The sequence below is a fragment of the Bombina bombina genome, chromosome 7, assembly GCF_027579735.1.
Source record: "Bombina bombina isolate aBomBom1 chromosome 7, aBomBom1.pri, whole genome shotgun sequence".
Taxonomy (NCBI): Eukaryota; Metazoa; Chordata; class Amphibia; order Anura; family Bombinatoridae; genus Bombina; species Bombina bombina.
In genome coordinates, this window is record NC_069505.1 from 409079004 (window position 1) to 409151092 (window position 72089).

At 39.5% G+C, this 72089-nt stretch overlaps 1 protein-coding gene across 1 annotated transcript; it reads right to left on the minus strand.

Annotated features, from left to right (window-relative positions):
• Positions 1–14627: 14627 nt before the first annotated feature.
• LOC128666532 (galectin-1-like) lies at positions 14628–29336 on the minus strand. The gene is made up of 4 exons (XM_053721190.1): positions 29283–29336; positions 18216–18316; positions 16098–16272; positions 14628–15682 (listed from the first exon to the last, which is right to left on the minus strand). The coding sequence occupies exons 1-4, from the start codon at positions 29289–29291 to the stop codon at positions 15539–15541; spliced, it is 429 nt and encodes a 142-aa protein (XP_053577165.1). The 5' UTR covers positions 29292–29336; the 3' UTR covers positions 14628–15538.
• Positions 29337–72089: the final 42753 nt, after the last annotated feature.

The following is a 72089-nucleotide window of genomic DNA, read 5'->3' on the forward strand; positions in this document are numbered from 1 at the left end:
ATTATTGGTTAGATATTTAATCTTAAAAAATTGGAAGTCCAAAAAAATTCCAGGTTTTTCAGTATTCATTAAAATGGTTCAGATGCAGATAACATTTAAATCTTTTCATCTCAGAGAGGCGAATGAACGGGGAATCAAATTTTTTTTATTGGGATGGTTACCAATAATCAAGATATTTTCGGAAGATATACAAAAGACTATACTATACCCATTCTTAAGCTCTGAATGTTTTTATGATCTGGTTCTGTTAGGCGACTTTCCACATGAGTGGGTTTCTAGTCATAGATAGATCAATCTAAATAGATACGAGAAGTAAATAAGGGAATGGCCATGATAGGTATCCCAGTGGTACGGAGAACGACAGCGGGATGGGGAGGAGTGCAGGAACTGGAGCTCCCTTCCCCTCTTCTTTTTTTTTTTTTTTTTTTTCTCTCTCTCTCTCTTCCTTTATTCCTTTCTCCTTCTCTCCTTTTAATTTGCTGTATAAAACATGCTGCCAAGGTCCAAAGAAGATCTAACTTTATTTTTTGATACATTTGTATGGTCAAATGAATAATTTGGATGAATAATGTAAATATATTATGTCATCTTTGCAGATTGAATATTGTATCTACCAATTTTATTTTGGATTGCTAAAGACATTTTATGTTTTCATTTGATTTTGTGTTTTTTCTTTGTAAAATGTCTGAATGGTAAATTGTAAAATGGTTTTCATGGCAGCATTCAATAAAATAAATATTAAAAAAAAAAAAAAAAAAAAAGAGTTTAGCAATTCCTTTGTAATTTTAACAGAAAAAACCCCACATGCTATACACAATTGTGGCTGCAAATTTACAAAGCAAGTCTATTCCAGAAACTTTCAATAAAGACTTGCAACAATTGTACAGCAAACTTTTGAAGCTTGGCAAGTCTAGCAAGAGTTTAACAATTCATTTTCAAACTTGCAGCAAAAATACATGCTATCTGGGCCGTTCCCTCAGTAGCATTAGTAGAGCACCCTGATGAGTTTATCCTCCTCATCCGTTCCCTCAGTAGCATTAGTAGAGCACCCTGATCAGTTTATCCTCCTCATCCATTCCCTCAGTAGCATTAGTAGAGCACCCTGATCAGTTTAACCTCATCATCCGCTCCCTCAGTAGCATTAGTAGAGCACCCTGTTCAGTCTATCCTCCTCATCCGTTCCCTCAGTAGCATTAGTAGAGCACCATGATCAGTTTATCCTCCTCATCCGCTCCCTCAGTAGCATTAGTAGAGCATCCTGATCAGTTTATCCTCCTCATCCGTTCCCTCAGTAGTATTAGTAGAGCACCATGATCAGTTTATCCTACTCATCTGCTCCCTCAGTAGCATTAGTAGAGCACCCTGATCAGTTAATCATGCTCATCTGCTCCCTCAGTAGCATTAGTAGAGCACCCTGATCAGTTTATCCTCCTCATCCGCTCCCTCGGTAGCATTAGTATAGCACCCTGATCAGTTTATCCTCCTCATCCTCTCCCTCAGTAGCATAAGTAGAGCACCCTGATCAGTTTATCCTCCTCATCTGCTCCATCAGTAGCATTAGTAGAGCACCCTGATCATTATTCTCCTCATCTGCTTCCTCAGTAGCATTAGTAGAGCAACCTGAGCAGTTTATTCTCCTCATCCCCTCCCTCAGTAGCATTAGTATAGCACCCTGATCAGTTTATCCTCCTCATCTGTTCCCTCTGTAGCATTAGTAGAGCACCCTGATCAGTTTATCCTCCTCATCCGCTCCCTCAGTAGCTTTTGTAAAGCCCCCTGGTCAGTTTATCCTCCTCATCCACTCCCTCAGTAGCATTAGTAGAGCACCCTGATCAGTTTTTCCTCCTCATCCGCTCCCTCAGTAGCATTAGTAGAGCACCCTGATCAGTTTATCCTCCTCATCCTCTCCCTCAGTAGCATTACTAGAGCACCCTGATCAATTTATCCTCCTAATCTGCTCTCTCAGTAGCATTAGTAGAGAATCCTGATCAGTTTACCCTCCTCATCCGCTCCATCAGTAGCATTAGTAGAGCACCCTGATCAGTTTATCCTCCTCATCCGCTCCCTCAGTAGCATTAGTAGAGCACCCTGATCATTTTATTCTCATCTGCTCCCTCAGTAGCATTAGTAGAGCAACCTGAGCAGTGTATTCTCCTCATCCCCTCCCTCAGTAACATTAGTAAAGCAACCTGATTAGTTTATCCTCCTCATCCCCTCCCTCAGTAGCATTAGTAAAGCACCCCGATCAGTTAATCCTCCTCATCCGCTCCCTCAGTAGCATTAGTAAAGCACCCTGATCAGTTTATCCTCCTCATCCGCTCCCTCAGTAGCATTAGTAGAGAACCCTGATCAGTTTATCCTCCTCATCCGCTCCCTCAGTAGCATTAGTAGACCACCCTGATCAGTTTATCCTCCTCATCCGCTACATTAGTAGCATTAGTAGAGCCCCCTGATCAGTGTATCCTCCTCATCTGCTCCCTCAGTAGCATTAGTAGAGCACCCTTATCAGTTTATCCTCTTAATCCGCTCCCTCGGTATCATTAGTAGAGCTCCCTGATCAGTTTATCCTCCTCATCCACTCCCCCAGTAGCATTAGTAGAGAACCCTGATCAGTTTATCCTCCTCATCCACTCTCTCAGTAGCATTAGTAGAGCACCCTGATCAGTTAATCCTGCTCATCTGCTCCCTCAGTAGCATTATTAGAGCACCCTGATCAGTTTATCCTCCTCATCCGCTCCCTCGGTAGCATTAGTATAGCACCCTGATCAGTTTATCCTCCTCATCCGCTCCCTCAGTAGCATAAGTAGAGTTTAGCAATTCCTTTGTAATTTTAACAGAAAAAAACCCACATGCTATACACAATTGTGGCTGCAAATTTACAAAGCAAGTCTATTCCAGAAACTTTCAATAAAGATTTGCAACAATTGTACAGCAAACTTTTGAAGCTTGGCAAGTCTAGCAAGAGTTTAACAATTCATTTTCAAACTTGCAGCAAAAATACATGCTATCTGGGCCGTTCCCTCAGTAGCATTAGTAGAGCACCCTGATGAGTTTATCCTCCTCATCCGTTCCCTCAGTAGCATTAGTAGAGCACCCTGATCAGTTTATCCTCCTCATCCATTCCCTCAGTAGCATTAGTAGAGCATCCTGATCAGTTTAACCTCATCATCCGCTCCCTCAGTAGCATTAGTAGAGCACCCTGTTCAGTCTATCCTCCTCATCCGTTCCCTCAGTAGCATTAGTAGAGCACCATAATCAGTTTATCCTCCTCATCTGCTCCCTCAGTAGCATTAGTAGAGCATCCTGATCAGTTTATCCTCCTCATCCGTTCCCTCAGTAGTATTAGTAGAGCACCATGATCAGTTTATCCTCCTCATCTGCTCCCTCAGTAGCATTAGTAGAGCACCCTGATCAGTTAATCATGCTCATCTGCTCCCTCAGTAGCATTAGTAGAGCACCCTGATCAGTTTATCCTCCTCATCCGCTCCCTCGGTAGCATTAGTATAGCACCCTGATCAGTTTATCCTCCTCATCCGCTCCCTCAGTAGCATAAGTAGAGCACCCTGATCAGTTTATCCTCCTCATCTGCTCCATCAGTAGCATTAGTAGAGCACCCTGATCATTATTCTCCTCATCTGCTTCCTCAGTAGCATTAGTAGAGCAACCTGAGCAGTTTATTCTCCTCATCCCCTCCCTCAGTAGCATTAGTATAGCACCCTGATCAGTTTATCCTCCTCATCTGTTCCCTCTGTAGCATTAGTAGAGCACCCTGATCAGTTTATCCTCCTCATCCGCTCCCTCAGTAGCTTTTGTAAAGCCCCCTGGTCAGTTTATCCTCCTCATCCACTCCCTCAGTAGCATTAGTAGAGCACCCTGATCAGTTTTTCCTCCTCATCCGCTCCCTCAGTAGCATTAGTAGAGCACCCTGATCAGTTTATCCTCCTCATCCTCTCCCTCAGTAGCATTACTAGAGCACCCTGATCAATTTATCCTCCTAATCTGCTCTCTCAGTAGCATTAGTAGAGAATCCTGATCAGTTTACCCTCCTCATCCGCTCCATCAGTAGCATTAGTAGAGCACCCTGATCAGTTTATCCTCCTCATCCGCTCCCTCAGTAGCATTAGTAGAGCACCCTGATCATTTTATTCTCATCTGCTCCCTCAGTAGCATTAGTAGAGCAACCTGAGCAGTGTATTCTCCTCATCCCCTCCCTCATAACATTAGTAAAGCAACCTGATTAGTTTATCCTCCTCATCCCCTCCCTCAGTAGCATTAGTAAAGCACCCCGATCAGTTAATCCTCCTCATCCGCTCCCTCAGTAGCATTAGTAAAGCACCCTGATCAGTTTATCCTCCTCATCCGCTCCCTCAGTAGCATTAGTAGAGAACCCTGATCAGTTTATCCTCCTCATCCGCTCCCTCAGTAGCATTAGTAGACCACCCTGATCAGTTTATCCTCCTCATCCGCTACATTAGTAGCATTAGTAGAGCCCCCTGATCAGTGTATCCTCCTCATCTGCTCCCTCAGTAGCATTAGTAGAGCACCCTTATCAGTTTATCCTCTTAATCCGCTCCCTCGGTATCATTAGTAGAGCTCCCTGATCAGTTTATCCTCCTCATCCACTCCCCCAGTAGCATTAGTAGAGAACCCTGATCAGTTTATCCTCCTCATCCACTCCCTCAGTAGCATTAGTAGAGCACCCTGATCAGTTAATCCTGCTCATCTGCTCCCTCAGTAGCATTATTAGAGCACCCTGATCAGTTTATCCTCCTCATCCGCTCCCTCGGTAGCATTAGTATAGCACCCTGATCAGTTTATCCTCCTCATCCGCTCCCTCAGTAGCATAAGTAGAGTTTAGCAATTCCTTTGTAATTTTAACAGAAAAAAACCCACATGCTATACACAATTGTGGCTGCAAATTTACAAAGCAAGTCTATTCCAGAAACTTTCAATAAAGATTTGCAACAATTGTACAGCAAACTTTTGAAGCTTGGCAAGTCTAGCAAGAGTTTAACAATTCATTTTCAAACTTGCAGCAAAAATACATGCTATCTGGGCCGTTCCCTCAGTAGCATTAGTAGAGCACCCTGATGAGTTTATCCTCCTCATCCGTTCCCTCAGTAGCATTAGTAGAGCACCCTGATCAGTTTATCCTCCTCATCCATTCCCTCAGTAGCATTAGTAGAGCATCCTGATCAGTTTAACCTCATCATCCGCTCCCTCAGTAGCATTAGTAGAGCACCCTGTTCAGTCTATCCTCCTCATCCGTTCCCTCAGTAGCATTAGTAGAGCACCATGATCAGTTTATCCTCCTCATCTGCTCCCTCAGTAGCATTAGTAGAGCATCCTGATCAGTTTATCCTCCTCATCCGTTCCCTCAGTAGTATTAGTAGAGCACCATGATCAGTTTATCCTCCTCATCTGCTCCCTCAGTAGCATTAGTAGAGCACCCTGATCAGTTAATCATGCTCATCTGCTCCCTCAGTAGCATTAGTAGAGCACCCTGATCAGTTTATCCTCCTCATCCGCTCCCTCGGTAGCATTAGTATAGGACCCTGATCAGTTTATCCTCCTCATCCGCTCCCTCAGTAGCATAAGTAGAGCACCCTGATCAGTTTATCCTCCTCATCTGCTCCATCAGTAGCATTAGTAGAGCACCCTGATCATTATTCTCCTCATCTGCTTCCTCAGTAGCATTAGTAGAGCAACCTGAGCAGTTTATTCTCCTCATCCCCTCCCTCAGTAGCATTAGTATAGCACCCTGATCAGTTTATCCTCCTCATCTGTTCCCTCTGTAGCATTATTAGAGCACCCTGATCAGTTTATCCTCCTCATCCGCTCCCTCAGTAGCTTTTGTAAAGCCCCCTGGTCAGTTTATCCTCCTCATCCACTCCCACAGTAGCATTAGTAGAGCACCCTGATCAGTTTTTCCTCCTCATCCGCTCCCTCAGTAGCATTAGTAGAGCACCCTGATCAGTTTATCCTCCTCATCCTCTCCCTCAGTAGCATTACTAGAGCACCCTGATCAATTTATCCTCCTAATCTGCTCTCTCAGTAGCATTAGTAGAGAATCCTGATCAGTTTACCCTCCTCATCCGCTCCATCAGTAGCATTAGTAGAGCACCCTGATCAGTTTATCCTCCTCATCCGCTCCCTCAGTAGCATTAGTAGAGCACCCTGATCATTTTATTCTCATCTGCTCCCTCAGTAGCATTAGTAGAGCAACCTGAGCAGTGTATTCTCCTCATCCCCTCCCTCAGTAACATTAGTAAAGCAACCTGATTAGTTTATCCTCCTCATCCCCTCCCTCAGTAGCATTAGTAAAGCACCCCGATCAGTTAATCCTCCTCATCCGCTCCCTCAGTAGCATTAGTAAAGCACCCTGATCAGTTTATCCTCTTCATCCGCTCCCTCAGTAGCATTAGTAGAGAACCCGGATCAGTTTATCCTCCTCATCCGCTCCCTCAGTAGCATTAGTAGACCACCCTGATCAGTTTATCCTCCTCATCCGCTACATTAGTAGCATTAGTAGAGCCCCCTGATCAGTGTATCCTCCTCATCTGCTCCCTCAGTAGCATTAGTAGAGCACCCTTATCAGTTTATCCTCTTAATCCGCTAACTCAGTATCATTAGTAGAGCTCCCTGATCAGTTTATCCTCCTCATCCACTCCCCCAGTAGCATTAGTAGAGAACCCTGATCAGTTTATCCTCCTCATCCACTCCCTCAGTAGCATTAGTAGAGCACCCTGATCAGTTAATCCTGCTCATCTGCTCCCTCAGTAGCATTATTAGAGCACCCTGATCAGTTTATCCTCCTCATCCGCTCCCTCGGTAGCATTAGTATAGCACCCTGATCAGTTTATCCTCCTCATCCGCTCCCTCAGTAGCATTAGTAGAGCACCCTGATCATTATTCTCCTCATCTGCTCCCTCAGTAGCATTAGTAGAGCAACCTGAGCAGTTTATTCTCCTCATCCCCTTCCTCAGTAGCATTAGTATAGCACCCTGATCAGTTTATCCTCCTCATCTGTTCCCTCTGTAGCATTAGTAGAGCACCCTGATCAGTTTATCCTCCTCATCCGCTCCCTCTGTATCTTTTGTAAAGCCCCCTGATCAGTTTATCCTCCTCATCTGCTCCATCAGTAGCATTAGTAGAGCACCCTGATCATTATTCTCCTCATCTGCTCCCTCAGTAGCATTAGTAGAGCAACCTGAGCAGTTTATTCTCCTCATCCCCTTCCTCAGTAGCATTAGTATAGCACCCTGATCAGTTTATCCTCCTCATCTGTTCCCTCTGTAGCATTAGTAGAGCACCCTGATCAGTTTATCCTCCTCATCCGCTCCCTCTGTATCTTTTGTAAAGCCCCCTGATCAGTTTATCCTCCTCATCCACTCCCTCAGTAGCATTAGTAGAGCACCCTGATCAGTTTTTCCTCCTCATCCGCTCCCTCAGTAGCATTAGTAGAGCACCCTGATCAGTTTATCCTCCTCATCCTCTCCCTCAGTAGCATTAGTAGAGCACCCTGATCAGTTTATCCTCCTCATCCATTCCCTCAGTAGCATTAGTAGAGCATCCTGATCAGTTTAACCTCATCATCCGCTCCCTCAGTAGCATTAGTAGAGCACCCTGTTCAGTCTATCCTCCTCATCCGTTCCCTCAGTAGCATTAGTAGAGCACCATGATCAGTTTATCCTCCTCATCTGCTCCCTCAGTAGCATTAGTAGAGCATCCTGATCAGTTTATCCTCCTCATCCGTTCCCTCAGTAGTATTAGTAGAGCACCATGATCAGTTTATCCTCCTCATCTGCTCCCTCAGTAGCATTAGTAGAGCACCCTGATCAGTTAATCATGCTCATCTGCTCCCTCAGTAGCATTAGTAGAGCACCCTGATCAGTTTATCCTCCTCATCCGCTCCCTCGGTAGCATTAGTATAGCACCCTGATCAGTTTATCCTCCTCATCCGCTCCCTCAGTAGCATAAGTAGAGCACCCTGATCAGTTTATCCTCCTCATCTGCTCCATCAGTAGCATTAGTAGAGCACCCTGATCATTATTCTCCTCATCTGCTTCCTCAGTAGCATTAGTAGAGCAACCTGAGCAGTTTATTCTCCTCATCCCCTCCCTCAGTAGCATTAGTATAGCACCCTGATCAGTTTATCCTCCTCATCTGTTCCCTCTGTAGCATTAGTAGAGCACCCTGATCAGTTTATCCTCCTCATCCGCTCCCTCAGTAGCTTTTGTAAAGCCCCCTGGTCAGTTTATCCTCCTCATCCACTCCCACAGTAGCATTAGTAGAGCACCCTGATCAGTTTTTCCTCCTCATCCGCTCCCTCAGTAGCATTAGTAGAGCACCCTGATCAGTTTATCCTCCTCATCCTCTCCCTCAGTAGCATTACTAGAGCACCCTGATCAATTTATCCTCCTAATCTGCTCTCTCAGTAGCATTAGTAGAGAATCCTGATCAGTTTACCCTCCTCATCCGCTCCATCAGTAGCATTAGTAGAGCACCCTGATCAGTTTATCCTCCTCATCCGCTCCCTCAGTAGCATTAGTAGAGCACCCTGATCATTTTATTCTCATCTGCTCCCTCAGTAGCATTAGTAGAGCAACCTGAGCAGTGTATTCTCCTCATCCCCTCCCTCAGTAACATTAGTAAAGCAACCTGATTAGTTTATCCTCCTCATCCCCTCCCTCAGTAGCATTAGTAAAGCACCCCGATCAGTTAATCCTCCTCATCCGCTCCCTCAGTAGCATTAGTAAAGCACCCTGATCAGTTTATCCTCCTCATCCGCTCCCTCAGTAGCATTAGTAGAGAACCCGGATCAGTTTATCCTCCTCATCCGCTCCCTCAGTAGCATTAGTAGACCACCCTGATCAGTTTATCCTCCTCATCCGCTACATTAGTAGCATTAGTAGAGCCCCCTGATCAGTGTATCCTCCTCATCTGCTCCCTCAGTAGCATTAGTAGAGCACCCTTATCAGTTTATCCTCTTAATCCGCTAACTCAGTATCATTAGTAGAGCTCCCTGATCAGTTTATCCTCCTCATCCACTCCCCCAGTAGCATTAGTAGAGAACCCTGATCAGTTTATCCTCCTCATCCACTCCCTCAGTAGCATTAGTAGAGCACCCTGATCAGTTAATCCTGCTCATCTGCTCCCTCAGTAGCATTATTAGAGCACCCTGATCAGTTTATCCTCCTCATCCGCTCCCTTGGTAGCATTAGTATAGCACCCTGATCAGTTTATCCTCCTCATCCGCTCCCTCAGTAGCATAAGTAGAGCACCCTGATCAGTTTATCCTCCTCATCTGCTCCATCAGTAGCATTAGTAGAGCACCCTGATCATTATTCTCCTCATCTGCTCCCTCAGTAGCATTAGTAGAGCAACCTGAGCAGTTTATTCTCCTCATCCCCTTCCTCAGTAGCATTAGTATAGCACCCTGATCAGTTTATCCTCCTCATCTGTTCCCTCTGTAGCATTAGTAGAGCACCCTGATCAGTTTATCCTCCTCATCCGCTCCCTCTGTATCTTTTGTAAAGCCCCCTGATCAGTTTATCCTCCTCATCCACTCCCTCAGTAGAATTAGTAGAGCACCCTGATCAGTTTTTCCTCCTCATCCGCTCCCTCAGTAGCATTAGTAGAGCACCCTGATCAGTTTATCCTCCTCATCCTCTCCCTCAGTAGCATTAGTAGAGCAACCTGAGCAGTTTATTCTCCTCATCCCCTCCCTCAGTAGCATTAGTAGAGCACCATGATCAGTTTATCCTCCTCATCCGCTCCCTCAGTAGCATTAGTAGAGCATCCTGATCAGTTTATCCTCCTCATCCGTTCCCTCAGTAGTATTAGTAGAGCACCATGATCAGTTTATCCTCCTCATCTGCTCCCTCAGTAGCATTAGTAGAGCACCCTGATCAGTTAATCCTGCTCATCTGCTCCCTCAGTAGCATTAGTAGAGCACCATGATCAGTTTATCCTCCTCATCCGCTCCCTCAGTAGCATTAGTAGAGCATCCTGATCAGTTTATCCTCCTCATCCGTTCCCTCAGTAGTATTAGTAGAGCACCATGATCAGTTTATCCTCCTCATCTGCTCCCTCAGTAGCATTAGTAGAGCACCCTGATCAGTTAATCCTGCTCATCTGCTCCCTCAGTAGCATTAGTAGAGCACCCTGATCAGTTTATCCTCCTCATCCGTTCCCTCAGTAGCATAAGTAGAGCACCCTGATCAGTTTATCCTCCTCATCTGCTCCATCAGTAGCATTAGTAGAGCACCCTGATCATTATTCTCCTCATCTGCTCCCTCAGTAGCATTAGTAGAGCAACCTGAGCAGTTTATTCTCCTCATCCCCTCCCTCAGTAGCATTAGTATAGCACCCTGATCAGTTTATCCTCCTCATCTGTTCCCTCTGTAGCATTAGTAGAGCACCCTGATCAGTTTATCCTCCTCATCCGCTCCCTCAGTAGCTTTTGTAAAGCCCCCTGATCAGTTTATCCTCCTCATCCACTCCCTCAGTAGCATTAGTAGAGCACCCTGATCAGTTTTTCCTCCTCATCCGCTCCCTCAGTAGCATTAGTAGAGCACCCTGATCAGTTTATCCTCCTCATCCTCTCCCTCAGTAGCATTACTAGAGTACCCTGATCAATTTATCCTCCTAATCTGCTCTCTCAGTAGCATTAGTAGAGAATCCTGATCAGTTTACCCTCCTCATCCGCTCCATCAGTAGCATTAGTAGAGCACCCTGATCAGTTTATCCTCCTCATCCGCTCCCTCAGTAGCATTAGTAGAGCACCCTGATCATTTTATTCTCCTCATCTGCTCCCTCAGTAGCATTAGTAGAGCAACCTGAGCAGTGTATTCTCCTCTTCCCCTCCCTCAGTAACATTAGTAAAGCAACCTGATTAGTTTATCCTCCTCATCCCCTCCCTCAGTAGCATTAGTAAAGCACCCTGATCAGATAATCCTCCTCATCCGCTCCCTCAGTAGCATTAGTAAAGCACCCTGATCAGTTTATCCTCCTCATCCGCTCCCTCAGTAGCATTAGTAGAGAACCCTGATCAGTTTATCCTCCTCATCCGCTCCCTCAGTAGCATTAGTAGAGCACCCTGATCAGTTTATCCTCCTCATCCACTACATTAGTAGCATTAGTAGAGCCCCCTGATCAGTGTATCCTCCTCATCTGCTCCCTCAGTAGCGTTAGTAGAGCACCCTTATCAGTTTATCCTCTTAATCCGCTCCCTCGGTATCGTTAGTAGAGCTCCCTGATCAGTTTATCCTCCTCATCCACTCCCCCAGTAGCATTAGTAGAGAACCCTGATCAGTTTATCCTCCTCATCCACTCCCTCAGTAGCACAATCTTGGCTTCCTTATCAATTGGATCCTCATCCACTCCTCAAAACTCTCCTCCACTCTCTAGAGACATGGGGGCCTATCTATCAAGCTCCGAATGGATCTTGATGCCCCGTTATGAAGTTATGAAGCAGCAGTCTTAAAGACCGCTGCTCCATAACCTGTCCGCCTGCTCTGAGCAGACGGACAGACATCACCGGAAATCAACCCGATCGAGTACGATCGGGTTGATTGACACCCCCCTGCTGGCGGCCCATTGGCCGCGAGTCTGCAGGGGGCGGCGTTGCACCAGCAGCTCTTGGTCCGCCAGACTTTCTTAAATAGGGGCCACAGTCAGATGTGTTTTATGCCTACCAGGCACTTATTAGTTGACTATAAACTAGCCCTTCACACACCTATAATTATAGGACTTTTTATTAGTACTAGTGGAGGAGAGAACCCACATCAGTTTCTCCTTCGCCTTCACCCACTCCCCAGTACCACAAGTTGAGTACCCTGATCGGTTTTACTATCCTCCTTATCCACTCCCCCTGTAGCACAAGTTGAAATATCAGATATATTTTACCCTCCTCCTCAACTGCTTCTCCAGAAGCACTAGCAGACTATGCTGATCAGTTTCAAACTCCTCCTCATTCCCTCACCTAGTAGTACTAGTGGAATACTCCTATCAGTTTCACTCTCCTCCTCATTCCCTCACCCAGTAGTATTAGTATAATACTCCTATCAGTTTCACTCTCTTCCTCATTCCCTCACCCAGTAGTACTAGTGGAATACCCCTATCAGTTTCACCCTCCTCCTCATTCCCTCACCCAGTAGTACTAGTGGAATACCCCTATCAGTTTCACCCTCCTCCTCATTCCCTCACCTAGTAGTACTAGTGGAATACTCCTATCAGTTTCACCCTCCTCCTCATTCCCTCACCCAGTAGTACTAGTGAAATACCCCTATCAGTTTTACTCTGCTCCTCATTCACTCACCCAATAGTACTAGTGGAATACCCCTATCAGTTTTACCCTGCTCCTCATTCCCTCACCCAATAGTACTAGTGGAATACCCCTATCAGTTTCACCCTGCTCCTCATTCCCTCACCCAGTAGTACTAGTGAAATACCCCTACCAGTTTTACCCTGCTCCTCATTCCCTCACCCAATAGTACTAGTGGAATACCCCTATCAGTTTCACCCTCCTCCTCATTACCTCACCCAGTAGTACTATTGAAATAGCCCTATTAGTTTTACCCTGCTCCTCATTCCCTCACCCAGTAGTACTAGTGGAATACCCCTATCAGTTTCACCCTCCTCATTCCCTCACCCAGTATTACTCATGGAATACCCCTATCAGTTTCACCCTGCTCCTCATTCCCTCACCCAATAGTTCTAGTGGAATTACCCCTATCAGGTTCACCCTACTCATTCCCTCACCCAGTATTACTCGTGGAATACCCCTATCAGTTTCACCCTGCTCCTCATTCCCTCACCCAGTAGAACTAGTGGAATACCACTATTAGTTTTCACTCCTCCTCATTCCCTCACCTAGTAGTACTAGTGGAATACTCCTATCAGTTTCACTCTCCTCCTCATTCCCTCACCCAGTAGTATTAGTATAATACTCCTATCAGTTTCACTCTCTTCCTCATTCCCTCACCCAGTAGTACTAGTGGAATACCCCTATCAGTTTCACCCTCCTCCTCATTCCCTCACCCAGTAGTACTAGTGGAATACCCCTATCAGTTTCACCCTCCTCCTCATTCCCTCACCTAGTAGTACTAGTGGAATACTCCTATCAGTTTCACCCTCCTCCTCATTCCCTCACCCAGTAGTACTAGTGAAATACCCCTATCAGTTTTACTCTGCTCCTCATTCACTCACCCAATAGTACTAGTGGAATACCCCTATCAGTTTTACCCTGCTCCTCATTCCCTCACCCAATAGTACTAGTAGAATACCCCTATCAGTTTCACCCTGCTCCTCATTCCCTCACCCAGTAGTACTAGTGAAATACCCCTACCAGTTTCACCCTCCTCCTCATTCCCTCACCCAGTATTACTCATGGAATACCCCTATCAGTTTCACCCTCCTCCTCATTCCCTCACCTATTAGTACTAGTGGAATACTCCTATCAGTTTCACCCTCCTCCTCATTCCCTCACCCAGTAGTACTAGTGAAATACCCCTATCAGTTTTACTCTGCTCCTCATTCACTCACCCAATAGTACTAGTGGAATACCCCTATCAGTTTTACCCTGCTCCTCATTCCCTCACCCAGTAGTACTATTGAAATAGCCCTATTAGTTTTACCCTGCTCCTCATTCCCTCACCCAGTAGTACTAGTGGAATACCCCTATCAGTTTCACCCTCCTCATTCCCTCACCCAGTATTACTCATGGAATACCCCTATCAGTTTCACCCTGCTCCTCATTCCCTCACCCAATAGTTCTAGTGGAATTACCCCTATCAGGTTCACCCTACTCATTCCCTCACCCAGTATTACTCGTGGAATACCCCTATCAGTTTCACCCTGCTCCTCATTCCCTCACCCAGTAGAACTAGTGGAATACCACTATTAGTTTCACCCTCCTACTCACCCAGTTTCCCAGTAGCACCAGGAAAGCACCCTAATCAGTTTAACCCTCCTATTCATCCACTCCTCAGTAGCTAGGGTTGTCACCTCAGCCATGTTTTCCTGGGCACTTATGAGTTATACATGTTGCTGGGTGTGCAGAGGGGAACATGCATTGCACCTCTGCACAGCACACAAATAGTGACCCTGGAAAGCACTATACATGTTTCTCCTTGTACACCCTGCATTATGTGTAACTCATAGCTGTCCAGGAAAACATGGCCGAGGTGGCATCCCAACCAGTAGCACTAGGGGAATACCTTGAGCACTTCCATCCTTCTCCTCATTCACTCTTCCAGTAGTGCTAGCAAGGCACCCTCTTGACCTCTATTCAATTAAATATATTTTTCAGGCTTTTCTCTCTCTTTCTGTCTCTACTTTTCAGCTATTAAACGCACAACATCTTGTACCAAGGCATCTCCGACTATCAAGCTGTTTATGCTTGAGCTGTTTTGATAGGAGGTTGGAATTTAATTGACGGAAATTAATTTCTTGATTGTTTATATAGTAAATATTTATCAAAATAGGTTTTCAAGCAGTATTGTGTCTAACTGTAAGATAACAGCATATAGATATACACCTTCCTATTGAATTTTATTTTCTTTAGTTTTCATTTGAAAGATATTTCTCGTCCACCCCCCCCTCATAACGAAAGAAGACAAAAAGCCAAGTGAAGATTTTATTGTTTATAAGCAAAATTATGCAACACAGGAAGATACAGATTCCAAATCAAACAAGCAAGTTCTATAGTAGACTAGCACCATCCCCTGAGAAGCTGACGTTACATTCTCTTAAATGGACATTGTACTAAGCTTTTTTCCTTTAATTTGTTTTCAATAACTCCAGCTACAGAGTATTGACATTTCTTGTGTTTATTTTTTAATTTTATTTGAAATAGCTCTTTGAAACTACAATGGTTCTCAAGAACACGCACAATCAAATTGGCTAATCCTGATGGAAGAGCAAGCCTCATTATCTTATCTATATCTCTGAACCCAAGAGTGTCTCAAAATCCTCCATACCCTTGTTCTACTATTAGAAAGACTGTGTATGCGAAGCTAGAAACAGATGCAACTGAATATATGATAAAAACAGCAAAATGTGATTGTTATTTGCTGAACAAAATGATTATTATCAGTACAAGGCGCTACCTGTTACAGTCGCTCTCTCTCCTCTGTAAGATTTTCCATTCTAGAGAGAGCAATTATTTTCTAAAGAAGACAGATCACCACTGAGTGAGGTCTACTTAAGCAAGGGTCAGCGTGTTATTTCACTCAATATGGCTGAGGATTTTAGAGTCAGTCCCTTTCTCTATACTCAAAGGCCAATACTTAGATACTGAAATTTTCACTATGGTTGGTGGTGTCAATGAACAAAACTAGCTATTTAAATTACAAAAATAAACCTAAAGAAACACATTTAGTACTCAGCTGGTGAACACGTCACTGAGAATATATAAGGGAAAAATACAATGCATTGTCCATTTAAACTGCATTTTCTGACTGAGCTTGGGAAATATATGCACGTGCAAGAAGATAAATCATATGAATTTGATGTGCAGGATAAGGTGGATCCATCAAATCACTGTGAGGGACTTCAATCTGAGATTTTTCAGGTTCATATATGGGAGAATTGTTGCCTGTTTGCGGAACGGGAAAACGATTTCATCACCGCCGGGCAATATCACTTTAATTTTATTCCCTTGGTACACAAATAAGAGCTGAAAAAGAAATGAGATTATTAAGGTCTGAACAAAACAAGTGACATCAACTCTATTTATTATAAATAAAGCAGGATTTAGTTCCTAAAGTAGAATCTAATCATCTTTTTAAGCAGCTTTCAAATGTACTCCTATTGTCATTGTCTTTTTTCTCTTGCTATCTTTAGATGAAAAATCAGGAATTTAAAGGTGCTGAACCAAATATGGGCTGGCTCCTAAGCTTTACATTCTGCTTTTTAAATAAAGATAGCAAGAGAATGAAGAAAATTGATAGGAGTAAATTAGAAAGTTGCTCAAAATTCTATGTTCTGTCTGAATCATGAAAGAAACAATTGGGTTTAGTATCCCTTTAATATATGAATGTAATAATGGTACCATGTTTTACAGAATATTTTAATGAGTGAGGAGGACTCACTGAGGTTTCTTCGCCTTTTTTGAAGGGGAAAACATATTCTGTCTGCTGATCTCGGCCCCATATTCCATCTGTTTTTGTGTTTAATGCAATTACTTTTCTGTCTTCATTAAATTCAAAGCGAGGGCTGAAGTGGAACAGAAAGTTGTTTTCATCTGTACCTAGATTTATCTGAAAACTGAAAAAGAAAACATATATAAGTGGGAGTCATTACACACGCACAAAGGCAATCACATCATACTCAAGTAAACATGTGCACACATTTGAAGATTCAAATCAGCCAATAGGAATGCAAGGGTCCCCCTATATAAAAGGGGTACCTCACATTCACTATTCAGTGTGCGGCTGGAGACCATATGAAGATCGCAAGAGGAGGACTGACGTGACCACCGACATCACCGGGATGAGAAAGCTAGACCACCGCCTGGAAGAAGATGGATGAAGATGCCGGGATGAAGAAGGATGAAGATGCCAGGATGAATAAGGATGAAGATGCCGGGATGAAGAAGGATGAAGATACCGGGATGAATAAGGATGAAGATGCCGGGATGAAGAAGGATGAAGATGCTGGGATGAAGAAGGATGAAGATGCCGGGATGAAGAAAGATGAAGATACCGGGATGAATAAGGATGAAGATGCCGGGATGAAGAAGGATGAAGATACCGGGATAAATAAGGATGAAGATGCCGGGATGAAGAAGGATGAAGATGCTGGGATGAAGAAGGATGAAGATGCTGGGATGAAGAAGGATGACCGCCGCCCATCCTCAACGGTGAGTACCAACTTTGGGGTTAGTGTTAGTTTGTTTTTTTGTTTTTTGTTTTTTATAGATTAGGTTTTTTTTTATTTTTTTGGGCAGCAAAAGAGCTGAATCCCCTTTTAAGGGCAATGCCCATCCAAATGTTCTTTTCAGGGCAATGGGTTATTTAGATTTTTTTAGTTAGGTATTTTTTATTTTGAGGGGGTTGGGGGATGTAATGTTAGTGGGGTTAGTGTGTTTTTTTCCTAAAAGAGCTGATAGCTTTAGGGCAATTCCCTACAAAAGGTCATTTTAAGGGCTATTGGCAGTTTATTTTAGAATAGTACTTTTTTATTTTGGTGTTGTTTTGTTTTGTTATGATAATTTCTTTTTTATATTCTGTAATGTTAGTTTTTTTATTTTTTGTAATGTTAGTTTTTTTTAATATTTTTCAGTAATGGTATGTTTTTTTATAATAGTAGTGTTTTTTTCTGTAATGTAAGGTTTTCTTTTGTGTATTTTTTACAGTTACTTAAGGGATATTTTAATTTGGGTTAGGTTAGGAGATTTAAAGTTTAGTTTATAACTTTGCCACGTGGGGGGATGGGGGTATAGAGGTTAATACTTTATTTATGTAGTTAGCAATGTGGGGGTGGCGGTTTAGGGGTTAATAGTTTATTTATGTAATTTGTGCTGTGGGGGATGGTGGTTTAGGAGTTAATAGTTTATTAAGGTAGTTTGTGATGTGGGGAATGACGGTTTGGGAGTTATTAGTTTAAATTAGTGTTTTCTATATGGGGGTTGGCCGTTTAGGGGTTAATAGGCTTATGGTAGGGTGTTTTTGGTAGGGTTTTTTTCCATTGACTTCTATGGGGAATGAGAAAATGCTAGGTCGTTTTTTCTCCATTAATTTCTTAGGGGGAATACATGTACGCGCAGGTGAAAACTTCGCTTAGGGTTTTTTGTGCCTTTCAGGTTATCGCTAGCGCACAATGATTTTTTATTTAACTTGTAATACCAGTGGAACCCGACAACAGCAAAAAGCCTGTCGCTAGCGGTGTTTTCACTAGCGCAAAAACAATTTTACTGTGACGCTTGTAATCTAGAGCATATTTGGGTTTCATATGCCTTTGACCAGTTTGCAGGGGGGAGTATTTCTACAGTACCAACACTTTCTACCACATTAAAACATTTTAGTACTGCAGTATATTGTCCCTTTAGTTATGTATATTAGTTAAATAACCTTTTTTATACAGCACAGAATATATGAGATGCCCTATCACTATATACAGTATATTACTATCCTCAGCAGAAAGGGTGTTATGCCCAGATATAGACCCCATGCTTTCTACGTGTACGGAGCAGCAGATACATCACTTACGTTGAAGCATTTTCATCAATAATTCCGGTTACTGTCAGGATTTGCCCTGGATTCAGATTCAGGTTCGTTATTGTCAGCAGAGACGCCACCAATGGAACTATCTAAAATAGTCAGATATTGTATTGTCAATATCATTAATATCATTATTATATGTTATTTATAAAGCACATTTTATGCAGCTTGATACAGGGACACAATAAAATACACAGCACATAGGCAATACATCCATCCCAAACCATACAACATACACAACTTTTCAAATGACTTCTATTATCAAGATTGCTTCATTCTCTTGTTATCTTTTGTTGAAGGAGCAGCAATGCATTACAGGGAGCAAGCTGAGCTCATCTAATGAGACAATGACAAGAGGCATACGTGCAGCCACCAATCAGCAGCTAGCTCCCTATAGTTCATTGCTGTTCTTAAACCTACCTACACTTTTCAATAAAGGATACCAAAAGAACAAAGCAAATTGGGAAACCACAAATTGTTTATTTAGACTTTAGTTATATAAAACAGATAGAAGAGAGGAAAGTAAGAGTGTAAATATAATAAGCAATAAGAATCAGGGAATATTTAACTGCAGTGTAGGATCCATCTTTAATAGTGTTCATCTTCTATTCCTGCTAGTTTAGGGACAGATTATGAGAGGAGCGCAAAATTTAGCTTTTGCAAGGACGATATTTAAGATCCACACAAATGTGCGCTGGTATTACAAGTTAGGTGCTCACGAGAGTGCACTTCCATAGGCTCCAATGGGAGCCTTGTTCTTATGTCGAAGGTGGTAAGTCGCACAGCGATGGGCAGCAAATTGAAATATATATCTACAGTATATGAATATACACACTAACATGTAAATATATATCTATATGAATATACACACACTAACACGTAAATATATATCTATATGAATATACACACACTAACACGTAAATATATATCTATATGAATATACACACACTAACACTAGTGATGTCGCAAACCTAAAATTTTGCGTTCGCGAACGACGAACGCAAACTTCCGCAACTGTTCGCGAACGGGCGAACCGGGCGAACCGCCATAGACTTCAATAGGCAGGCGAATTTTAAAACCCACAGGGACTCTTTCTGGCCACAATAGTGATGGAAAAGTTGTTTCAAGGGTACTAAAACCTGGACTGTGGCATGCCGGAGGGGGATCCATGGCAAAACTCCCATGGAAAATTACATAGTTGATGCAGAGTCTGGTTTTAATCCATAAAGGGCATACATCACCTAACATTCCTAAATTGTTTGGAATAACGTGCTTTAAAACATCAGGTATGATGTTGTATCATTCAGGTAGTGTAAGGGTTATGCCCGCTTCACAGTGACAGACCAAACTCCCCGTTTAAAGGGACAGTCTACACCAGAATTTTTATTGTTTTAAAAGATAGATAATCCCTTTATTACCCATTTCCCAGTTTTGCATAACTAACACATTTATAATAATATACTTTTAACCTCTGTGATTATCTTGTATCTAAGCCTCTGCAAACTGCCCCTTTTTTTCAGTTCTTTTGACAGACTTGTAGTCTAGCCAATCAGTACCTGCTCCCAGATAACTTCTTGTGCACGAGCACAGTGTTATCTATATGAAATACGTGAACTAACACCCTCTAGTGGTGAAAAACTGTTAAATGCAATCTGAAAGAGGTGGGTTTCAAGGTCTAAGAAGCATATGAACCTCCTAGGTTAAGCTTTCAACTAAGAATACCAAGAGAACAAAGCAAAATTGGTGATAAAAGTAAATTGGAAAATTGTTTAAAATTACATGCTCTATCTGAATCATGAAAGTTTATTTTGGCCTAGACTGTCCCTTTAACGCACCGCAAACAACCGCAAACAGTCCATTTGCACAACCGCAAACTCCCCATTTTTTTTAAATCTACACTACACTATTTAACACAGTCAAAAAAGTGTTGTTTTTTTTAAATCTACACTACTGTTACACCAGATATGAGTTGCACTGGTGTGACACTGTGCCCTGGCAGGAAGGCACTGAAACGCACACGTGTGAAGGAAACTGACTGCTATTATTTAACACAGTCAAAAAAGTGTTGGTTTTTTTAAATCTACACTACTGTTACACCAGATATGAGTTGCACTGGGGTGACACTGTGCCCTGGCAGGCAGGCAGGCACTGAAACGCACACGTGTGAAGGAAACTGACTGCTATTATTTAACACAGTCAAAAAAGTGTTGTTTTTTTTAAATATACACTACTGTTACACCAGATATGAGTGGTGGCACTGGGCAAGTGGGCACAGTATACACTATGAGCCTGACACACACGCTGGCAGGCAGGCAACTGCAATTAGATTACACATGAAAAAAAAAAGCAGACATGTTCTAGCCCTAAAAAGGGCTTTTTGGGGTGCTGTCCTTACAGCAGAGATCAGATGAGTCCTTCAGGACTGTAGTGGACACTGAATACACTAGCCTAGCTATCGATTTCCCTATTAAATCAGCAGCAGCTACACTGTCCCTCCTCTCACGTACGGCTAGATTTAGAGTTCGGCGGTAAAAGGGCTGTTAACGCTCCGCGGGTTTTTTTCTGGCCGCACCATAAATTTAACTCTGGTATCGAGAGTTCAAACAAATGCTGCGTTAGGCTCCAAAAAAGGAGCGTAGAGCATTTTTACCGCAAATGCAACTCTCGATACCAGAGTTGCTTACGGACGCGGCCGGCATCAAAAACGTGCTCGTGCACGATTCTCCCATAGGAAACAATGGGGCTGTTTGAGCTGAAAAAAAACCTAACACCTGCAAAAAAGCAGCGTTCAGCTCCTAACGCAGCCCCATTGTTTCCTATGGGGAAACACCTCCTAAGTCTGCACCTAACACCCTAACATGTACCCCGAGTCTAAACACCCCTAACCTTACACTTATTAACCCCTAATCTGCCGCCCCCGCTATCGCTGACCCCTGCATTACACTTTTAACCCCTAATCTGCCGCTCCGTAAACCGCCGCCACCTACGTTATCCCTATGTACCCCTAATCTGCTGCCCTAACATCGCCGACCCCTATGTTATATTTATTAACCCCTAATCTGCCCCCCACAACGTCGCCGACACCTACCTACACTTATTAACCCCTAATCTGCCGAGCGGACCTGAGCGCTACTATAATAAAGTTATTAACCCCTAATCCGCCTCACTAACCCTATCATAAATAGTATTAACCCCTAATCTGCCCTCCCTAACATCGCCGACACCTACCTTCAATTATTAACCCCTAATCTTCCGACCGGAGCTCACCGCTATTCTAATAAATGTATTAACCCCTAAAGCTAAGTCTAACCCTAACACTAACACCCCCCTAAGTTAAATATAATTTTTATCTAACGAAATAAATTAACTCTTATTAAATAAATAATTCCTATTTAAAGCTAAATACTTACCTGTAAAATAAATCCTAATATAGCTACAATATAAATTATAATTATATTATACCTATTTTAGGATTAATATTTATTTTACAGGCAACTTTGTAATTATTTTAACCAGGTACAATAGCTATTAAATAGTTAAGAACTATTTAATAGTTACCTAGTTAAAATAATTACAAATTTACCTGTAAAATAAATCCTAACCTAAGATATAATTAAACCTAACACTACCCTATCAATAAAATAATTAAATAAACTACCTACAATTACCTACAATTAACCTAACAATACACTATCAATAAATTAATTAAACACAATTGCTACAAATAAATAAAATTAAATAAACTATCTAAAGTACAAAAAATAAAAAAGAACTAAGTTACAGAAAATAATAAAATATTTACAAACATAAGAAAAATATTACAACAATTTTAAACTAATTACACCTACTCTAAGCCCCCTAATAAAATAACAAAGCCCCCCAAAATAAAAAATTCCCTACCCTATTCTAAAATACAAATATTACAAGCTCTTTTACCTTACCAGCCCTGAACAGGGCCCTTTGCGGGGCATGCCCCAAGAATTTCAGCTCTTTTGCCTGTAAAAAAAAACATACTATACCCCCCCCCCAACATTACAACCCACCACCCACATACCCCTAATCTAACCCAAACCCCCCTTAAATAAACCTAACACTACCCCCCTGATGATCTTCCTACCTTGTCTTCACCATGCCAGGTTCACCGATCCGTCCTGGCTCCAAGATCTTCATCCAAGCCAAGCGGGGGCTAGACATCCACTGAAGAAGTCCAGAAGAGGGTCCAAAGTCTTCCTCCTATCCGGCAAGAAGAGGACATCCGGACCGGCAAACATCTTCTCCAAGCGGCATCTTCTATCTTCTTCCATCCGATGACGACCGGCTCCATCTTGAAGACCTCCAGCGCGGATCCATCCTCTTCTTCCGACGACTAGACGACGAATGACGGTTCCTTTAAGGGACGTCATCCAAGATGGCGTCCCTCGAATTCCGATTGGCTGATAGGATTCTATCAGCCAATCGGAATTAAGGTAGGAATTTTCTGATTGGCTGATGGAATCAGCCAATCAGAATATAGTTCAATCCGATTGGCTGATCCAATCAGCCAATCAGATTGAGCTCGCATTCTATTGGCTGTTCCGATCAGCCAATAGAATGCGAGCTCAATCTGATTGGCTGATTGGATCAGCCAATCGGATTGAACTTGATTCTGATTGGCTGATTCCATCAGCCAATCAGAAAATTCCTACCTTAATTCCGATTGGCTGATAGAATCCTATCAGCCAATCGGAATTCGAGGGACGCCATCTTGGATGACGTCCCTTAAAGGAACCGTCATTCGTCGTCTAGTCGTCGGAAGAAGAGGATGGATCCGCGCTGGAGGTCTTCAAGATGGAGCCGGTCGTCATCGGATGGAAGAAGATAGAAGATGCCGCTTGGAGAAGATGTTTGCCGGTCCGGATGTCCTCTTCTTGCCGGATAGGAGGAAGACTTTGGACCCTCTTCTGGACTTCTTCAGTGGATGTCTAGCCCCCGCTTGGCTTGGATGAAGATCTTGGAGCCAGGACGGATCGGTGAACCTGGCATGGTGAAGACAAGGTAGGAAGATCATCAGGGGGGTAGTGTTAGGTTTATTTAAGGGGGGTTTGGGTTAGATTAGGGGTATGTGGGTGGTGGGTTGTAATGTTGGGGGGGGGGGTATAGTATGTTTTTTTTTACAGGCAAAAGAGCTGAAATTCTTGGGGCATGCCCCGCAAAGGGCCCTGTTCAGGGCTGGTAAGGTAAAAGAGCTTGTAATATTTGTATTTTAGAATAGGGTAGGGAATTTTTTATTTTGGGGGGCTTTGTTATTTTATTAGGGGGCTTAGAGTAGGTGTAATTAGTTTAAAATTGTTGTAATATTTTTCTTATGTTTGTAAATATTTTATTATTTTCTGTAACTTAGTTCTTTTTTATTTTTTGTACTTTAGATAGTTTATTTAATTTTATTTATTTGTAGCAATTGTGTTTAATTAATGTATTGATAGTGTAGTGTTAGGTTAATTGTAGGTAATTGTAGGTAGTTTATTTAATTATTTTATTGATAGGGTAGTGTTAGGTTTAATTATATCTTAGGTTAGGATTTATTTTACAGGTAAATTTGTAATTATTTTAACTAGGTAACTATTAAATAGTTCTTAACTATTTAATAGCTATTGTACCTGGTTAAAATAATTACAAAGTTGCCTGTAAAATAAATATTAATCCTAAAATAGCTATAATATAATTATAATTTATATTGTAGCTATATTAGGATGTATTTTACAGGTAAGTATTTAGCTTTAAATAGGAATTATTTATTTAATAAGAGTTAATTTATTTCGTTAGATAAAAATTATATTTAATTTAGGGGGGTGTTAGTGTTAGGGTTAGACTTAGCTTTAGGGGTTAATACATTTATTAGAATAGCGGTGAGCTCCGGTCGGCAGATTAGGGGTTAATAATTGAAGGTAGGTGTCGGCGATGTTAGGGAGGGCAGATTAGGGGTTAATACTATTTATGATAGGGTTAGTGAGGCGGATTAGGGGTTAATAACTTTATTATAGTAGCGCTCAGGTCCGCTCGGCAGATTAGGGGTTAATAAGTGTAGGTAGGTGTCGGCGACGTTGTGGGGGGCAGATTAGGGGTTAATAAATATAACATAGGGGTCGGCGATGTTAGGGGTAGCAGATTAGGGGTACATAGGGATAACGTAGGTGGCGGCGATTTGCGGTCGGAAGATTAGGGGTTAATTATTTTAAGTAGCTTGCGGCGACGTTGTGGGGGGCAAGTTAGGGGTTAATAGATATAATACAGGGGTCGGCGGTGTTAGGGGCAGCAGATTAGGGGTACATAAGTATAACGTAGGTGGCGGTCGGCAGATTAGGGGTTAAAAATTTTAATCGAGTGGCGGCGATGTGGGGGGACCTCGGTTTAGGGGTACATAGGTAGTTTATGGGTGTTAGTGTACTTTAGGGTACAGTAGTTAAGAGCTTTATAAACCGGCGTTAGCCAGAAAGCTCTTAACTCCTGCTATTTTCAGGCGGCTGGAATCTTGTCGTTAGAGCTCTAACGCTCACTGCAGAAACGACTCTAAATACCAGCGTTAGAAAGATCCCATTGAAAAGATAGGCTACGCAAATGGCGTAGGGGGATCTGCGGTATGGAAAAGTCGCGGCTGAAAAGTGAGCGTTAGACCCTTTAATCACTGACTCCAAATACCAGCGGGCGCCCAAAACCAGCGTTAGGAGCCTCTAACGCTGGTTTTGACGGCTACCGCCGAACTCTAAATCTAGGCCTAAGAATGCAGCTTCCAAATGAATCTAAAATGGATGCTGTCCAGGAGGTAGGAGGGTCTGGGAGGGAGGGTCTGCTGCTGATTAGCTGGAATGTGTCTTCTGACTGTGAGGTACAGGGTCAAAGTATTACTCAATGATGACGAATAGGGGGCGGATCGAACATCGCATATGTTCACCTGCCGCGGCAAACGCAAACAAGCTATGTTCGCTGGGAACTATTCGCTGGTGAACTATTTGCGACATCACTAACTAACACGTAAATATATATCTATATGAATATACACATACTAACACGTAAATATATATCTATATGAATATACACATACTAACACGTAAATGTATATCTATATGAATATACAAACACTAACACGTAAATGTATATCTATATGAATATACACATACTAACACGTAAATGTATATCTATATCAATATACACACACTAACACATAAATGTATATCTACAGTATATGAATATATACACATTAACACGTAATTATATATCTATAAGAATATACACACACTAACACGTAAATATATATCTATATGAATATATACATACTAACACGTAAATATATATCTATATGAATATACACAAACTAACACGTATATATATATATATATATATCTATGTTAATATACACACACTAACACGTAAATATATATCTATATGAATATATACACACAACATGTAAAAATATATCTATATGAATATACACATACTAACACGTAAATATATATCTATATGAATATAAACACACTAACACCTAAATGTATATCTATATGAATATACACACACTAACACGTAAATGTATATCTATATGAATATACACATACTAACACGCAAATGTATATCTATATCAATATACAAACACTAACACGTAAATGTATATCTACAATATATGAATATATACACATGAACACGTAATTATATATCTATAAGAATATACACACACTAACACGTAAATATATATATATATATATATATATATATATATATATGAATATATACATACTAACACGTAAATATATATCTATATGGATATACACAAACTAACACGTATATATATATATATATATATATATATATATATATATTTATATATATTAGCGCTGCGGAATCTGTTGGTGCTCTACAAATAACCGATAATAATAATAATATATATATATATATATGAATATACACACAACACGTAAAAATATATCTATATGAATATACACACACTAACATGTAAATATATATCTATATGGATATACACAAACTAACACATATATATATATATATATATATATATATATATATATATCTATATGAATATACACACAACACGTAAAAATATATCTATATGAATATACACATACTAACACATAAATATATATCTATATGAATATACACACACTAACACATAAATATATATCTATATGAATATACACACACTAACACGTAAATATATATCTATATGAATATACACATACTAACACGTAAATGTATATCTATATGAATATACACATACTAACACATAAATATATATCTATATGAATATACACATACTAACACGTAAATATATATCTATATGAATATACACATACTAACACGTAAATGTATATCTATATGAATATACACATACTAACAAGAAAATATATATCTATATGAATATACACATACTAACACGTAAATATATATCTATATGAATATACACATACTAACAAGTAAATATATATCTATATGAATATACACATACTAACACGTAAATGTATATCTATATGAATATACACATACTAACACGTAAATATATATCTATATGAATATACACATACTAACACGTAAATGTATATCTATATGAATATACACATACTAACACGTAAATATATATCTATATGAATATACACATACTAACACGTAAATGTATATCTATATGAATATACACATACTAACAAGTAAATATATATCTATATGAATATACACATACTAACAAGTAAATGTATATCTATATGAATATACACATACTAACACGTAAATATATATCTATATGAATATACACATACTAACACGTAAATGTATATCTATATGAATATACACATACTAACACGTAAATATATATCTATATGAATATACACATACTAACACGTAAATATATATCTATATGAATATACACATACTAACACATAAATATATATCTATATGAATATACACATACTAACACGTAAATATATATTGATATAAGCATAAATATACTGTATATATTTACAGGGAACACACAGTTCCCCAGAGACAACAATGTAAAGGTCATTTTCGGTGCTGTTTTTTTTTCTAATACCCCGCACAAGCCAACATTATCCCCTAATAACTGCTTCTTGCAGTTATTTTATAAAAATAAAAAAAATGCTCTTTTTTTATTAACAACTACAACACACATTATTTAGGGGCAATTGGGGCACATTTTGAAAATTAACCATAGATCTCATATATGGTTAATTTTCGGAGTAATACCACACTACATCATACACCTACTGTCCACAACCAACACACACTACATCATACACCTACTGTCCTCAACCAACACAAACTACATGATACACCTACTGTCCTCAACCAACACACACTACATCATACACCAACTGTCCTCATCCAACACACACTACATCATACACCTACTGTCCTCACCCAACACACACTAAATCATACACCAACTGTCCTCACCCAACACACACACACTACATCATTCACGTACTGTCCTCACCCAACACACACTACATCATACACTTACTGTCCTCACCCAACACACACTACATCATACACCTACTGTCCTCACCCAACACACACTGCATCATACACCTACTGTCCTCACCCAATACACACTACATCAAACACCTACTGTCCTCACCTAACACACACTACATCATACACCAACTGTCCTCACCCAACACCCACTTTACCATACACCAACTGTCCTCACCTAATATATAATACATCATACACCAACCGTTTTCACCCAACACTAACTACATCATACACCAACTGTCCTCACCCAACGCACACTGCATCATACACCAACTGTTCTCACCCAACACACACTACATCCTACACCAACTGTCCTCATCCAACACACACTATATCATACACCAACTGTCTGTAACCCAACACACACTACATCATACACCAAGTGTCCCCACCCAACACATACTGCATCATACACCAATTGTCTTCACCCAACACATACTGCATCATACACCAACTGTCCTCCCAAACACATACTACATCATACACCAACTGTTCTCACCCAATACACACTACATCATACACCAACTGTCCTCACTCAACAAACACTTCATTATAACTGTCCCCATCCAGCACACACTATATCATACATTATCTATTTTCTCCCAGCACACACTACATCATACATCACACATCCTCACCCTATACACAATTCATCACACACCAACTGTCCTCACTCAACACACATTATATCATACATCGACTGTACCCACCCACCAACTAACACTACATCATATATCTACTGTCTTCAAACAACTCACACACCAACTCTCCTTCCCAACACAGTCTACATCATGCACCAATTTTCCTTGGCAAATACTATACACCATTATACACCAACTGTGGTCACCTAGCGCAAACTACATCATACACCTATTTTGCTCACCCATCATAAACCAGCTATGACACCCCACATACACTTTATCTAATGCTTTCCTCCTCCACCCAAAACACTGTGTGTCCTATGCTAACCAACTCACTCATCAGACATTCTAAACTGAACGTCCCATCTAACTGCTTCCAACACCCAAGTGTCGCTACTCAGAAAATGTGATATCTAACAAGAACTGATCCTATCTAAGCTCTGCTGTATCTTACACCAGCATCCCCACCCAAGCAATGCTGCATGTAACCAAAACTAAGCTATTTATTAGATCATCTGCCCCCCCCCTAAACAGTATCACTATATCATCTGCCTCAATCCAATAAAAAATTATACAACTTACTCCATCTATTTTCACTTACACATTCTGCACTAGAAGCCCTACCCAGCATGATCTATATTGAATATTGCTTAACCACAATCACCTTTAAAGTAATACAGAAACACAATACGTTGCACATCAATTCTCCAACCCAAAATAACTATCCTATACCATTATGCTACCCAAAAAAATCCTACAATGCAACCTACCCAACTATCACTAGCTAACATACACTTATTGTACAACTATCCTTGCATAAATACATATTATTTACAGTGGTCAATATTGCTAAACCAAACAACTGACCCAATCTGATACTTACAAGTGCCATTTTCCTGTCTCAAATGTTTCTAAATATGTCAGTTTTAAAATGATCCTGGCTTTATATTTATCATCCAAACCACACCCTGAGGTAAAATCTAAAAAATGTTTACACCCTGAGGTAAAATCTAAAAAATGTTTACCTTTAAGCGTTCCACAGCTGCCAAGTTTTTTAGAGAGAGGTTTAGAGAAAAAAAATACGAGAAAATGTATTTGTTAGGGAAGGAAATGTCCAACATTTCACTTACACAAAGATCAGTGATGGACTTAAAGGGACAGTCTACACCACAATGTTTATTGTTTAAAAAGATAGATAATCCCTTTATTACCCATTGCCCAGTTTTGAATAACCAACACAGTTATATTAATATATGTTTTACCTCTGTGATTACCTAGTATCTAAGTTTCTGCATACTGCCCATTTATCTCAGTGCTTTTGACAGACATGCAGTTTAGCCAATCGGTGTAGACTCCTAAATAACTCCACAGGAGTGAGCACGATGTTATCTATATGACACACATGGACTAGCACTGTCTAGCTGTTAAAAAATTTCAAAAAGATAAGGGGCTGTTTTCAACAGTTTAGAAATCAGTTTGAGCCTACCTAGTTTTAGTTTTTCAAAAATACCACCAAGGGAACAAAGCAAATTTGATGATAAAAATAAATTGGAAAGTTATTTTAAATTGCATGTCCTATCTGAATCATGAAAGTTTAATTTTGACTAGACTGTCCCTTTAATCAATTCAGAGACAATATTCACACAGGGGAATTGTCAAACTCCTTTTCTTGATGCCTTTTGTTGGAAATATCAAATATGAAGAAAAACACTGAGCCTTACCAACTCCCACCACCACATGAGCTGTTCTAAGTTAAGCCATACTAGCGACCCTTTCATGTCAGCTGTATGGTCAAACATGATATTTCAGAATAGATGAATGCCTCAGCAATCCTTTCATGACAACTATGTGACCTAACGGCTCTCATTGTAACAGTATAATAAAGGGTGACAGTATTAGTCATCCTTTTTGTGGTAAGAAATTTGCTATAAAAGGGCACTTTACGTGTCAATCTACTTATGTGGTTTATGCACTTAAATGCCCATGTGGCCTAATTTATGTGGGGGAGACTTCCCAACAGATAAAGGCTTGCATGACTCAACATAAATTGACGATTCATAATCCTAAAATGAGACATTTACCAGTTCCTGCACATTTCTTTGAGAGAGGATATCAATTTAATTAACTTTGGTTTATGGTTTTAGACCATGTTCCGAAGGGGAATATATATATTTCTCTCAGCCTGCAGCTTGGCCCACATGGTGTCAGTGGTTTCAATGCTTAAGGATTGCTTCCAAGCTGGACAAGGAGAGTGGTGAAGTACAAGTTAATTCTCTTTTGTACTCTATTGGGAAAGATGTGGAACCAGTGTTTAATGCCTTTACATTCCAAGAAAGGGAAGAATTTGACTTTGAAATAGTTATGAACAAACTCAGTGCTCACTTTGTGTCCAAAAGAAATGTGATTCATGAGAGGGCTTGTTTTCACAAATATGCTCAGCGTGTGGGAGAATCTGTGGAGTCATTTGTATGCAGCCTGTATGAACTAGCAGAATTCTGTAAATTTAGTGTTGCTAAAGAAGAGCAAACCAGAGACAGAATAGTCATAGGAATTGCAGATGCTGAGGTCTCACTGAAGCTACAGTTGGAGGCAGAATTAACGTTGGATGGGGCTATTATGATGGCCCACCAGAGTGAACTGGTGAAAAAGGCCCAGAAATGGATGGGCGCAGCAGACCCGCTGCACACGGTATAACCATACCCATGTTCAGAATGACATATGCCCCGCTAAAGATAAAAGATGTAGAAAGTGTAACCGAATGGGCCATTTTGAAGTGGCGTGTAAAACTGAATACATTAAGGAGATGCAGGTGGATAGTTGCCAGGAGGGTCAAGAAATGTCCTTTGTAGGGTCTGTTGTTGAACGGTCTGGTTTAGACAAAGATTGGCGGGTTACCCTTACTGTAATGGGAGCCAAGGTTGCCTTCAAGATTGACACAGGAGCAGACATCACTGTTATGTCCCTTGCAGCATTCATAAAATGTCCTTGACAGCTCCTGGTGGCGACATCGATTGTGCAGGGAAATGTATTGCATGCTGCAAGTACAAGCAGAGGAAATTCACCATGTGGGTACATGTAATTAGAGGTCAGTGTGTTAACCTATTGAGCAGGAAAGTAGCCTGTGGTTTGGGCCTTGTCGCCAGAGTGAATGAGATTTCAGAAGACATGTTTGGTGAATTGGGCCTACTGAATTGCAACCCAGTCCGAATATCACTTAAAAGTGATGCAGTCCCATACAGCATTACCACTCCTCGTAGCATTCCATTCCCGCTCATGCCTCAAGTGGAGAAGGAACTTCTGCGTATAAAGAATATGGGAGTTATTGAAGAGGTTTTTGAAGCAACTGACTGGTGTGCCCCCATTGTGCCTGTTATGAAGAAAAATGGGAAGGTATGCATCTGCGTAGACTTGTAAAGGCTGAACGAGGCAGTGAAGAGAGAGAGATATGTGCTGCCAACGTTTAAAGATATAGCTCTGAAACTGGCTGGGGTGAAGTTCTTCTCTACACTGGATGCTTCCAGCGGCTTCTGATCCACAGTGCCACAAACTGACTACCTTCATTACACCGGTAGGTCGGTTTTGCTTCTTCAGATATCCTCTGCTCCTGAAATTTTTCAAAGAGAGATATGTTCCCTCCTAAGGGACCACAAGGGCACGGCAGTCATCAAGGAAGACATTTTAGTGTATGGGTCTACATTGAAAGAATATGATCAGAAATTTAACTGTGTGCTGCAGACCATTTGAGAATCCGGGATGAAATTAAATAAAGAGAAATGCCATTTTAGAAAATCTGAGTTATGTTACTTTGGGCATATCATCAATGGAGATGGCATTAAGCCGGACCCTGATAAAATCCTTGCTATTGAACAGATGAAAAGTCTTTCTGATGTACACGAGCTGAGACAAATATTGGACCTTGTGAATTATGTGGGCAGGTTCCTTCCATATTTTTCCACAGTACTACACCCTATCACAGAGTTGTTGAAGAAAGATGTTGTCTGGGGTCCTTCACAGGAAGAATCTTTTGTACAGGTCAAGTCCTTGATGGAGTCTGCCCCATTGTTAGGGTTCTACGACCCTTCTAAAAAGACTGTGGTTAGTGCTAATGCAAGCAGTTATGGGCTAGGGGCCGCCCTCCTGTAGCTGAATGAGAACAAACTACAGCCCATTGCAGCTACACTTTCCAGGCTCCCGCTGGCTGCTGCTAAAGAATCTTCAACAGTATCAGATGTGAAAGTGTATGTGGATTCAGTTCTGGCATCCAAATCCATTTAGTCAGGAAAGCTAGAGCAAATAAGAAAGGAGACACGTTTAGATACAGAACTTAAAGAAGTTATTAAGTACATAAAAGAAGGGCAGCCTGGATGTCTTTAAGTTCTTACCAGTCAGAAAAGTCACAGCTCATGGAGCTGGATGGTTTAGTGCTGTTCCAAGACCGCATTGTCATTCCTGTTAGCTTGCAGCAGGAGATGTTGAGCAGGATTCATGATGGCCACTTGGGCATTACAAAGTGCAGAGAAAGGTCAGCTACGGCGGTATGGTGGACTGGGATCAGTTCCGACATTGCAACCCATGTGTCTAAATGTGCCTTTTGTCGGAAATGCCGGCCTACTCAGAGAAGGGAGTCCTTGATTTCTACCCCACTGCCTGCAGGTCCATGGCAGAAAATAGCTGCAGATTTGTGTGAACTGAATGTGAAGAAGTACCTAGTCATGATTGACTACTATTCCAGGTATTAGGAGATTGCACCCTTGAATGAGATTACCAGTCAAGCCATTATCACTCGTTTCAAGAGCTTGTTTGCCCGTTAGGGCATACCAATGGAGTTAGTGATAACAGAATGCAGTTTGCTTCCATAGAGTTCAGTTCTTTCAGCAGTTGAATATGATTTAGCCGATTCTACATCAAGTCCACATTACCCGCAGGCCAATGGAATGGCTGAAAGGGCAGTTCAAACAACAAGTATTACCTGAGAGAGAGGGGAGAGATATACCAAATAAAAATATAAATGTCAATAATGGTACTAATCATACTCTCTCCCTACAGACCAGAGACGGACGATTTAGCTGTGATGATGAGCAACCTCAGCCTGGAAGCTCTAAAAAATCCCTTCCTTTGCAGTATTCTCTTAACCTTATTTCCACAGATGCAGTACACAGGAACCCTGTCAGCCTTATTATAGAGGAGAGGACCAGTAAGAATGAGAATTCTTCTGCATCAGGTAACATGGCGTATTCAGGTAACTCGTGGCGAAGCCCACAGATGTGTAATCATGCCAATTTTATGTGTGAGATGGTAGAAACTGCAGGGAGATATTATGTATTAGCTGAGCTCCATGATTCAGTTACTAACCCTATCATGGGATTAATTGTAACTGGATCTCAGGCAACTATTTTATCCCACAGGTACTACACACAGCTAAATGAGCTAACTCCCCTCAAACCTAAACTAAAATAATTTGACGGTTCACTAATAGGTGTTGGGGGTGTCTCTCTCAAAGTCTATGGTACTGCATGGATAAGACTAAGGCTGGGAAACAGGGTAATAAGGCACCCTGTCATTATAGTGGATCTGCCAACTGATTGTTTAATTATTGGTAGTGATCTCCTGAAGCGATTAAGCACCATAATTGATTGCATAAATAATGTAATTTAGTCACAAGTAAAAAGGCCTATTAATTATAAGCGGTCCGGTATATCTCGCCCCTGACATAACTGTCACGTGGTGGAAGAGAAGCCAGATGCTGTAGAGATTCATTTCAGGAATAACTCTGTACCTGAAATCACTATCTTCCCAAAAGGTCCAGTATGCATTCCAGAGACTCTCGTTTGGAAACATAATTTCAGGACATGAATTTGCTGTATTCATGCGTAAGGCTATGCCTGATGCACTGGAAAGGGGGACCTTATCTTATGTTGATGATGTTTAAATCAAAAGCACAGACTTTGAAAAATTTGTTGCAGAGCTTAAACACATCCTCAGCCAACTTAAAAGGGCAGGTGTCATATTATCCCTACAAAAAGCTCAATGGTGCCACACTGGTGTAAACTTCTTGGGACATGAAGTTACTTCTGAAGGGTTAAATCCTCAGAAGAAAAAGGTGGAAGCTATAATAAATTCTAAGAACCCAACTAACTTAACGAAATTGAGATCATTCCTGAGTATGACGAATTATTCTTGCAAATTTATTGATAATTATGCAGAATTAGCTAAACCACTGCTAGTTTTTCTAAAGAAGGATGTGAAATCGCACTGGAGTGAGACTCAGGTCTGAAAGCTATAATATCACAGCTAAATGTTTATTATCTATATCTATAGCTAATAAATCAGCAAAGCACCTGCTTTTAGTTTTAAATACTCCCCATAATTAAATATATATTGGCAACGATCTATTACATAGATATGCCATACAAATAGTTTTAATTAATCTTTGTCTCTGGAGCAGGTTAAAGGGGGACCCTGAAGTATTTCAGGATGAAAATGCCGCCCTGAAATAAAATCAACAAATACCATATGCTGTGAATATACAGGTGTCAAACGATGTTGTAATCCCTGTTGGGACTGATAAATTCCTTTTACCCTTACAAGCAAAAAGAGGTAAAAAATTAAAAACTTCTGAAACACTAATATGCCTCTCCCATAGAATGCAAAATCTGGGTATAACCATGACCCATACTCCTATGGTAAATATTGGAACTATTCCAATACATGTTATTGTGCATAACATGACCCCACAGGATATCACCTTATCCAAGGGAACTACCATGGGATATGCACTGGAATTAAGTTATTACACTTTTGGATTCCAGAATAATGTAATTGGGCTAATACCTGAGCGATACTTAACTGAAGAACAATCCTTTGCATCTATGCCAGAGGGACTATTTACAATTCAGTCTATTTATCCTTTTAGCTCAGAGGAAGGCATCTGTAAAATTGAAGAAGTCTCTCTAGTATTTGATCAGCCGATCAAAGATCAAGAATAACCCAATACCCAGAGTCATGGGGGCAATGTAAATTATAATCAAGGGGATCTCACCTCTAGGTTGGAAGAAGCCTATGAGATAGGACAGCCTGAAATCTTTCCAGGATTTCAGCAAATAGTTGAAGAGCAAATCTCCTTAGCTAATGGCTGTTCCAGTGTTGATGAACGCCAACAGCTATGAGAACTCCTGATGGAGTACAAGGATATGTTTGCTAGTGATACTTATTACTGTGGGACTACAGACTTGCACATTGCAAGAATCCAAACAGATCCCAATGCACCACATGTCTTTGTTAAACAATACAGACTTCCTTTAGCCTCATATGATTCTCTTGCAGAAATCATAAGGAACCTGGAAGAACGGGGTATCATCCGACAGGTGCATAGCTCTTATAACAATCCTATTCTAGGTGTTCTTAACCCTAATGGACAATGGTGTTTGTGTGCTGACTTAAGACAGCTAAACAAGCGGGTGTACATGTCTGGCTGGCCTGTGCCATATATTGACCAGTGCCTAGCACAGATGCAAGGATCCAAAATATTCACTGCCATTGATTGTGCACAGGGATATTGGACCATTAAGGTACATGAGGAGGACTAGTATAAGCTTGCATTTTTGTCCCAAAAGGTCCAGTATGCATTCCAGAGACTCTCGTTTGGAAACATAATTTCAGGACATGAATTTGCTGTATTCATGCGTAAGGCTATGCCTGATGCACTGGAAAGGGGGACCTTATCTTATGTTGATGATGTTTAAATCAAAAGCACAGACTTTGAAAAATTTGTTGCAGAGCTTAAACACATCCTCAGCCAACTTAAAAGGGCAGGTGTCATATTATCCCTACAAAATGCTCAATGGTGCCACACTGGTGTAAACTTCTTGGGACATGAAGTTACTTCTGAAGGGTTAAATCCTCAGAAGAAAAAGGTGGAAGCTATAATAAATTCTAAGAACCCAACTAACTTAACAAAATTGAGATCATTCCTGAGTATGACGAATTATTCTCGCAAATTTATTGATAATTATGCAGAATTAGCTAAACCACTGCTAGTTTTTCTAAAGAAGGATGTGAAATGGCACTGGAGTGAGACTCAAGAGTCAGCCATCAAGGAGCTGAATAAAAACTCACTCAAGCACCTTGCTTAGCGTACCCTGAAGGGGGTAAACCTTTCTTTTTAGAGACAGGTTACACAGATATAAGCATGAGTGCTGTTTTATACCAGAAGCATGATAATTTAAGCAAAGTCATTGCTTATGCGAGCAAAACTCTATCCCCAGTAGAAATAAAGTTTAGCGACTGCGAAAAAGCCCTCTTATCTACTGTATGGGCTCTAAACAATTTCCGCAGCTATACACAGGGCGAGAAACGGCCCATCAGCCGTTGCTATATCTGCAAAGTGAGAGAATAAGGGATGGAAATTTGTCTAACAGCCGCATAACAGCTTGGACTCTTTCCTTAAAAGACAAAAATAGGGGTTGTGGGTGGCGCCAGCTAAGGCAGACTGTTAATATAGTATTAAAAAAATATGTGTATAGAAATAAATAAATAAAAATGTTACACAGTATGTATAATAATTTAGATATCTGTGCAAGAGAATTCAAACCTCCTTATCATATGTACAAATATTTTATTTAGCACAATAAATTGATACAATGCTAGGGTTAAACATTCTAATGACACCGGTGTCAATTAAAAATATATTCCACTATTGCAATAGCTGTTCTAATAATTAATGAGAACAAACAATACATCAACATAAAAACTTCTGGCAGTATTTGTTTAAAAAATGCCTTTAAATTAGAGCACACTTAAGATTAGCCTTTTAGAATAGCCTTTTAGTTCCAATTCAAATGTTACAAAGCAAAACAATGTTCCATTTATTGCAATTTCACTTTTTTCTGTAGCTGTTTTTCCATTGCACATTAGTAGTGTATGTAACAGTTCACATGAAAATTGCACGTCTGGAGTATTTTAAAAGACCGTACTTCAATACCGTGGGGCCATATTTAACCTCTTGTATTTACCTCTTGTTTGCAGGTTTCCTTCCACTCTCCAGTTAACCGCTTATATTACCTTTTTTGTTTGAAGGTTTACCTACACTCTGTGTCAGCAGGATTTTATATTTAGCAGTAGGCAATGTTTTCTCTTTTCCTCTGTCTCAGCGGTCTTGGGCGGTTTGCAGCTCCTTGTTGAAGTGGCTGTCAGTGACTTTACCTCCGTCTAACAGCTGATTGAATAGATGTGCGCGCACTTATTTAAAAAAAAACGCTCCTACCGTTCCACCTATCAACCTCAATCCTTACTTGGTGTATTCCAATAATAGGTTTAAACTGGTGGACGGTTATGGGAGCAAAGACAGTTGTATTTGCCGTAGTCAGTTCAGGACTAATGTTCAATCCTTTCCTTTTCCACAGGAGCTGTGAGACAATATATCCACGCGTATCGGCTCACACAGAACCTTTGTCAAGATAGCTGATCTCACTTGCCCATCCCTTAATAAAGGCATTCTGGTTAACCCATTGTTGTGCTGAATTTATTATTATTAGAGTCGTTCTTTAATTATAACGTCTTTTGTTCCGCTATTTGTCCTCACCTTAGTCCATAATTCATATTGACAAGGCAATTCATTCAGAGACGTACAGTTATATAAAGTTTTATGCATTCTCACTTCATTTTGCATTACTGCTTAGTTTTTAAAATTCAAATTAATTTCATAAGGTATGAAAAATTAAATACAATTGTATATAATTTTATGGGTTCTCATTTAATTATTTATTCACCTTAATCTTAAATGTTCAAATTAATTTCATCAAATCATTCAAAAATATACAAATTTATACAAATTTTATAAAATTTGATATAATATACATGTAATAAAACATATATAATAACCAATTCTTTAAAATCTCTCACATATACTTTCTATCAATACATTTTTAAAAAAACATTTTCTAAAAAAAGATATATACTACATATTTAGGCTAAAAATTTATTTTTGGAATTAAAACTATTTTAGATACTCAATGGTGTTAAAAAATACCTAAAAAAAACACCGTCCCCCACTGTTTAGTAAAATTCAACATAGGTTTAGATATCATTAGAGGCTTTCATAATCATCATTTATAGGTTAGATTAGACTACTCAGATCTAGTTCACTATTTAAACCCAAGGGATATAAAGTCCCAAAGTCATAAATTAGTTCTGCTTCTTGACGCAGGAGTTTTTTCTCCATATCCCCTCTCCTACCATCTGGAAGTACTTTTTTAATTCCTCAAAACTTCATGCAACTAACTTTTCCTTGGTGTATTTCGTGGAAGTGTTTATATAATGCTGTGTCTTTCCTATGATGTTCAATATTCAAAATATGTTCTCTAATCCGGGCTCTCAGTACTCTACTTGTTTGACCTAAATACATCAAATTGCAGTCACATTTTATTGCATATATTACATTTTCTTCTGAACACCGGATTATACCATTCATTTTGAAAATTCTCCCTGTTTTCTGTGATTTAAGACTTTTTAATTTACTACTGTATTGGCAAGATTTGCATGAATGACAAGGGTAAAAACCTTCTATCTTATTCCCCTCCAAATCCTTAATTCCTTTATCCAACATTGAAGTTTTCTTTCTTTTTAAAATCACTTGGTGCTAGTAAGTTTTAGAAATGTTGTGCTTTTTTATAAATAAATCTGGGATTTCTACCTATATTAGGGCCTAGTAAGGGGTCCTTCAGCAAAAGGTGCCAATGTTTATTTATAACCTTTTTAAAAAGTTTATGTTGAGAAGAATAGGTAGTTATTATTGGTACATTTGTTTCAGTATTTCTGTTTTTATTTTCCCTTATTGTCTTATTCCTCTTTTTTTTTAATTTTCAAAACAAGCTTTATTGATTTGTAAAAAAAAGGAAGAACAACATTACATAGGTATAGCAATTTTTACAAAGGATACATTACATTGGGAAAATACTTTCTGATATAAACAAATTTACCCTTCTATGCTCCCTGAGCTTCTAAGAGCTAGTGTTTATCAAGTCAGAAGCAGGATATTCCTGTTTACAAATAGAATGTCTTCAACTTCTTTCAGTATTGTCTTTGAGCTTGCTCCAACGAGTGGAGAGACTTGTTGTATATAATTAGTCTCACGACTTTGGCGTGACATGTTCATTGTAGCTTAACATCAGAAATAAATTGTTTTAACACTAAAGCACTCAGCAGGGTTTATCTCATACTGCTGAGAATTGGAGGTTTCTGACATTATGGCCCAGATGGGCTAAAAAAAAAAATAGAGGGTAAACGAAGAAGTGTTGAGGAAAGGAGGAAGAAAGAGAAGAGAAAAAAAAAAGGGGGGGGGGGGGGACAGTGGGGGAGGGGAAGGTAGGCAGGGGCGGCTGAGCAGGCAGGGACATGTGATTAGAGGATTTTGGGGCGAGTGAGGGGAGGGTGGGGTGATGGCCAGACATAAGGGAGAGGAGATGTGCACGGATGAGGTGGGGACACCAGGCACAGGTACAAGGTCTGCCCCCCTAGTGCTTTGGGTAATGTTCCCATGTGTTCAGCTTTTGGTTTCCTGTTAGATTTTACTAAAGCCCTTTGCCCGACCATGTCAATGTCATCATTTCATGAGTGGCTAGTCTGCCTGTCTTAAGATAGTGATATCTTTCGAGCTTCAACAGCTCCTCTACTCTAGATCTCCACTCCCGCATGTCCGGTACCCGAGTTGCCTTCCAGTGCCTGGGTATGAGACCCTTCGCACTGTTTAGCATGAGCAGCAGAAGTAGGTACTTGTCTTCCCCCGTCACTTTAGGGAGTCCGTGGTAAATCAAATATGATGGTTTTGGTGGGATAATGACCCTTAGTACTCTGCTCATGTCTCCCAACACTTCCTCCCAATAGGGTTGTATTAGTGGACAGCTCCACCAGATGTGCAAAAGGGTTCCCTCCCCACCGCATCCCCTCCAGCATCCCCCACTTGTGTGTGGATAGATTTTTTGTAGTCTATGAGGGGTCATGTACCACCTGCTGAGTAATTTGAAGTGGGTTTCCTGTATTCTCATTGACACTGAGGCTCTCCTGGCCCTATCAAAGATCTTGAGCCAATCCCTATGTTCTATTTCCTGATCTAGATCTGCCTGCCATGCCTGGGTATAGCTCGGAAGAGAAAAGTCCCCTTTCAACAAGAGTAATTTGTATATCTGAGAGATAAGATGGGTTGGGGTTTGGGACATCGTGCAGAGAGTTTCAAAGATTGTCCTTTGCCTCGTGAGTGAGGCTCTGTCTTTGTGTGTTTTGAGATAGTGTGTTATCTGTGCCGTTCTAAACCAAGAGGCAAAGATATCTGGGGCCCATTCCATCAATTCTGCATGTGTTTTGAGCTTATCTTGGTGTATTATGTTGGAGATGGAGGCCTCCTGGAGAGTGTGGAACGCTCCCGGAGCATGTGGTGTGTTTTCTATTCCCAGTTCTGGGTTGTCTCGAACTGGAGTGTTTGGTGAGTCATGGGAAGAGAGCTGCATGTTTTCGCTAAGTAGTCTGTCCCATGTCTCAAACACCTCCTTCATCAGGGGGTACCTCTGTACCTCAAGGGGGCGATGCCTAGCAGGGATCCACGCTAGGGCTCCCGTGTTGTCCCGGTTTAATACCTCATTATCCATCTGGACCCAGGCCTTGCTGCGCAAGTTCTGGCTCCATTCGACTATCCTCTGAAGGGAAATAGCTCTCTGGTATTCCTTCAGCAAGGGCACCCCCAGTCCCCCCCTTTCTCTAGGCAAATAGATGGTCTGTTTTCTGATTCTGGGTTTAATCCCATTCCAGATATAGGACTCCATGGCTGTTTGTATTTGCCTAATGTATGGTGTGGTTGGGTGGATCGGGACTGTCTGCATCACGTACAGCACCCTCGGCAAGATATTCATCTTAACCACCCCCACCCATCCCATCCATGAGATTGTTTTATTTTTCCAGTTGTTTAAGTCTTTGATTATGTCTCCACAGATGAGCTTATAGTTAACTTCTGATATCTCATTGATGTTAGAGGAGATCAAAATCCCTAGGTATTTGATGGACTGGTCTGCAATTTTGATAGGGCAGTCCGTGTGGTGCGCCGCAAACACCGTGGGTTGTTCTGTAATGTTTAAAATGTCTGATTTCTGGGGGTTAAGCAGAAAGTTGGATACTTCTCCGTAAGCGGAGAATTCCGACAGCGCTTCTCTAAGTGAGCTAGGGGAGTCAGAAAGCGTCAACAGAATATCATCTGCATAAATTGAGAGCATATGCTCTGTCCCCCCGATCCTTAATCCCCTAATGGTTGGATTAGCTCTTATTTTGCTCGCCAGTGCTTCAACTGTCAGGGCGAACAGCAGTGGCGAGAGGGGGCATCCCTGCCTTGTTCCGTTTTGGATCTGGAAAGTGTTTGATAGCGTGCCGTTGACCCGAATTTTGGCGTTAGGCGTTGAATAGAGTGACATAATCACATTTATTATGCTGGGACCGAATCCGAACTTCTCGAGAGTGTGACGCATGAAGGGCCAACTCACCCGGTCAAACGCTTTTTCTGCGTCTGTTGAGACCAGGGTGAGTGGCTGATTATGATTGTGTGCGTATGTGATCATCTGTAAGATTTTTAGAGTATTGTCTCTCGCTTCTCGGGCGGGTATAAACCCTACCTGGTCCGTTGAGTCCAGGTTTGGCAAGAGCTTGTTTATTCGGGATGCTATGACTTTGGCCAGAATCTTCACATCTGAGTTTAAGAGGGATATAGGCCTGTAATTTTCAGGTTTGTCAGGTGGTTTTCCGGGTTTGGGGATTACCATGATGTAAGCTTCCAGCATGGAGCGTGGAAGGGTTGGGGAGTCGGATAGTGTGTTAAATAGTTTCATCAGATTTGGGGCCAATGTATCTGCATATTTTTTGTAATACTTAAGTCCAAATCCATCCGGTCCAGGGCTTTTACCGGCGGGAAGGTCTTTGATTGCTTTTTTTATTTCCAATATGGAAATGGGAGTATCCAGTGCCTCTCTGTCCCCCTCTGTGAGCTTGGGGAGGGCTACCTCCTCAAGGTATGCTATGATTTTCCCCTCCTCTCGTCCCCCTCCCTGGTGTACCTCCGCTTCTCTATGTGTTTGTTTGAGGTTGTATAATGAAGCATAGTACTGTCTAAAGGTATCCGCTATCGAGTCTGCGTCTGATTTGATATTACCCTCTTTATCCACTATCTGGTGCACATGTGATTTAATTTGCTTGCGAGCTAGTGCCCTGGTGAGTAGCTTTCCTGCCTTGTCCCCCTGTTCATAATAGAGTTGTCTCAGTTTTAGTGCTTGGTTCTGGTACTCTTCCTGCAGGAATTGCATGAGTGTCTTTCTAGCAGTGATCAGTGTTTTGGAGTGTGCCTCATCTGTTGGCTGTGCTTTGTGTTTTGTTTCGGCATTGGTTACTTGTGTCAGCAGATTTTGGTAGTGTTCCCTTCTAGCTCTCCTGAGACCCGCTCTCCTTTTGATAAGAAGGCCCCTGATAGTGCACTTGTGTGCCTCCCATACCGTGGTGACTGGTACTTATTCCTCTTTTTTAATAGATTTTGTCTATCCACATTTTTAATCTCACTGGCCAGTTCTTCTATTTTACTTTCATCATAACCTTTTTGTTTAAATCTATCAATAATGATTTTGGATTGTCCCTCATATTCTTCCATTTTAGGGCAATTTTTTCTAGCATGCCTCAATTAAGAAATCGGTTTCTACGTTTCTGCTGCACCAGTTAAAGGGACACTGAACTCGATTTTGTTATTTCATGATTCAGATAGAGCAGCAATTTTAAGCAACTTTCTAATGTACTCCCATTATCAAAATTTCTTCATTCTCTTGCTATCTTTATTTAAAAAGCAGGAATATAAAGCTTATGAGCCAGTCAATTTTAGGTTCAGCACCATGGATAGTGCTTGCTTATTGGTGGTTACATTTAGCAAACCAATAAGCAAGCATAACCCATGTTGTGAACCAAAAATGGGCCGGCTCCTAAGCTTACATTCCTGCTTTTATTAAAATAAAGATAGCAAGAGAACATAGAAAAATTGATAATAGGAGTAAATTAGAAAGTTGCTTAAAATTGCATGCTTTATCTGAATGATGCAAGAATTTTTTTTGGTTTAGTATCCCTTTAAGGTCCGACACCCTCCATAAAGTATGGTTAAATAAGAAGTGGTGAGCGGAGGGGGGGGGGGATTGGGCCTCTATGCCCCAAAATGCCCGGGCCTTTTTTTGGTCCCAGTCCGGCCCTGAACCTCGCCCCCGGTAGGATGGTGAAAAAACCCAGGCCTGGCTTCAGCAAGGGGCTTATCAGCTGACCCCCCAAAATGGCTAACATGTTTACTGGATGACCCAGGAGAGGGGGGAACACACTCCTCTTCATAGGAGTTAAAAAATAAATCCACTTCCCCAGGGCCTAGCTCAAATTCCTCACATTCCTCCCCAGATCCATAATCCAAATCCACAAGCCCACCCTGAGGCTTAACCACCATACCGGATCCCCCCACACTTAACTGTCCTGCAGCAAGGGGTCTGAGCTGGGAACTGCCTAAACCTGAACTACCCTGGCCTTCCATGAGCCCACCAACTAGAGGTCTTGCCCACTCTTCCTCTCCTTCACTTCCGCTATCTGCCACAACTCCCCCAAAAGAAAAAAGAGGCCCACCCAGACCGTCATAGGAGCCCATCCCAGAAGGCCCCTCCTCCCCAGATCAGGCCCTTTCGGACCGTGCGCCACCTTACCCCTACCTCCTGCAGACTTGGTGACTGGGCCAGCAACAGCCCTCTGCTCCGGATCCATGACGCCCACATGCAGCATTGACGTCACCACCACCGGACTTGTCTCAGTCGCCGGAGCCACCGCTACCTCAGCCTCCGCACTTCTCCTACCAGCAACCGGACTGGACCTTCATCCACCCGACGACCTCCTGCTCACTTCAGGGCTGAGCCGCGATGGGGGCCTGGATCGCCTGGTGGACTTCTTCCTGGGCACCGACCGCTCCTTCACCAGGACAGAAGAAACCAGAGCCCCCAGCAATGAATGGACCTGTTCTTCAAGCCAGGTAGGTCCTCTTTCCTTTGCAGCATCCTTCAGCCACCGAAACAACTCCTCAACATCAGTCATGACACAGGCTGAGCGAGAAAACTCCCAGTTGCAAAGATGCTCTTTACAATTTTTTCAATAACAACTGCTGGCTTTCCCACTCAGATGCAAGGCCATATACCCTTGCCAGCTCCTCCTCCACTTCCTCCTATCCTCCACCCAGGCCTTCATTGCTCCACGGTCAAAGCTCCCTCCAGCTAAGCTTTGCACCGCCTACAGGAGCCACTTTTACTTTCAATTTGCAATATGGATGCTAACCTGGCCACTTTAACATTTTTTTAAAAAGTTTTAAAAGATTGACGGCATTTAGGGCTAGATAACAAGTGGAGCTCAAAATATCGCTTTTCACAGTTTTTCTTTATTTCTTTTTTTAAAATGCTACATTTTTTTAATTTTTAAAAGGAACCTTGCATGTTATATTGGGGAGCAATTGGGGAATGTTTAAAAAATTGCTTGAGGTAGGAATACCCAGCCACTTGTAATGGCTGTTTTTTAATGGTGTACTGTAAACGGGCATATTCGCAATAAATTAGTGTTCCTTTTGTAATCTAGCTCTTAATGCCCAAGCAAAACTTTTGGATAACGCTCCACTTAAAATCTGAACCTATGATACCTATAATTCAACAAGTTTTAATAATTCAAACTGTGGCTCTATTTAATGGAATAAAATAGTTTAGAAAAAGAAGCAAACAAGATTCCTCGAGCGGCCGTACAATATTTCTGCAAATGAATTCTGATTAAAATGCGACTGGGCTGTTGCTCTTTGTACAGCAGATGCTCAATATTGTTATTTTGTAGACTAATAGAATTTCATTAAAATAAATAATAAATGTGTGGGGGGGCCCTATGCAGCCTGTGTCTATAAGCGACATGGTTAGAAATCAAGCCCTGCCCAAACATTGTTCCGCTATCCTCCTCCTATTCCTCTAATCATCGTGTCACATGGGTTGTGGCAGAATTTGATCCATTAAACCTGTATAGCTTTAATGTTGTTTATTATTAGTGTTTGATTACATAATCAGCTTTTATAAATCACCATGTAATGATCCTCCTCATCCGCTACCTCAATAGCATTAGTAGAGCACTTAACAAATAGGGGGACAGAGGATGCACCAAAACGAGGCTATGGGGCCTATGTATCATAGGTCTTGCAGACCTGATCCGATAGTGCGGATCAGGTCCGCAAGACCTCACTGAATGCGGAGAGCAATACGCTCTCCGTATTCAGCATTGCACCAGCAGCTCACAAGAACTGCTGGTGCAACGCCGCCCCCTGCAGACTCGCGGCCAATGGGCCGCCAGCAGGGAGGTGTCAATCAACCCGATCGTACTCGATCGGTTTGAATTGTGGCGATTTATTGTGAACTGCTGGTGCAATGCTGCCCCCTGCAGATTTGCGGCCAATCAGATGCTAGCAGGGGGTGTCAATCAACCCGATCGTATTTGATCAGTTTGATTTCTGTCCGCCGCCTCAGAGCAGATGGACAGGTTATGGAACAGTGGTCCATAACACGGGGTATCAAGCTACATACAGAGCTTGATAAATTGACCCCTAAATCTCAAATAATCCTCTGTTAGAATGCAAAGTGTTGTGTGTCAAAATTCATCTGCGTATACACAATACCTTTGGTTTCTTCAGAGTAGTTGAATACTCCTTTCGCTTATCCTAGGCAAAACCACAAAGTGGTGCTGGAGTCTCTCTGACACTGCTTCACCGCAGCTGGAGTGTTTGATCCGTTGCTGACTTCCTAGTGTCATGTGATCGGCTCTGCTGTGCTATCTTTGTGGCCCAAATCTGTGAATCAGTACTTTCTGCAAGTCATTTCGCTGTACCAGGCAGCCTTTTTCAAGCAGTCATACTAAAGGGACACTAAACCCAATTTTTTTCTTTCATGATTCAAATAGAGCAGCAATTTTAAGCAAATTTCTAATTTACACCTATTATCAATTTTCTTCATTCTCTTGCTATCTTTATTTGAAAAAGAAGGCATCTACGCTAAGGAGCCAGTCAATTGTTGGTTCAGGACAATGGACAGCATTTATCCACCAATCAGCAAGTACAACCCAGGTTGTGAACAAAAAGAAATGGGCCGGCTTCTAAACTTACATTCTTGCTTTTCAATAAAAGATAGTAAGAGAATGAAGAAAAAATAATAATAGGAGTAAATTAGAAATTTGCTTAAAATGGCATGCTCTATCTGAATCATGAAATATACAATTTGGGTTCAGTGTCCCTTTAAATAGCCTTACTTGATTGAGGAGTGAGTCTTTACCTATTTGGCAATGATTTAAATACATAAATAACAAGGCCCATATGCTTCTAATTCCGAGCAAGCCTTCAGGCTCGCCAGAATCAGGAGTTAAGAAGCAGTGGTCATAAGACCGCCTCTCCTTAACTCGCCCGCCACCTCTGAGGCCGTGGACAGCAATCAGCCCCATCAGATACGATGGGGTTGATTGACACCCCCTGCTAGCGGCCGATTGGCACGAATGTGCAGGGGGCGAGAAATGTTTGTGCAGTGATAAATGCCGACAGCGTATGCAGTCGGCATTTATCGATGTCCACTCGCACTATGATAATTCGGCCCTTAGTGCTATATAAATGTGATATTAAACATTTGCAGTATTCTGTATGATTATTTTTTGCAAATATTAGTGACATTTTTTGGTATGAGCTGATATATATTCCTTAAGAAATTAAAAAATCATTAAACAATTAAAAATTAAAAAATATATATAAAAAAAAAAAAGACGGAAAGGAAAATATAGAGCTAACTATTAATTATAGAGATACATTTATGGAATATATGAACAGTCTTGAACAAAAATGTATCCTAGAAATGCGACATAAAACAGAATGCATTTTTTAAAATGAATACTTTCCAATAAAAAGAGTCCCAAGAGGTCACAGAATTAAAAAAAACATGTTCTTTTAAAATAGATGATGAGTTTAAGAGAAAATGGAGAGAGATTTTAGAAGATACCTCCTTCAAACTTATGTCTCTAAAGACAACAGAGAAGAACTATTATTAAAATTAGGAAAGGAAATAAAAGATTTAGAACAAAAATTATCTAGCTTCAAGGGAATAGCGGAGTTCCAAAGAAAAGAATTAGAACTGAAAAAATTATGATTGAAACTAAAGAGATTTTAATTAATAGCAATTTTTTTTTTTAAAGAGATAGAGAAGACTATAATACTTTTGCAAACAATCCAGATGAAGAATACTATCGCCTAGATTTAGAGTTCTGTGGTAGCCGTCAAAAGCAGCGTTAAGGGCTCCTAACGCTGCTTTTGGCCGCCTGCTGGTATTTAGAGTCAGGCAGGAAAGGGTCTAACGCTCACTTTCAAGCCGCGACTTTTCCATACCGCAGATCCCCTTACGCCAATTGCGTATCATATCTTTTCAATGGGATCTTCCTAACGCCGGTATATAGAGTCTTGGCTGAAGTGAGCAGTAGACCCTCTACCGACAAGACTCCAGCCGCAGAAAAAAGTCAGTAGTTAAGAGCTTTCTGGGCTAACGCCGGTTTATAAAGCTCTTAAATACTGTGCTCTAAAGTACACTAACACCCATAAACTACCTATGTACCCCTAAACTGAGGTCCCCCCACATCGCCGCCACTATAATAAATATTTTTAACCCCTAATCTGCCGACCGCACACCGCCGCCACCTACATTATCCCTATGAACCCCTAATCTGCTGCCCCTAACATCGCCGACACCTACATTATATTTATTAACCCCTAATCTGAGCCCCCAACATCGCCGCCACCTAACTAAACTTATTAACCCCTAATCTGCTGACAGGACCTAGCCGCCACTATAATAAATGTATTAACCCCTAAACCGCTGCACTCCCGCTTCGCAAACACAATAATAAATTGTATTAACCCCTAATCTGCCCTCCCTAACATCGCTGCCACCTACCTACAATTATTAACCCCTAATCTGCCGACCGGACCTCACCGCTACTATAATAAATGTATTAACCCCTAAAGCTAAGTCTAACCCTAACCCTAACACCCCCTAAATTAAATATAATTTTAATCTAACGAAATAAATTAAATATTATTAACTAAAGTCTTCCTATTTAAAACTAAATACTTACCTGTAAAATAAACCCTAATATAGCTACAATATAACGAATAATTATATTGTATCTATTTTAGGATTTATATTTATTTTACAGGCAACTTTGTATTTATTTTAACTAGGTACAATAGCTATTAAATAGTTATTAACTATTTAATAGCTACCTAGTTAAAATAATTACCAAATTACCTGTAAAATAAATCCTAACCTAAGTTACAATTAAACCTAACACTACACTATCAATAAATAAATTAAATAAATTTCCTACAATTACCTACAATTAAATAAACCAAACTAAATTACAAAAACAAACAAACATTAAATTACAAAAAATAAAAAAAGATTACAAGAATGTTGAGCTAATTACACCTACTCTAAGCCCCCTAATAAAATAACAAAGCCCCCCAAAATAAAAAAATGTCCCTACCCTAATCTAAATTAAAAAAGTTAACAGCTCTATTACCAGCCCTTAAAATGGGCTTTTTGCGGGGCATGCCCCAAAGTAATCAGCTCTTTTGCCTTTAAAAAAAAACACAATACCACTCCCCAACATTACAACCCACATACCCCTACTCTAACCCAAACCCCCCTTAAATAAACCTAACACTACCCCCCTGAAGATCTCCCTACCTTGAGTCGTGTTCACCCAGCCGGGCACCGATGGACCAAAAGAGGACATCCGGAGCGGCAGAAGTCTTCATCCTATCCGGGCAGAAGAGGACATCTGGACAGGCAGACATCTTCATCCAAGCAACATCTTCTATCTTCATCCATCCGTAGTGGAGCGGAGCTATCTTCTTCCAGCCGACGCGAATCCATCCTTCTTCCCCAACGCCTACTCGCCAAATGAAGGTTCCTTTAAATGACGTCATCCAACCATAAAAGCAGATATAAATAAATGGAAAAAAGGTAATTTTTCTTGGCTAGGGAGACAAGCGGCAATAAAGATGAATATTTTGCCAAGACTGTTGTATCTGTTTAGAGCCCTACCTATTAAGATCCCACTAAAAGATCTAGAGGAATTGCAGACCGAGCTTCTCAAATTTATTCGTGGACACAAAACCACTAGAATACCCGCTTACCTATTAAAATTACATAAACAATTAGGAGGAATAGGTGTCCCTAACCTACAAGATTATTATCAGGCTGCCCGACTGGCGCAATGCACATTGTTAGGTAAAGACTGTCAGAAAATGACGTGGCCCAATATCGAGGCGGACATTGGATGTCTAAACAACCCAGGGGACATACTATGGAATCCGACTACCACAAAGCTTCAATCACTAGCTAAACTAAAAACTACAGAAAACTCTAAAGTAATATGGAGATCATTGACTAATTCATGGAAATTACTCTCACCACATACAACCATAGTACCATTGGGGATGTTACTCCCACTAGATTTTCAAAAACAGATAACTAATTGGGAAAACAAGGGTCTATATTGGGTGGCAGATTTTATGGATAAAGGGAAATTGCTGACATATACACAACTGAGGGATAAAATTAGCCCTAACACATTACATTGGTTTTTGTACCACCAAATTTCACACGCTATACATAAATACAGACAGGGTGTTTCTCCCTCCCCAAACACTACCCTAGAACAAATTATACTGACACCAGGTAGAAACAAAAAAATTATCACAAGACTATATCTGGCTTTCCAAGAGGCGAAAAACATAACAAAACAGAAGCTGCACAATAGATGGGAACAAGATCTAGATATATCATATAATGAAGAAGAATGGAGACAAATATTTTTTTCACTAGGCAAAAGCCTAGTAGGGGCTGATCTAATTGAAAACTCGATAAAAACCGCATACCGATGGTACCTTACACCACTAAAAACCTCACATTTTGACCCCCAGAGTAATAGATTATTTTATCGAGGCTGCACAGGGGTGGGTACTTATTTACACATGTGGTGGGGATGCCCGATGATACAGCCTATATGGGATAAATTATCACAGCTGATTAAGAATTCCCTAGATGACTCATTCACACTCTCAGCCGCAAAGGCCCTGCTCCACATCCCTCTAGACTCACTAAATTTGGCCACTAATAAGTGGGTTAATATAGTATGCACAGCCACCAGAATATGCATAGCTAGGAAGTGGAAGGTGGGAGCGCCGGAATGGTGCGAAGTACTTGACAAAATTGAAAATATCTACATTATGTCTGAATCAGCAGCATGGTTGCAGGGTAACTCAGAAAGCTTTCAAAATATTTGGATCCATTGGATCCTGAATAGACATAGATAGATGGGGTTGTCTGGTACAAACATAGAAACCCAAGGGGACTCTGGTGGTTCATGTAAGTCAAGAATTACAGAAATCCACATAATCATGGAGGAGGTTTATACAAAGATTTCTAAAAATAGCGGCACTGCTCGACGGGAAAGGTTCATAGTTAAAAGTTAGACCTAGTTAAGTAGTTTTTTGTTAGTTAGGGGGGGGGAGGGGGGGGAGAGAGATAAGAGTTGGTGGGGAATAAAAAAAATAATAATAACTATTGGAAAAAACAGAGAATTGTACAATGTGTAGAATATATCTATATACCTAAATGTATAGGAATATATATTATTGAACTGATACATACTGTAATGTTATGATGTACTTGTTGTGAAACATTAATAAAAAATATTTCAACTAAATGACGTCATCCAAGATGACGTCACTCGAATTCTGATTGGCTGATAGGATTCTATCAGCCAATCGGGATTAATGTAGGAAAAATCTGATTGGCTGATCGGAACAGCCAATAGAATGCAAGCTCAATCTGATTGGCTGATTGGATCAGCCAATCCGATTGAGCTTGAATCTTAATCGCTGATTCAATCAGCCAATCAGATTTTTCCTACCTTAATTCCGATTGGCTGATAGAATCCTATCAGCGAATCGGAATTCGAGGGACGCCATCTTGGATGACGTCATTTAAAGGAACCTTCATTTGGCGAGTAGGCGCCGGGGAAGAAGGATGGATCCGCGTCGGCTGGAAGAAGATGGCTCCGCTCCGCTCCGGATGGATGAAGATAGAAGATGCCGCTTGGATGAAGATGTCTGCCGGTCCGGATGTCCTCTTCTGCCCGGATAGGATGAAGACTTCTGCCGCTCCGGATGTCCTCTTTTGGTCCATCGGTGCCCAGATGGGTGAACACGACTCAAGGTAGGGAGATCTTCAAGGGGGTAGTGTTAGGTTTATTTAAGGGGGGTTTGGGTTAGAGTAGGGGTATGTGGGTGGTGGGTTGTAATGTTGGGGGGGTGGTATTGTGTTTTTTTTACAGGCAAAAGAGCTGATTACTTTGGGGCATGCCCCGCAAAAAGCCCTTTTAAGGGCTGGTAATAGAGCTGTTAACTTTTTTAATTTAGATTAGGGTAGGGAATTTTTTTTATTTTGGGGGGCTTTGTTATTTTATTAGGGGGCTTAGAGTAGGTGTAATTAGCTTAAAATTCTTGAAATCTTATTTTATTTTTTGTAATTTAGTGTGTTTTTTTTGTAATTTAGTTTATTTAATTGTAGGTAATTGTAGGTAATTTATTTAATTTATTTATTGATAGTGTAGTGTTAGGTTTAATTGTAACTTAGGTTAGGATTTATTTTACAGGTAATTTGGTAATTATTTTAACTAGGTAGCTATTAAATAGTTAATAACTATTTAATAGCTATTGTACCTAGTTAAAATAAATACAAAGTTGCCTGTAAAATAAATATAAATCCTTAAATAGATACAATATAATTATTTGTTATATTGAAGCTATATTAGGGTTTATTTTATAGGTAAGTATTTAGTTTTAAACAGGAATAATTTAGTTAATATTGTTTAATTTATTTAGTTAGATTAAAATTATATTTAACTTAGGGGGGTGTTAGTGTTAGGGTTAGACTTAGCTTTAGGGGTTAATACATTTATTAGAGTAGTGATGAGGTCCGGTCGGAAGATTAGGGGTTAATACTTGAAGATAGGTGGCGACGATGTTAGGGAGGGCATATTAGGGGTTAATAATATTTATTATAGGGTTTGCAAGGCGGGGTGCGGCGGTTTAGGGGTTAATACATTTATTAGAGTAGCGGCGAGGTCCGGTCGGCAGATTAGGGGTTAATAAATGTAGGTAAGGTAGCGGCGATGTGGGGGGGGGGGGGGCAGATTAGGGGTTAATAAATATAATATAGGTGTCGGCGATGTTAGGGGCAGCAGATTAGGGGTACATAGGTATAATGTAGGTTGCGGTGGTGTCTGGAGCAGAAGATTAGGGGTTAATAGTATAATGCAGGTGTCAGCAATAGCGGGGGCGGCAGATTAGGGGTTAATAAGTGTAAGGTTAAGGGTGTTTAGACTCGGGGTTCATGTTAGGGTGTTAGGTGCAGACTTAGAAACTGTTTCCCCATAGGAAACAATGAGGCTGCGTTAGGAGCTTAACGCTGCTTTTTTGCAGGTGTTAGGTTTTTTTCCAGCCCAAACTGCCCCATTGTTTCCTATGGGGGAATCGTGCACGAGCACGTTTTTCCAGCTAGCTGCTACCGTAAGCAACGCTGGTATTGAGGGTTGAAGTGGCGGTAAATTCGGCTCAACGCTCCCTTTTTGGAGCCTAACGTAGCCCTTCAGAGAACTCTCAATACCAGCGTTGTTTAGAAGCAGCGCTAGAAAAAAGAGACGCGTAGCTAACGCACCCCTTTGGCCGCAAAACTCTAAATCTAGGTGTAAATTAGTCAAAAATGGAGAAGTAACAGTCAGATACAATTACCACACAATACAAATAATAAGAGCGAAGATCAAAATAATGCCAGAACACCTACAACTAGACATGTGCACGCCGGAAATTTTTGTTAAGTTTCGTATCGATTCAGTATTTTTTAATTTAGTGTCAGATGCATTCGGATCTATTTATTATATCATTCATTCCTTTCGGATGCATTCAGATTGATTCATTATAGCGGTCATTTGTTTCGGATGCATTCGGAAATTTGGAAGTTCGGTATGTTCGGATTCATTCTTTATGTTATGTTACGTTGATTTGGATGGTTCCAACCAACACAAAAGGAATAATTTCACTGTTCTATCTCACTATATTTAATTGTAATATATCTCTATTAGTTTTTTTTTATCATAAATATGGAACGGCAAAGGAATTGGGATTAGTCCAGAGAGTCAGACTATCACGCCATGGCCATTCAAATAAAATGAATGAATCCAAAATAATTCGGATTTTTCGTTACAAATTTATTCGGATTAGTTTAATTTCATTACTAGGGTGATTTGGAGATTTGGATACAGCCGAATCTCTGAATTACCAGATTTTCATCCGAATTTTGATTCAGAACTAAACGACTTGCACATGTCTACCTACAACATACAATAGTAATCAAGATAACAAAGTAGGAGAGAATAGAGTGAGGCATATGAAATACAATGAAGGGTATAAGAAAAACAATGAGCAATATTTTAACCTTAGACCAGCGTGGAAAAAAGTGAAGTACAGAAACAGAGACTCCAGATACAATGAAAACAGACATCACAGAAATAGATATAACGAGTCCAACACTATATACCATCACCCAAAAAATAGAACAAACTACAATGGTCCGAAACTCACTAATAGGTATACTACATTAGTCAGAGAGAATAATTATTTTACAGATCAAGAAAGACACATACCAACATCTTCTAAGGAAAACAGACAAAGACCTATTTGGAACACAGCAGATGAACATTTATTATGAAATTACCAACTGAAAGAGAAATTCTAAATAAGAGAACAGAGAGAGAAGGGTCTGTAGAAACAACCATATATGGTTTTAACCACTCAGGACTAAAAAATAAGTTGAACTTCTACCCTAAAAAAGAAAAGGGTTGTGTTATTTAAACCTTTGAAAAATTGTACTAAATGAAATAAATAGCACAGATCAAACAACCAAAAATAAAAAAATCAGACATAATTTTTTTTTTTTTTAAATCTCTTTATTAGTTGCCGACAAACTGAACAATATTCACAATTATTCTCATGGTATAACACATAGTTTAACACATGTATATCAAATGAACAAAAAAAACATTCATTTATCATATAAAAACGTATGATACACTTTTAATCGGCATTTTAGAATTCGCTTTCTCAGAAAAATCTTTTCTGAGAAAAGCACCAAAAAAAACAAAAAAGAAAGAGAAAAAGGGTAAGGAAGAGAGAAAAAGAATTTTTTTTTTATTATAGTACCTTCCAAATTCCTCCTCCTCCCTCCCTCCTCACACTCCTCCCTACTTGAATATTACCTTCACTCCATATTCCTGGGAACCTCTAGACTTGTATCTCAGAGGCATTCGTTATCCATGTATGGGGGAATAATTCTAATATGACCATTTCAGCAAAACTATTAGATGATAGGAAGGGCCGTAATATCTGTTTTTGTATCGATAGAGGGTAATACTTGATAATAATATACCAATTATATAAAAATTTCTTGATTCTTTTTTCTGAAGAATCTTGAAGATGGTTAGATTCAAAACTTATCTGTTCTTGGATGGTCTGCATAACCTCAATAACAGAAGGTCCTCTACTTGCTTTCCCATTTTTTAATATACACTGTCTTACTGCCATTATCATTATATTAAGGGAATATACCCAGCTATTGTTTTGATCACTAGGGCTCATTAATAAGATAATATCCTGGAATGTGAGGGAGACAGTCAACTGATGAAAAACTTTTTTTTACTATATATCCTGTTGTGCCTACATTTTATTCCAATAACTGACTAGGTGTGGTGGAAAACTTAGCTATCCAGCGCCCTCTTTTTTTCTCTCCATTGTTGTATCCGTGACAGTCCTGGGGTGACTGTCTTAGAGTGGCTTAGTTTTCCTTTAGTAATTAGCGCTATATTTCTTGTTATTCTCTGTTCTCCTTTTCCCATTATATGGCAGCTTTTTTCACATACTTATAGTCACTTTAATTAATTTTTTTCATTAATTTTTTGGTTTGTAATTTATTTTAGACCTATAATTTTTATTTCGTATATTATCACATTTATTTAGTTATCATCACTGAGCACTTATTTCACTAATTATGGAAACAGAACTTTTTTCATATTTTTTCATTTAGGGACAATTTATAGAATAAACTCAGTAATACTTATATCACAGAGGAACGCCCACAAGGTAATTTCTTAGACTTCCACCAACTAGTAAATGAACTAGATAAACTTATGGTGAAAGAAATTAAACAAAAAATGGAATAAGTCTTTTTAGATAAATACACCAATTTAAATTTAATTCCTAGAGGCTTGAAATTTAAAAAAGCCTGCACATTCAATTTAAATCAAACACACAAAAAAGAATGGGATTTGGCATTAAAAGAAACTTCCCGCAATCTGATTGAAATTATAAAAAAATCACGTAATTAAACTTTGGAAGAAATTAACACCAAAATCACTGATTTAAAAAGTTAGAAAACAAGCGGGAACATCCCAATTTTAAAGAAAGACAGAGTAATTTGGTTAATAAATTGATAGAACTCAAACATGGTTTATTAGATACAAAATGGAAAAAAATTAGAAAGGGATAGAAATGATCTACTAGAACAAACTAAAGAATTGAAAGAAAAAAATGTTAATGCCAATACAGAATTACCACTACAAGATGATTGGGATAAACTTAAACACACTAACAGACAACAATTTAGAGGTTATGTACCACATAATATACCAAAAGAGAGAAATTATGAGACATATAGAAGCAGAAACATACAAGGTGGTCAGTATGATAACTTTTATGATACACAATTCCCTGAGCGCTACCAATCCAACCCAAATTGGAGAGATTGTTCTAATTATGAGACACAACGACAAAAAGCTCAGTTTCAACAATATCGCCGTAATTATAATTATAATAGAACATATCAAGAAAATTCTGAGAATTATCATGGTAATAGAATGCCCCATAACGATAGGGATACATATAGAAATGGCCATAGGTCTCAATATTATGATAACAGAAGTCACAATCATCATAATTATTGGCAAAATACAAGACAACCCAGAAATTTTCATCATGACTCAAATGACGAATATTATGATAATAGGATAAATAGAGCTAGGAGGGACAGTTGGTATATAGAAACCAACAATAGATTCTCACCTTTAGACAATGAATGTGAGATTGGGATGATTCACAATGAGAAAGATTTTTTAGGATACAGCCCTCTAAGGGAGGACACTTCAAAGAACCTTGCAGCTCTGGAAAAAAGAGAGAAAACTTACACCCCACTAAATCAAAAGAAAAGACAACTAGAGGACAAAGAGGAGGAAAGAATAGAAGGAGAGGCAAAGAGAGTGAGATAATAACTGGAGACACAGGTATCTTTAATTTGAGTAATAAAGAATTGGATAAAGATGAAAAGAGGGTACTATCACTAGGCTTATCTTTCGCTCCAACTACCACCCTTTACAAATTTAATACTCTTATCCATGTAAAACAATTTATCAGAAAGTTAACGTTAAAACGCTACTTCTTGAGAAACCCTATCGAGAGACAGATGAATCCCTCTAAATTTCCTAAAACGATAATTGATAATGATGGAGAAATAACACACACTAATCTTAGACCTATAACTAAGTTTTATCCTTCATATGCTAAAGGTTCCAACATAGAAACCTTTGAAAAGATGGTCCTTAAAGACTTAAAAGAGTTCAACCCCAAAAAATCTAAGCCCAATTTTAATTTAACAAAAAAAGATAAAGAGATCATAGATAGGCTACAAAAAGATAAACAAGTAATCATAAAGCCTGCAGATAAAGGTGGGGGGGGGTTGTAATTATGAATAAAACCAATTATATCACAGAGGCAAATAGAATACTGAGTGATCCTAAAACTTTCAAAACATTAGATCTAAACCCCATTAATAAGATTAAGAAAAATCTACTTTGTATTTTGGAGGAAGGAAGGGATGGGGGTATCCTAAATGACAACAAATTTAATTATCTGTATCCTGATTTTCCTAGATCCCCCATCTTTTACTTCCTCCCAAAAATTCCCAAAAAGAGTCTTGAAAACCCCCCAGGCAGACCTATCATATCTGGAGTAGGTTCTATTACATCTAACTTTTCCAGATATGTAGACATTTTTCTCCAGAAATTTGTAAAGAATTTAAATACCTATCGCAGAGACTCGACACAAGTACTACAACTAGTTGAAAATATACAATGGGAAGATAACTTTATCCTTGCCACTAGTGATGTTACATCCCTATATACGGTCATAGAACATGTGCAAGGCCTAAGGGCCATTGATAATACTCTTAGTTCAGATAAAGATATGGATAGGATATACATCTTAGACAGTTTATTCTAAAAGGGATAAAATTTATATTGGAGAACAATTATTTTGAATTTAATAGTAGATATTATCTCCAGTTGGAGGGTACCGCGATGGGCACGAGGTTCGCGCCAAGCTATGCCAACATATTTATGGGTGACTGGGAGGATCAATTTCTCGGGTCACATGAGTTTTGCGCGGACCTCGTGCTCTTCAAGAGGTACATAGACGATATACTAATTATCTGGAAGGGCTCTGAGGAGAACCTAAAACTTTTCTTTCAATCTATGAACACCAATGATAGAGGTCTCCATTTTACCTATCAATATAGTAGAACTTCTATCTCTTTTTTGGATTTGGAACTATTCGTAGATGAGGGCATTCTAGCCACTAGAACGTTCTTTAAGAAAGTAGACTGTAATGGTTATTTACATAAAAAGAGCTGCCACCATGATAGATGGAAAGGTAATATACCCACAGGACAGTTTCTTAGAATTAGAAAAAATTGTTCTAGGTACATAGATTTTAAGACACAAATTAATGTTCTCCAACAGAGATTTCATGAAAGAGGTTATAGTGAACAGGAATTAGTAGGAGCCATGACTAGAGCTGCCACAACTGAAAGAAGTTCTCTCTTGCAATATAAGGATAAAGGCACCTCACTTACCAGAGACAATAAGAACGAGTATGACGTAGCCCTTGTAACAGACTATAATGATGACCATCAAACACTCCATAAAATAATTACAAAGCATTGGCATATAGTCAAAAAGGACCCTTTAATAGGAGACCTTTTAGCATATAAACCAAATATTATCTTTAGGAAAGCCAGAAATGTAAAACAAATTCTTGCACCTAGTGAACTAAAGAAAGATAATATCACCATGGTATATCAAGATCTAAGAGGCAATTATTTGAAAGGTTTTTTTCCCTGTCATTCCTGCAGGGCCTGTAGGTATAGCAGCAAAACCAGTTCTATCCATATAACCGGGACAGGTGTAGATTTTAAGATTAAAGACACCATAAGATGTTCACAGAAGGGTGTCATATATCTTTTGAAATGCTCATGTGATTTATTTTACATTGGCGAGACCACTAGATTATTACGTGACAGGATCAGAGAACATCTCTGTAATATCGAAAAGGGAAATTTAAACACCCACCTTTACAAGCACTATAGAGAAATTCATAAAAATAATCTACAACATTTAAAATTCTGGGGAATTTGTAAGGTTAGAGGAGACTGGAGAGGGGGTGATTTTGAGGGTAAGCTCCTTAAAAAGGAAGCTGAATAAATCTTCAAATTTGATACCCTTTTCCCCAGAGGTCTCAATTCAGAGATAGACTTGTCCCCCTTCTTAGGGGTTAAGATATAACCTTAACATCTTTGTAAAATTACAGCAAAGAAAAAAGTATCAAACTATTACAGTACCCATATAAGTAAAATAAGGGGAATTAATATGATATTGCCTTTTTTAATTAATTCTAAGAAAATGACAAGTCCCTAATTCTAATTACTAGATAAAATTCTTGATACAAAGGTCTATTACTTTGTAAAACCAGTTATTCTAGTTTAAAAAATCTAATTTAAATGTATAATGTTAAGTCTAACTACTTAATTTGTGAACCACCCAAAAAAATGTCATAGGAATAAAATTGGTTATAATGTATAGTTGTAATCATAAATATACAATATCCTTTGGTTTAAGAAAATTCACCTATTTTATATTTACTATTAGAGTAACAGGTGATTTACCTATTTTTATATGTGTGAATAACTATTTAATTTAATTTAAAAATATTGATATAGTTTATAAGAAAAAATACTTTTTAAAAATATATTTTTTATGGAATACCACCCCTGGTCTTACCACCCTACTATTAGCTCTTCAGTTTGATTTGAAAAATTATAATTTTTTAACAAAATTCTGAAGTCTATCCAGCGAAATTCTTAAATAACATCATGTGGGTTTGAATTTTATTGTATGAGGTGATTTTACCTCAGTGAATTGAACATCTGAACAAACTTAACAAATCCACCTTAATTAAATCCATTCCTGATTAACTCCCACCTTAAACCGGAAAGTAAGAAAGAGCTACAACCAATGAACACATCTCAGCGGATATTTAAATTTTGTCCCGGGAACAACTAGTATCTTGTAAAAGCCCTATCTAACGGGTGAAACGCGTAGATTGAATCTGTGTTGTTTCCTGCCAAGGACGCTATCTTTTAATCTTTGAATCTAGGTACCTAGCTTTCAACATTTGCTGCCCGTGCGTGTTCCACGCTAAGTGCGGGTCCTTGAATCACCTTCTCCCTCCTGAACTGGGATTCATTTGGCATACCACGGACGCCGGAGTGACGAGCAGTCTCCATTCACGCTGACCGGGTTCAGCCGACGCTAATAGAAGCGAGAAGTATTGGGAGACTCTGCCTACCCCTGTCTAATCTTCAACAGTGAGAGCCATAAGATCGTCAGTAAGCCGCTTTGAAAAGAAGGGGTGAGTAAGAATATGATGTATAAATTCCGGCATTAAGGTGTTGAATGCCCACTCTTGAATCACTCTTTAGGTGGTCTTATCAGCGTTATACTACAAATCCACCTTTTATATCACACTGATTCTATCTGCTATAATTGTAACACTTGTCTGATTTTCTACTACAAGAAACTTTGCAACAACACATCAGTGATTGGGACTTATTATCCTGACTGGAAACTTTATTTATCTTTGTATCCAATTTAATTGCTGGATTCAAATTTATGCATATGCGCTACACTTTTTCATATATTTTCTAGGGTCGTATTCCAGTCTTATTTCATTTTTTTATCATTTAGGGAGACGTCCCTTCTATCTATCTTTTTAATATTGTATTGTACTAATATTGCACTGTATTTTTGTTCTTAAGTAAAGTTTTTTTTTACTATATATCCTGTTGTGCCTACATTTTATTCCAATAACTGACTAGGTGTGGTGGAAAACTTAGCTATCCAGCGCCCTCTTTTTTTCTCTCCATTGTTGTATCCGTGACAGTCCTGGGGTGACTGTCTTAGAGTGGCTTAGTTTTCCTTTAGTAAATAGCGCTATATTTCTTGTTATTCTCTTATCTTAGGGCATGCCCAAAACATGTGAAATAAATCCGCTTTAAAATATGAACATCTTGGGCATCCCGAAAATCTAGTTCCATAGAATCTGGCCAATTTAGCAGGGTGTAAATAATAGTTATTCAAGAGCTTCATGTGAGATTCTTTCCAACTCGATGGAATTTTACATTTATCTAGGATGTTAAAACTCTGCCTAATTTTATCCTGATCTATATCTGGAATGGTCGGTATCCAGAAATTACAGATCCTATCAGTGAATCCTTGCGTTTGTTTTGAAAGCATAATATCATATATTAGTGAGATTGATGTAATCCCTGCAGTAAATCTTTGTAGTAAGGTCCTGACATCGGACCACGCAATAGCCAAGGGAAGTGTCCATTGCTGAGCATTGACAAAATGGCGTAGCTGGAAAAAAGCAAATAAATCTATTCTGGGCAGATTAAATCATGAGAATAAGGTTTCTCCTGGCAACACTCGACCATCTGGTCCTAATACTTAATAGATCAGCCTTAAACCTCTCTCACCTCAGCCTTAAACCTCTCTCTCTCAGCCCAAGACTGAAAAGCTTTTTGATTAATACCCGGAGAAAATAGTGGATTACCCTGTATAGGGAGAAATTCTGAGAAAGTTAAATCTAACTCTAATCTTTTACAAAAATTTATGCCAGGCCAAAACTACATTCTTAAATGTCAGGAGTGAAGTGACATTACCAGGTAGCTGGCGCGGTTTACAATGTAATATAGCTATTAATTCAAAAGGGTATATCAAAAAAGCCTCTTCTTCAGAGGTAGAATATATATTTGTTCTAGCTATCCAGTCAATTGCAATTTTTACCAATGCCGCAATATTATATAGATTAATATCTGGAAATGCTAACCCTCCTACCTCAAACTTCTGCATTAACCTTGATAAAGAAATACAAGGTTTTTTATTTTGCCAAATAAATTGCGAGAAATTACGATATACCTTCTTTAGATCACTACCAGATAGAAATAGCGGGAGATTTTGCAATGGATATAACAGACGTGGAAAGATAATGGTTTTAATTAATTTAACCCTTGCCGTTAAAGACAGAGGGAAAGAGGTCCATAATTGTAGGTCTGTCTTAATTTTTTGAAATAGGGGCCTAAAATTGTCAGCATACCAGTGCCTAGGATTTTTATGTAACATCAATCCCAGATATTTAATAGTATCTAGTTCTTTAAAGATATTACTAAAAGTTCTAGGCGCTGTCTTTCCTATGATCATCAATTCGCTTTTTTCAGTATTGACTCTATAACCTGAGAATGAACCAAATTCTTCCAATAAATGAATCAGGTTAGGAATAGATTGCTGCAAATTTTCTAAAAAAAAGTAGAATATCATCTGCATATAATAAGATATTTAAGCGATATGTACCTAATAATACCCCTGATAAACAACTCCTTACCCGGATCGCAAATGGCTCTAACGCTAAATTAAACAATAGCGGCGATAATGGGCAGCCTTGCCGTGTACCTTGCTGTAGTGTTATCTTAGGGGAGACAGTTCCATTGACCAATATATGCAATACAGGTTTTGAGTATATTTTATGAATAAATTGCGCAAAATTCCCCAAAATACCAAATTTTCTCAACAATACAAATAAATGCTCCCATACTATAGAGTCGAACGCTTTGGCCGTGTCCAAAGTTAAGACCGCCATATCATACCCTCTACTTCTTTTAAGTTCTTGCTCATTATTCCAGGCATAATCAAGAAAAGTTGTTACTTTTCTTATGTTCTTACATGAATTCCTATTGCTCATGAACCCAGCCTGATCTAGATGAATGAGTTCCTGTATACAAAATGAAAATCTATTAGCTAAAATACTGGTAAGAATCTTATAATCAGAATTTAGGACCGAAATCAGTCTATATCTTTTCCCTTTTTCAATATAAGAGAGATGTTAGCCAATGAGAAATAAGTTGAAATCGGACTATCTATCATATAATATCCATTAAAAAGATTCTCTAATACTGGTAATAGATCATCTTTTAAACATTTGTAAAATTCTGAAGGAAAGCCATCTGGGCCAGGTGCTTCATTTGGTTTCAATTTATCAATAGCAATACCGATTTCCACTCTTGTTATAGGTTCATTTAACCTAGAAAGATCTTCAGCCTTGATCTGAGGGGTCACAATATTTGACCAAAACATGTCTTGTTCATCTGGGTTAATCTTAACTGCAGAATAAAGATGCTGATAATACGAAGCAAATATTTTACAAATATCTGCAGTATCAGAATATCTAATCTCTTTATCTTTAATGACTGGTATAAGATTTTTTTTCTTCCTACATTTAATAAGATTAGCTAGATATTTCGCCGAACATCCATGAATACCTTTAAAATACGATTTATTCTGATTTCCTCCAACTGGGATTTTTGTTTTAAATAAAGATCTCGCTCTTTTCTGGCAATCATATAATTATCCCAATACTGCTGTGAAGGAACACTCTGTACCTGCGTATATGCAATCTTTCCATTTTTTGCCAATAAGACTTCTCTGGCTTTAATCTTCTTCCCTCGTATATTTAAAAAGGCCATAATCTTACCCCTAAGCACTACCTTAGCAGCCTCCCAGAAAATTTCAATTTTGTTTCTATATTCTGCATTATTCAATCCATACTCTTGCCATTTTATCTGTAACCATGCTTGGAATCTAGGGTCAGCACATAAAAAGCGAGGAAAACAAAACACTGCCTTCTGGGGTCTACCCTTATTCCCTAAGGAAAAAATAAGTGAAATTATTGCGTGGTCCGATATCATGATCTCACGAATCTCTGTCCTTGTTTGCCATATAGAAAGAGATTCAGCGACTAGAAACAAATCGATCCTGGAAAATGTTCTATGGGCTCTAGATTCACACGTATATTTTAAACTATCTGGGTTTTGGATTCGCCAAATATCTGTTAATTTTAATTTATAACAAAATTTCTGGAAATATTTTGCACTATATTTATTAGCTACTATATTTTTATGTGAGAATCGATCTATTAATGGATCTAGTGTCATATTGAAATCTCCACATATGATTACATTTTGGCTTTTAAATGGGTATACTCTATTTTGGATTTTTTTCCCAAAATTCTATTGAAAATCTATTAGGAGCATAGATATTACAGATTATAAATTTTATACCTTTGACATATATTTGAAGTACAATAAATCTTGCTTGCTTGTCAACATCTATCTTAATTATCTTATAGTCTAAATATTTATGTAATAAAATTACCACACCACATTTTTTATTTATAGCTTTAGTGGAGATTACTTCCCCTATCCAGTTAGTCCTCAGCTTTATTGCCTCTGCCTCATTAAGATGAGTCTCCTGGAGACACACTAGGTCAGGTTGTAGTTTACCCAAAGTTCTAATCACCAGTTTACATTTCACTGGGGATGATATTCCTCCCACATTCCAGGACAACAACCTGATACTCTCAGACATTATTTTTTAGATAAAAAGAGAAACCAGCCATAACCACATGTCACTAATTCAACTCCAATTAAAAAAAAAAAAAAAAATCACTAATTCTACTCCAGGGAGCTAGCAACAGGGAGGGGAGAGAGGAGGAGAAGAAGAAGCGAGAGAAAGGAAGAAAAAAAAAAAAAAACATAAAAAGAAACCTGGCCCAAACTATCTGACAAGGACACCATCAGTCCAAAAATAAACTGCAGTTCACAGCTAACATATTATTATTACAATAATCAACCTATGATATATACATTGCATACTTATCCTATAGTCTTTAAAAATTCGGTAACCTCTGTGATAGTATTAAATGTCTGTCTATTGTGCTTATCCTGAATTACAATCTTAGCCGGGTATACCAGCCAGGCCTCTATACCTTTATTTATTAACTGTGTGCAAAACGGGGCCATGGCCTTTCTCCTGGCTGAGGTCTCGCTGGAAAAATCCTGAAACAACAAGATCTTGTTGTTACCGAATGTTACCGACTCACTTTTTTTTTTTTTAAAAAGATTTAATAATTCTGTCTTGTCCTGGAACCTCAGGAGCCTGAAGATAATCATCCTTGCTCTCATCACCCCATTGCCCATGACCCTTCTGGGGCCTACCCTGTGCGCCCTCTCGACTACCAATGGTAACAAATGGGTTGGCATACCTAGGGCCTGGGGTAGGGTTGTGGAGGTGAAAATCATGAGATCCTCAAACTCCGGAAGTTCTGGTAGGCCAATGATCCTAATGTTATTGCGCCTGGAGCGATCCTCAAGGTCCTCCAGGCGCAATTGCATATTATTTAGTTTATCCTCTTGCTTTTGTACAGTTAATTGCTGTACATTTGCCTGATCTTCTAATGTGGAGATCCTTTCTTCGGCCTCCGTTAATCTAATAGCAAACTGCTTGATTTCTAGAGAGAGTGTCCCTATCTCAGCTGCAATAATTCCTAACTCTTTTTTGATAGAATCAAACTGAGGTGAAAAAATAGCGGATAGCTGGCCAATTAGAGACTGAGTATCTATTACTAAAGGAGCTACATCTGTTATGTTGTCAATACTGTTATCTGCCATTTTAGTCTTTTTATCTTTAGATTTAGCCGGCATTTTTGGGGAGTTGGTTTTAGTTTGACTAATGAATTTTTCCATTGAATGTGCACAGAAAATCCTTAAACTTTAGTGAAGAAAGAAATAGAAAAAGTGAAATAAAAGTGAAAAAACAACTTATATATGCAAACAAAAATAATAGTATACTATTTTAGATGAAGCTGGCAAAAATATAGTGATAGATTTTGTCCAGTGAGGACAAAAAGCCCCCCTTTTTTTTTTCTTTTTTTTTTTCCCCCTTTTTCCTTTTTTAATAGAGTGTGTGATTACAGGCGTGTGTAGTGGCCTGTACTTACTTTTTACTAAAAAACAGTATTTGTGTTATGGGAAAAACACCATTTAACTTAGCTGGTTAAAAAAAAAACATGCAATACCAAGACGCAGATAGACATTGCCAACTAATATACTTGTAGTTAAATATATAAAAACACAATAGCTGGACCTTTCTCCTCTAGTTCCAGACTCAGGAATAATTTGGCTGTCGTTTGCAATGATTATCTACAGACCATAACCATTTCTTTGTTACATCCAGTTGTTATCCGTTATACCCCTTTTAATAAACTTTGATAAGAATTTACACTAATTTACACCTACTTATCCTTTGCTTATATACCATAAAGTTGTATCTAAATCCCTGATATTGGACATAAACAACTTAAACACAATGCATAACATAGATCCACTGTAACATCATATTTTAATATAATATCTTTGAGTGTGACTTAACAAATCATTTGCTAATAATGATTTAGGAATAAGCAACAAATCTTTCTGCAGAGATAAAACCAACAGACTCTGTTATATCATTAAGTCCACTGGAGAGAGGACAATATGTTCCGGATTAAGTATATCTGCCACTTGTTGTAGTCCAGTATAATAGTTAAGTATATTAGCCACTGGTTGTGGCCAGGAAAGATGATTAAGTATATTTGCCACTATTTTTAATCCAGTGTACTAATTAGGCCAACAATACAGGCCACTAGATATCTTTTTTTTTTTTTTTTTTTTGCAGCGTTTTTTTTTTAACTTCAATATCCAGGAACAATGCTTCCAAACTTTAACAAGCGTAGCCTGTCACATATACTTGCGGTCTCCGCAGCACAGTCCCGGACACCTTCAGGATTTCCAGCCCATGTGCCTTTGCCACCACAAATCCACCAGGGGACCCGTCACCAAATCTATCCAAGGGGTATGGTCGACTCAGACGCCGGGCCATGCTCTAGCAACCAGGTGCACAGCGTTCTTCCGGCCCCTCACCACGTTGCACTGCCTGCAGATCCTTCTACGGCACGTCAGCAGCCCCCACGTTAGCGCGCCTCCGGTCGGCTTCCGGCAACACAGCGCCTCAGGACTCCTAATACAGGTAAGATTGCACTTGCGATGCTTCCACATCTTTAATCTTCTCCGCTTTAGGTTGACACAATTTGTTAGCTGGGACGTAGTAATAACACTCTTATCCAGCTAGTCCCATGCCTAAAAAAATCATGAAGATTCTCCTTCTCCCATCTGTGCACACTTTTTATGTACTGCAGCTGGATTTAGTTTAAGACAGGTTGTGCGGCCACTCCGCTAGCCAGTTGGCTTCCAAGACTTCCAACTCCGGCAGGTTACACTTGCCACAGCCCCAACAAAACCACAGGAACCTGGGGTTATAGGGCGAACAGAGGGGGGATAGCGTGTTGAACAGTCGAACTAACCGCCACCAAGCAACTTGCGGCCATCAGTCACGCCCCCTAACCGGAAGTCACAGCTAATGAGCATCAAAATCAGACATAATTTAACAAAAAAATAAACAGAATTGATCACCAAGCTAGTGAAGAACATGATAGTAATAAAACCAGCGGACAAGGGGGAGGTATAGTGATCATGAACAAAGATAAATATGAAACAAAGGTTAATGACATTGAGCCCCATTTATCAAGCTCCAAGTGAAGCTTGAAGGGCCGTGTTTCTGGTGAGTCTTCAGACTCGCCAGAAACAGCAGTTATGAAGCAGCTGTCTAAAGACCGCTGCTCCATAACCCTGTTTGCTTGCTCTGAGCAGGTGGACACAATGCAACCCAATCGAGTACAATCGGGTTGATTTACACCCCCCTGCTGGCGGCCGATTGGCCACGAGTCTGCAGGGGGCGGCGTTGCTAGAGCTGCTGGTGCAATGCTGAATACGGAGAGCGTATTGCTCTTTGCATTCAGCAAGGTCTTGCGGACCTGATCCGCACTGTCGGATCAGGTCCGTAAGACCTTTAATAAATTGGTCTCATTATCTTAGACCAAAATACATATGTGAAAATGAAGTCAAATCTGACACTAGTATATAAAAAATTCTGAAACATTACTTAAGTAAGGCAAAGGCTCTAGGCATTTTGAATGATAAGGAATATAACTATCTCTTCCCAGAATATCCCATCATACCAGTATTATACACCCTTCCGAAAATAAACAAATGTCTATCAAACCAACCAGGAAGACCTATTATTTCAGGTATCAACTTCTTGACAGCTAACCTTTAGGAATACATTGATAAATATCTACAGGTCTATGTAAGCAAACTCCCATCATACCTCAAAGACTCCACAAACCTCCTGACCCTGATTGAGAATATAAGATGGGAACACCATTATATTTTAGTTACATTAGATGTCACGTCTCTATATACCTGCATTAAACATAGTGATGGTATTGAATCAATTGAGCATTTTCTAAAAACAGACATAGAGATAAAACAGGCCCAAAAAGAATTTATCTTGGAAGGTATAAAATTCATCCTTACACACAATTATTTCCTATATGAAAATCAAATCTATGAACAGGTTTGCGGCACAGCTATGGGGACAAAATCTGCCCCTATCTACACTAACCTGTTCATGGGTGTTTGGGAACAACAATTTTTAGAAAATACACAATATGGAAAACATTTCATAATGTACAAAAGATACATAGAAGATCTGTTCTTCATTTGGAGGGGGGGGGCAAAGATTCTGAACTAATTCTTTGCCTTGAAGAAGTGAATAAGAATAGCAGAAATTTATAATTCACAGCAGCTAATAGTAAAAAAAAAAAGTGCATTATCCGGATTTAGAGATAGAAGTAAAAACAAATCAAGAAATTACCACTAGAACCTACTTTAAAAGTGTAGATGAAAATAATTATATACACTCTACTAACTGCCATCTGGATAGATGGAAACAAAACATTCCTAAGGGTCAATTACTTACTGCCAGATTATGAGTCTTGCATTAGGGTTAAAAAGCAGTGTTAAGAGGTCCCAACGCTGCTTTTTAACGCCCACTGGTATTACGAGTCTGGCAGGTACAGGCTCACCGCACACTTTTTTTCCGTGACTCGAGCATACCGCAAATCCCCTTACGTCAATTGCGTATCCTATCTCTTCCATGGGATTTGCGGTACACCCTCTACTGTCAAGACTCCTACCGCATTTAAAAGTCAGTAGTTAAGAGTTTTATGGGCTAACGCTGTAACATAAAGCTCTTAACTAAAGTGCTAAAAAGTACACTAACACCCATAAACTACCTATTAACCCCTAAACCGAGGACCCCCTGCACATCGCAAACAGTTAGTTAAAATTTTTAACCCTTAATCTGCCAACCGGACATCGCCGCCACTGTAATAAATATATTACCCCTAAACCGCCGCACTCCCGCATCTCAAACACTAGTTTAATTTTATTAACCCCTAATCTGCCGTCCCTAACATCGCCAACACCTACCTACATTTATTAACCCCTAATCTTCCGACCCCAACATCACCGCCACTATTAAATGTATTAACCCCTAAACCTAAGTCTAACCCTACCCCTAACACCCCTTAACTTAAATATAATTTAAATACATCTAAATAAAATTACTATTATTAACTAAATTATTCCTATTTAAAACTAAATACTTACCTATAAAATAAACCCTAAGCTAGCTACAATATAACTAATAATTACATTGTAGCTATCTCAGGGTTTATTTTTATTTTACAGGCAAGTTTGTATTTATTTTAACTAAGTACAATAGGTATTAAATAGTAATTAACTATTTAATAACTTCCAAGTTAAAATAAATACAAATATACCTGTAAAATAAATCCTAACCTAAGTTACAATTACACAAACACTACACTATCATTAAATAAATTACCTAAACTAACAACAATTAATTACAATTAAATTAAATAAACTAAAGTACAGAAAAAAACACTAAATTACAGAAAATAATAAAATAATTACATGAATTTTAAACTAATTACACCTAATCTATTCCCCCTAATAAAATAAAAAAGCCCCCGAAAATAATAAAATCCCTACCTTACACTAAATTACAAATAGCCCTTAAAAGGGCTTTTTTGCGGGGCATTACCCCAAAGTAATTAGCTCTTTTACCTGTAAAAAAAATACAATACCCCCTAACATTAAAACCCACCACCCACACACCCAACCCTACTCTAAAACCCACCCAATCCCCCTTAATAAAACCTACCACTACCCCCTTGCAGATCATCCTACCTTGAGATGTCTTCACCCAACCGGGCAGAAGTGGTCCTCCAGATGGGCAGAAATCTTCATCTGATCCGGGCAGAAGAGGTCCTCCAAACAGGCAGACGCCTTCATCCAGACGGCATCTTCTATCTTCATCCATCCGGAGCAGAGCGGGTCCATCTTCAAGCCATCCAATGCGGAGCATCCTCTTCCATCCAATGACTAACACTAAATGACGGTACCTTTAAGTGACGTCATCCAAGATGGCGTCCCTTAGATTCCGATTGACTGATAGAAATCTATTAGCCAATCGGAATTAAGGTAGATCAGCCAATAGGATTGAGCTCATATTCTATTGGCTGTTCCAATCAGCCAATAGAATGCGAGCTCAATCCTATTGGCTGATTGGATCAGCAAATAGGATTTTTTCTACCTTAATTCCGATTGGCTGATAGAATTCTATCAGCCAATCGGAATTGAAGGGGCACCATCTTGGATGATGTCACTTAAAGGTACCGTCATTTAGTGTTAGTCATCGGATGGAACAAGGATGCTCTGCGCCAGATGGCTTGAAGATGGTCCCGCTCTGCTCCGGATGGATGAAGATAGAAGATTACGCCTGGATGAAGACTTCTGCCCGTTTGTACGACCTCTTCTGCCCAGATCGGATGAAGACTTCTGCCCGTCTGGAGGACCACTTCTGCCCGGTTGGGTGAAGACGTCTCAAGGTAGGGTGATCTTCAAGGGGGTAGACTTAGGTTTTATTACGGGGGAATTTGGTGGGTTTTAGAGTAGGGTTGGGTGTGTGGGTGGTGGGTTTTAATGTTGGGGGGTTGTATTGTTTTTACAGGTAAAAGAGCTGATTACTTTGGGGCAATGCCCCCCAAAAGGCCCTTTTAAGGGCTATTTGTAATTTAGTGTAGGGTAGGGATTTTTATTATTTTGGGGGGCTTTTTTATTTTATTAGGGGGATTAGATTAGGTGTAATTAGTTTAAAATTCTTGTAATTATTTTATTATTTTCTGTAATTTAGTGGGGATTTTTTCGTACTTTAGTTTATTTAATTTAATTGTAATTAATTGTAGTTAGTTTAGGTAATTAATTTGATTATAGTGTAGTGTTAGGTGTAATTGTAACTTAGGTTAGGAATTATTTTACAGGTATATTTGTATTTATTTTATCTAGGAAGTTATTAAATAGTTAATAACTACTGTGCCTAGTTAAAATAAATACACAGTTGCCTGTAAAATAAAAATAAACCCTGAGATAGCTACAATGTAATTATTAGTTATATTGTAGCTATCTTATGGTTTATTTTATAGGTAAGTATTTAGTTTTAAAAAGGAATAATTTAGTTAGTAATAGTAATTTTATTTAGATGTATTTAAATTATATTTAAGTTAGGGGGGTGTTAGGGTTAGACTTAGATTTAGGGGTTAATATATTTATTATAGTGGTGGAGACGTTGGCGGCGGCAGATTAGGGGTTAAAAAGTGTAGTTAGGTAGTGGCGACATTGGAGGTGGCAGATTAGGGGTTAATAAATATAATATAGGTGTCTGCGATGTTGGGGGCAGCAGATTAGGGGTTCATAGGGATAATGTAGGTAGCGGCGGTGTCCGGAGCGGCAGATTAGGTGTTAATAATATAATGCAGGTGTCTGTGATGTCGGGGCGGCAGATTAGGGGTTAATAAATGTAAGATTAGGGGTGTTTAGACTCGGGGTTCATCTTAGGGTGTTAGGTGTAGATATAAAATGTATTTCCCCATAGGAATCAATGGGGCTGCGTTAGAAGCAGAACACTGCTTTTCTGCAGGTGTTAGACTTTTTTTCAGCCGGCTCTCCCCCATTGATTCCTATGGGGAAATCATGCACGAGCACGTTTAGCCAGCTCACCGCTGACTTAAGCAGTGCTGGTATTACAGTGAGATGTGGAGCAAAATTTTGCTCTCCGCTCACTTTTCTGAGGCTAACGCCGGGTTTGTAAAAACCTTTAATACCAGCGTTGTCTTAAGTGA

What these genes read in the sequence shown, in the direction of transcription:
- LOC128666532 (XM_053721190.1), bottom strand. An exon ending in ATTGATGAAAATGCTTCAAC is followed by an intron (nt 16,273 to 18,215) that starts GTAAGTGATGTA and finishes TTTCTTTTTCAG; the next exon opens with TTTTCAGATAAATCTAGGTA. An exon ending in AAAAAGGCGAAGAAACCTCA is followed by an intron (nt 15,683 to 16,097) that starts GTGAGTCCTCCT and finishes TTTCTTTTTCAG; the next exon opens with CTCTTATTTGTGTACCAAGG.